At 33.7% G+C, this 72,089-nt stretch overlaps 3 protein-coding genes and 1 pseudogene across 3 annotated transcripts; all 4 read left to right on the top strand.

Annotated features, from left to right (window-relative positions):
* The first annotated feature begins 14,889 nt into the window (after positions 1-14,889).
* On the top strand, positions 14,890-18,502 carry LOC115958507 (annotated as a pseudogene).
* Positions 18,503-25,448: 6,946 nt separating this feature from the next.
* LOC115956987 (eEF1A lysine and N-terminal methyltransferase homolog) lies at positions 25,449-26,039 on the top strand. The gene has a single exon (XM_031075241.1). The coding sequence runs from the start codon at positions 25,449-25,451 to the stop codon at positions 26,037-26,039; it is 591 nt and encodes a 196-aa protein (XP_030931101.1).
* Positions 26,040-37,864: 11,825 nt separating this feature from the next.
* LOC115956986 (GDSL esterase/lipase At2g42990-like) lies at positions 37,865-42,646 on the top strand. Its single transcript, XM_031075240.1, has 3 exons — positions 37,865-38,089; positions 38,790-39,279; positions 42,630-42,646. The coding sequence occupies exons 1-3, from the start codon at positions 37,865-37,867 to the stop codon at positions 42,644-42,646; spliced, it is 732 nt and encodes a 243-aa protein (XP_030931100.1).
* A 19,145-nt stretch (positions 42,647-61,791) lies between these two features.
* On the top strand, positions 61,792-68,561 carry LOC115957251 (caffeic acid 3-O-methyltransferase-like). Its single transcript, XM_031075449.1, has 4 exons — positions 61,792-62,427; positions 66,671-66,981; positions 67,178-67,242; positions 68,098-68,561. The coding sequence occupies exons 1-4, from the start codon at positions 61,994-61,996 to the stop codon at positions 68,392-68,394; spliced, it is 1,107 nt and encodes a 368-aa protein (XP_030931309.1). The 5' UTR covers positions 61,792-61,993; the 3' UTR covers positions 68,395-68,561.
* Positions 68,562-72,089: the final 3,528 nt, after the last annotated feature.

The following is a 72,089-nucleotide window of genomic DNA, read 5'->3' as shown; positions in this document are numbered from 1 at the left end:
ACACTATAAGTTGAAACTCTCTTAAAAAAAGAAAAGAAAAGTGCACTTTAACAACTACAGTTAATGTATTCTTTAACAAAGGCCTATATTTATTGGGTCTTGACCAATTCTTTAATGGAATAGAATATGGAAGATAAAAAGTTCAATTATTAACAATAGCGCATGCTAATGAAAGTCAAAATAATATAAAGATGTCAAGAGTCTTATCAATGTTGTCAAAATCGTGATCCTACGTAGAATTGTAGGAGGTAGGTGGGATCGTAGATCGTAGAATCGGATCGCGGATCGTAAAATTCTACATTATTTGAGAAAAAAAATACACATTGGTATGTTAAATAATCACATAAATTATTCATTCATTGATATAATTACCATACATTACTACATCCAATTGTAAGCATCATTTAAAGAGGCCAAAAACCTCAAAACATGACACTCTATTAGGATATTTTTTATTTGGGTCCAACTGACACTCTTTCTACATTAAAGTAGAAAAACTTGGTTTATTGGGATTTTATTTTTCATTTGGGTTCAACTGAGCCTTCTGTCAGAATCGTATGATCCTATCAATCCTAAATGATTGCAAAGATCCTTGAAAGATTCGGATCGTTTTAGGCAGGTGGGATCGTAGGATCCAGATTGAGATTTTGACAACCATGAGTCTTATACATCAATTGGTCGACACCTTTTAGTATTTTCAAGATATTTACGATTTGAATCTCCCCCCCGCCCCCCCTGTTATATATAAATACTAATATATATAAATATGTGATATCTAAACAAAGTTTAGTTACAAAATTGATTGTAACCTTAGGCTACCACCTTACTTAATATTTTTTTTATTAGAGGTGAATTTTGACAAATCCTCAATTGGATTATATCTTCTTTTTATATCTTTCATGCTTGCAAAATTTTTAGAAAATTAAATATTAATAGCTATATCATCAACAAATTGTTTAAATTGCAAGTTTTTGTAATTTAAAATTATGTATAAAATATAAGCTTATAAATCATATAATAAATAATATCCGATTGACACAAAATTTGATATGTGTATTAAGAGTGTAAAGAACTTGCAATTCAACAGTTAGATTTTCAAAATATGTAGTAAGATTTATTTTATTGAGTAAGGTTATAGCCTTAGATTACAACTAATATTATAGCTAAATTTTGTCATTTTCTTCATATTTACAACCTATACAAAAAATCAATTGATGTATTAGTCTAATAATAAATAATCATCATTTTTTTAATAGAAAAAGAGTAATCATTGTGAAATGAACATTATAGGATAAAATTTTATTTTATTAAGAAAAAAAAATTTTCAACCATGCACCCTTGGTATGATGATCGCTTCACAAGTACTAAGTTCTTAAGGGGTGAGGGGGATAAGGGCTGAGATTCAAGCTTTCAGAAGGGAGTTTCACACATATATACACTTAGTATTTAGTTGAAAGTGGAGGAAGGAGAGAAAAATGATAGGCCCAAAGTGTTTTCCACCCAAGCCACCAAAAATAAATCTACCTAAATCACGGGGAGAAAACAAAGTAGAAAATTGTGCTTTCTTGTTCACACTTCAAAAAGTATTTTTTGCCCTTTAGTTCACTCTCATGGTAAAAGTAACGCGTGACTCTTTAACATCAATTTTCTTTTCTTTTTTTTCCTTTTTTTTTGTCATCTTAAGTCTTAACAACTACCAACTTACCAGAATTAATTTTAATAAAAAAATTTTCCAAAATCAATGCCTTTTTTTTTTCCTTATAAAGGTTCAGTATTAGACCCACCCAAAAATAAACACCAACTCCGGGTATTACTATGTGGGATTTTAATAATAATTTGAATAAGTAAAAAAATATGTTTTTTCTTAAGGAAGAAACCACAAAAAATATTAATTAAAAGAAGCTGGTTAAATCAACCTAAGTATAGAAAACCCAAGTGGTGGAACATTCACCATCTACAAAAAAAAAAGTTTGAAATATGCAAACCATATCGCATAAGACTATGAGCAATTTTATTACCTTCTCTCTTAACATGAGAGTAATGTAATTGATTAAAAAACCTAGAACAGAGATGAACATCTTCGATTGACAAACCATCTGAAGTCAGAATGACCTTCTCTTGTTGCAAAGCGGACATAAGGACCTAAGAGTCTCCTTCGAGCTCGACATTCTCAAATCCTAACTCTGTTGCAAACTGGAGACCTCTATGGGCAGCTAATGCTTCGATCTCACCCAGGCTGTATGCATGATGTAGCTGTTGAGACTGGGATGCCAACACCAATCCTTCTCTGTTTTGAATAACAACACCAACACCAGACCTATTCTCCTTGGAAAACAGCACCATCAACATTTACTTTGACAAAACCATGTGGAGGAGGTTGCCAACACACCCGAGGAAGGATTAGTGGGATCTTCAGGGGAGGTTGCATCACAATAAACTAGTGAGACGGTCTTTTGAAGCCTAAGCTAGAAGGTGAGCCGGACCTAATTTTGCTGGTTCCAAATTGGCCATATGGTCATTGCGAAAATTTCTTTGCACTTGTTTTTCTGCAATATTTAGGCTACAAGATTTTTAAAATCAATGAAATGCATACCTGACCGAAAACTCCATAGCTTCACATCTGACCAACTATATCGACCTCTCGGCATGACCACAAACCGTGAAGCACAGATTCTGGGCTATCTTGGTAGCGACCACAAATGGGAGAATCAATGATCATATGCGAAACCAAATTCATCTTTGTAGGAAAAGAATTCCGGCAAGCCCTCCATACCATATTCTTAACCTTATTCGAAATTTACAGTGACCAAATGCCCTTCCTCAAACCATTTTCCTGATTGGCTTCAACACCCCTAACCCCTAATATTACTCATTAACATGTTTATATTATAACTTATAGTGTTTGAGTAATATAATATAAAAAAATTATGATGTTTTATGTAAGGGCATAAGAGTAAATTTTTACAAATCACATTTTCTATTCTCCCATTTTCTTCTTAACCAAACAAAAATGTTTTCCATTCTTTCACTTTTTCATCATTCCAACTAATCAAAAATAAAAGAAATTAAAATATTTTCTATCCTCCCACTTTTCCACCACCTCTCATTTTCTATTTTTCCACTTTTTCATCTCTCCAATCAAATGGACCCTTAGATTATTTTAAAATAGAGTTTTCATCTTGTAAAAAGAAAAATAGATTGACTGTTTTTAAAGTTTGTTCTTTTAATATAATATTAAATAGCCTGTGCCTCGCAAACGCCGGATTTATTTAATTGGGGGAACAAAATGTTGCACATAACTAGCAAGTCATTTATGTATCTTAAATTATTAATGTCCATGTTTTCAAGGTAATAATTACTCTTATTTTATCCAAAAAAAAATTACTCTTATCTTTCATTGATTTTCTTCTTCTTTTTTTCCTCTCTGAGAATCTTATTGGAATTTTTTATTTATTTATTTTTTTTATGGGAATCTTATTGGAACTTAGTTGGACTGGACCTACAAAGTACAAAAACATAGGGCCAACGCATTTTTATTTATGATAGAAGTTAACATTGGTTTAAAAATTATTTTTAAAAAGTGTAATTGAAGTCTTTAAACCCCAAAAATTTTACTAAGGCAATTAACCCAAGTACTCTCCTCTAGGGTAGGAGCGCTTCCTCTCGTTCCCATACGAGGTTCTCCCTCCCTTAGTTCCTCTAAGGGTTTGATTTTTTCTTTATTTCTTTTTTCGGTGCCATCTACTTTTGAATCATGGAGGACGATGTGAGTAGTATTCTGGAAAACATGAAGCTGACTATAGATGAGGAAGAGGTTATCTCTATCTCGGATGAAGGACGGATAGCGGAGATTGAAAGTTGCTCTCAGAGTTTGTTGGGGAAGTTCCTCACGTGTAGGTCTTTTAATAAAAGGGCTACTCAAGGAACTATTAAACGGGCTTGGGGTTTGGAGAATCGGGTACGGTGGTAGAGGTTGGGGCAAATCTCTTCCAGTTCAAGTTTAACTTTGAGTTTGACATGAATAGGGTTCTAAAAGGAAGGCCATGGACCTTTGACAACCAAGTGTTATTACTTGTTCGGTGGAAACTAGGGATGACTACTGCAAACGTGAGGTTTGAGACGGCCTCCCTTTGGGTGCAAATATGGGGGGCGCCGTTTGACATGGCTTCTCCGTCAGTGGCTGAGGCAGTGGGTGGACGACTAGGTGTTGTGGAGGATGTGGAAAAGCGATGGCAGCAGGACATCCCAAACTTTTCGTGCGCATGAAGGTTGCTCTTCTGTTATCAAAACCTCTTCGGAGAGGGGCCTTTTTAGCAGATTCGAATGGGCAGAAGTATTGGGTTAATTTCAAATATGAGCGTCTTGCTCTGTTTTGCCATTACTGCGGCTTGCTTGGGCATGACCTTCGACATTGTGGCCAATATTTTGGTGCAACTAAGAGTGGCGAGGAGGAAGATTGTCAATATGGGGACTGGATGAAGGCTACGGGGAGTAGAGCATGATCACCAAATAGTCGAGGACGGTATCGGGACGAAATTGAACGTGCTACTGAGAGTGAGCTGGTCAGTTCACAGCAGGGGAGTGGTAAGGCACCGGATGAGGATGACGGCGGTGGCGGGATCGCTGGTGATAGGGTTCGCATGACACAATTGGAGGCTGGTATGGCCGGGAAACACGGGATTCTTCCAGAAAGTTCACTACCAAATTCCGTGTTTCAAGGAGAGAAGTTTACGGAGATCATGGAGCTGGAAAGGTTGGCTAGGCCTACGTATGGGGGTGATGATCAAAGGCCAAGTACGGATGGGCTTGGGGACTTCATTGGGCCTACGAACCAGCTTGATACTAAGGGGCCTATGGATCAGGTTGATGCTCAAGGAAATAGGCAACAGATTAAAGCTAGTGGGCCTCAAAGAGTGGAGAAACAAAGCAGGTGGACAAGGCTTACACATATGGATTTTGGCCCTGTGGATTTATTCAAAAAAGGGGCAAAGACTATATTGGGGAAGATAGGCAGCCAGGGAATGCAGTTGGATATGCATGACAAAAGTGATGAGCATGTAGAGAAGAAAGCAAAGGGTTGGGATGTTTCTGAAATTGTTGAAGCGACGGGGGTGTTGCAACACCCTTGCCGAGAGTAATGAGGATTTTAAGCTAGAACTACCAAGGGCTTGGGAACCTTTGAACAGTTCAAAGCCTTCACAAATTAGTGAGGGAACAAGCTCCCGATGTTTGTTTCTTAATGGAAACAAGGTTGGATCGAAGTGGTTTTGAGAAACATTGTGGTGACGTGCCTTTTAAAAATAAGTTGATAGTGAAAAAGCCAAATTCAGGTGGAGGGTTGGCCTTGTTGTGGAAGGAGGAAGTGAATTTGGACGTGGTTAATTTTACTGACAATCATATGTTAGCTAAAGTGGTGGAACCTGATGGCTTTGTGTGGCATCTGACTGGATTTTATGGGTGGCCTGAAGCGAATGAAAAGAGGAAGTCATGGGCACTTTTATCTCAGTTAAAGACTTTTGTTGAGGGTCCTTGGTGTTGCATTGGGGATTTCAATGCAATACTTCATGCTTCGGAGAAACAAAGTGTTAATGCACCTTACTTTAATCAGATGGAGGATTTTCGAGTTGCTTTGGACAATTGTGAGTTGAATTATTTGGGTTTCACTGGGAATAAGGTCACATGGACAAACAGACGGCCAGGTTCAACTCATACAAAGCAAAGGTTGGATAGAGCTACGGCTAATGAAAGTTGGTCTAAAAAGTTCCCTGCAAGTGTGGTTTCCCATTTATTTAGTCATGCTTCTGATCACATTCCTATTCTATTAACAACCATGAATGATAGGTGGCTAAGGGGTAGGGGGGCTAGTGGTTTCAGGTTTGAGGAGTGCTGGTTGATGTGGGAGGATTGTAAGGAGGCCGTTTTGGAGGCATGGACAAAAGGAGGGCATGGTAGATTGGGTTTGAGTGGTTTGAGGGACCAAATCCAAAGTTGTGGGGCTAAGTTGCATGCATGGGGTTCTTCTAAAACTAAACCTGAAACAGAGGAGATTAAAAGATTATAGAAGAAGCTGGAGCTTTTGAATGCTAGCGAAATGACTGAGGAAAGCAGGAATGAATTTCTTTTGCTGAGTAAATATTTGGATGATTTATTACTAAAGCAAGAGGTTTTTTGGCGTCAAAGATCCAGGGTGTCATGGTTAAAGTATGGAGATAGGAATACTAAATTTTTTTACTCTAAGGCTTCTCAATGAAGGCATAGGAATTTTATTGAGGGAATAAACAATGCTGATGGGGTTTGGGTGGAAGAGGTGGATGAGGTAGCAGAGGTAGCTTCTAACTATTTCATGAATATTTTTAAAGCAGGTACTTGTGACAAAATGGAGGAATGCCTTGATGCAGTTAACTGGAGGATGTCTGCGGATATGTTGGAGGTGCTATCCAGGCCGTACAGCAGTGAGGAAGTTAGAACAGCGTTGTTCCAGATGGGACCAACAAAGGCTCCTGGACCCGATGGTATGAATGCCCTTTGCTATCAAAAATTTTGGCATATTGTTGGTCCTGGGGTGACTGAGGCTGTGTTAGATTTTTTGCATACCGGTCATATGGTACCTGATATTAACTATACTCATATAGTTTTAATTCCTAAAGTTAAGAAACTGGAGAAAATGGCAGATTTCAGACCTATTAGCCTTTGCAATGTGATTTATAAAATTATTTCTAAGGTTTTGGCGAACAGGTTGAAACTGATTTTGCCACAGTTAATTTCCCCTACTCAGAGTGCTTTCGTACCTGGACGCCTTATCACTGATAATGTGCTAGTTGCCTATGAGACATTGCATGCCATGCATATTCAAAAGAAGGGAAAGAAGGGGGCTTTAGCTCTTAAACTGGATGTAAGTAAGGCTTATGATAGGGTGGAGTGGGGTTTCCTTAAAGGCATGATGCTTAAATTGGGGTTTCCGAAGATTTGGGTTGACAGGGTCATAAGTTGTGTCTCTACACCCTCCTTTTCTGTTCGAATAAATGGGAAAGCTTATGGGAATATCACTCCTTCTAGGGGTATTCGTCAAGGAGATCCGCTATCCCCTTATCTGTTTCTGATATGTGCTGAAGGTTTTACTTCACTTCTTGCTAGAAACGAGCTTGAAGGGCGACTACATGGGGTGGCTTTATGTCGAAATGCGCTGTCTATCTCTAATTTGCTCTTTGTTGATGATTCTTTGATTTTTTGTCAAGCTAATAAAGATGAAGTGCAGGTGGTGTCTGATACCCTACAGCTGTATGCTAAAGCCTCGGGCCAATGTATAAATCTTGAGAAGTCTTCTGCTTATTTCAGTAGTAATGTGTCTGTGGAGCATAAAACATGGATAATTGACAAATTAAAGGTTAAGGAAGTGGCGAGGTTTGATAATAATCTGGGGCTGCCTACTTTGATAGGACGAAGAAAGTATGAGACTTTTACTTTCCTGAAGGAGAGGGTTTGGAGGAAATTGCAGGGTTGGAAAGGGAAATTGCTTTCTAAGGTTGGCAAGGAAGTTCTTATAAAAGCAGTGGCTCAATCCATTCCCACATATACCATGGGGGTATTTTTGTTGCCGGGGAAATTATGTGATGAGTTGGACTCTATGTGTGCTAGATTTTGGTGGGGCCAAGTTGGGGAGGAAAGGAAAATACACTGGAAAAATTGGAGTTTTTTAACACTGTCAAATAAAGAGGGCGGAATGGGCTTCAGAGATTTAAAATCATTTAATTTAGCTATGTTAGCAAAACAGGGTTGGAGGTTGTTACAGGATAAAGGCTCTTTGTTGTACAGTTGTTTTAAAGCCAAATACTTTCCGCAGTGTGATTTTCTTGAAGCTACTGATTGCCAAAATAGTTCTTACGTATGGAAAAGTTTGTTAGCAGCTCAACCAATATTGAAGAAAGGGTGTTTTTGGAGAGTAGGAAATGGGGCTTCAATTCGTGTGCTTAAAGATTGCTGGCTACCAAACCATCCAACAAAAAAAATATTGTTTCAATCAGAGGAGGAAATTTGGGAATGGAGAGTCTCTAATTTAGTTGATTGGCAGACTCATCAGTGGGATAGAGGAAGAATTATGGCCATGTTTCACCAATTTGATGCGGAAGCAATACTTCAAGTTCCTTTAAGTAGGCGGGTTGTTCAGGATGTGGTTGTATGGTCTTTTGCAAAAAGAGGTAGATATACAGTCCGCTCTGGGTATTTTGTGGCAAAGCAATTAAGGAAGGATGAGTTAAATGTTGGGGAGGCTTCAAAGCATAGAGCACTTGGGTTCCTTTGGTCACGTCTATGGAAAGCAGTTGTTCCAAGCAAGATAAAGATTTTTTCTTGGAGGGCTTGCCTTAATATTCTGCCCACACAAGATAATCTTATTCGAAGAAGGGTGATGGAGAATGCACGTTGTTGCCTTTGTCAATAAGAGACTGAAACGGTTCTGCATGTTCTTTGGAGTTGTGGGGCGGTGCAAGATGTTTGGGCTGGGAGCTTAGGTAGACTTCAAAAATCTTGTACAGCACAGAACGATTTTTTGCAGTTGGTCACAGGTCTTTTGGTGAAGCTTTCTGAGGAGGAATGGAATCTGTTCTGGATTACTTGTTGGCTGATATGGCACCAGAGGAATACAGTTATTCATGGAGGTGTTTTCCAGCATCCCTCAAGATCAGCCCAACGTGTAGTTGACTATTTGAAGGAGTATACGGCTGCACAAGATTCTTTGCATGTGCCTATTCCGAATCATATTCCAGCACAGCAGACATGGTAGCCTCCACCAGAAACGTTATTCAAGTTGAACTTCGACGGTGCTTGTTTTGATGAGGGTGCTGCATCGGGTTATGGGGCAGTGATTAGGAATGAAAAGGGTGAAGTCATGGCTACTTTAGCAGTTCGGGGAGGAGCTGTGCGTGACAGTGAGGAGGTGGAAGTGATGGCGTGCCGTAAAGCGCTTGAGTTTGCCATTGATGCGAGATTCACAAAGATAATACTGGAAGGCGATAATGCTTTGGTGATGAAGATTATTTCTCAGGCCCAACCAGACCTATCACGACTTGGTTTAATCTACGAAGACATCTGGTGCTTGGCTGCAGGTTTCAGGTCCATCTCTTATAATTGTATTAGGCGTAGTGCTAATGGTGTGGCTCATTCTTTGGCTAGGTTTGCTAGATTACTTGACAATGAAATTGTTTGGCTGGAGGAGGATCCTCCTCCTGCTGTGGATGCTTTGTATTTGGATTCTAGTTTTCTAAATTAATGATATTGGTTCCGGTTTCAAAAAAAAAAAAAAAAAAAAATATTTTTAAAAATGTTTTATGGAAAAAGAAAAAATAAATTGATTTTTTTGACAACAAATGTGACTCGCCACCACTGCTAACCACTTTTATATATCTTCAAGAAATATATTGAAAATGTGTTTAATGTAATAATAAAATAAAACTAATAAACACACCAAACTCTTTATTATATAAGCAAATTAAGTACAATAAAAATATTTATCACTTGCTCCGCGACACTAACTGTCGCATGCAGGTTTGGTGTTGGCGTGTGAGTGTATTCCCTTATCTCATCCTCCTTCCCCTATATATGTGTGTTTGTTTCTCAAATTATTAAAAAAAAAAAAGTACAATAAAAATACTTAAATCGTCTTTGTTAAATACAAACACACCAAACTGGAAAATAAAACTAAAAAGTAAAATAAAACACACTTACATATAAGCACATTATTTAAAAGGAAATAATGAAACTATTACATATAACGATGCTTATAGTCATTCATGTGTCCTTTCCAATATGCACTTCTTGGGTTTTTTCACGGATATCTTCTAAATGATTCTACGTGCCTTCTCTTGTATTGTGGGGATTTCAAATTGCGTCTTTGTCTTGTAGACTTGGATGACTCTCCTCTTTCAAATTTGCTAAAATTTCTTTTTCTTTTGTAATGAGGATTGGGAATACCTTTGACTTGTTTACCCTTTGATTTTTTGTCAATTTGTGCTTAAAACTGTGAATGAACTTTGTAATAATTATTGTTGCTGTAACTATTTTCAAAGTCAAGAGAATCCAATTTTTTATTCAAGTTTAAAGACTCAAGATAACCACGAATTGGACTCCGAGTGGGCCTTGATTTTGGGCTTGATTCAAGACTTGAATCACTCCAAGTCTTAATAGCTTTGCAAAGTGGGCTTGGTAGAGGAGTTGGAGGCCTTGTAGTCTTCTTGGCTATTGCTCTAATACGTGGACATGTTTTGGGTTGAATAAAAGGTTCAATAGGATTAGGATTGAATTGCTTTATCTCTTGAACTTTGGGATAATCTTGATAGATATTTGAGGAGTCTTGTTTTACTTAGCAAGCTTGATAGATATTTGGAGAGTCTTTATTGTCGGCAAAGGGACTCTGAGATGTAGATTGAATGAAGACAAAATCCTTTGAAGATTTGTTGAGATCTGAAGCCCGAGAATATAAAACAGTGTCTCCTTAGGTAGTTACTTTTGAACCGGTGCTTGCTGAGTTTGATCTTCTTCACTTCTCTGGTCCCCTAACACAGATTCTTTAGCATCAACTTCTCCAAATATTTCAGTTTTCTCAACCAAATCTAAAATTTTAGATGGATCACTTTCAAATGGGGTTACTACAATATTGAAATAAAGTCGATTTGGATTCTCCGGATCAATCAAAAAATGGTTATTATCTTCTTTTTCAATTTCCAAATCGTTGATCTCGGTTTCCAGTTGATTCAATGTTTCTTCTTGTAACTTTTCTTGTTCAGTATAAGAATCCCAATATTTTTCTTGAAGAACAAAATCTTCATGTACGTGATGAATATCACCGGTGAACGGTAAACCACCAATTCTCACCCAAAACGGTGGTTCATCTGGATAGGCAATATTTTGATGATAATTATAATACGACACTGATGTCACTAAGCCTAATACCTGTCTATGAATTGTTTGAAAAATTAATTTCAACAATTCAATAGAGTGATTATAGGTTGTGGGTGGTGGTGGTGGAGTGTTTTTTCCCTCTGGAACCATTGGCTCTGATACCACTGTTAGGTCCTTATTATGTATGTTGATGTCGTTAGATTGAGAATCACCAACACAGACAGAACGTAACCATGAATGAGGAATCCTACTATTTATAGACTCCTCATGTCCCTTGGAAAAAGATATATCTATTTACCAAGGTATTCATCTTATCTAAAAGACACAAAACTTCTGTAAATAACTAACTTGAACACTTAATTAATTCTCTGTTGTTGGTTGGAGAAGCAACACCATTCAACAAGTGGGCGTTATTATATAGGTGAGGATGCACCATATTATGGTGTGATCATCTATCATTATTATTTGCTAACAAAATTGGGTTCCGTTTCCTTCATTTTTTTATTTATTTGAATTCTGGTATGAGTATGTGATGATGATGGTTGTGGTTATGGTGGTGGTGATAGATTCTTGGTTGGTGTGGTCACTGTGGTGGCTACTATGTTATTTTTATTGGCTATGGGGTTTGATATATGGGTGAAGAGAGAGAAGAGAGAGACACTGCTATGAAGTGAGAGTGACAATGAGAAAGAGAGTGAAATGAATAAAAAATGAATATTGTTTAGTGTGATGTGAAAAATAAAAAATAGGATGTTGGATAAATTGTAAAATGGTGTTTTAAAGTAGATTAAGTAACTTTTTGGTATTAAAATAGAGTTTTTTTTTTTTTTTTTTCTTTTTTTTCTTTTTTCGTTTCAAATCTAGCTGTTAATGCTCTAAGACAAAAAGGTGAAAAGCTAAAAACTAAGAGTCTGTTAGGTTTGTATTCATTTTCTATTTTCATTCTTTGTACTCATTTTTGCACTCAAATCTTGTACTCATTTTTTTGTTTCCAACTCATATTTTTGTTTGGCATTAATTTTCTACTCTTGTTTTCCCTAATTTTTTTTTTTTTTCTAACAATCCCCAACGGATACAAACACAGAGGAAGCCTTTGGCAGTTATCATGCCTGCTAGAAACCATTTACCTCCTACAAACTAGTAATAATTAGAGTAGATATGCCTGAAAACATACAACACACAACCATGGATCTACCATTAGATTTCAACAAACACACCCCCTAAACACCTTAGATTCACCATCAGATATGCCTTAAAACAAATAACCACTATAACCATTTCAACAAACCAATCCACAAAAAACCACCACACTCAAAAGGAGTCCACTAGTAGTGAGCATTGCCATGGATCACTCATCAATTGACCAACACCACCATTGAGAGACAGAGAGAGAGAGATATTTTGATAGGACAACTTACTATTAGTGGGACCCATGAAATTGGTTTTTTTACAAAAATGACCCGATATTCACTTTCAAGAAAATGAAAACTCCCAAAAATTTTATGCTGTTTTTTGAATACTGAAAATGAAAACTTAGTACAAAAAAAACAACCAAACTAGTGTTTTTTGTGGTGGGTCCCACAAAAAGCTGAAAATAAATACTGAAAACACCACATTTTTTCTCAAACCAAGCACCCTCTAATATATTTCCCAAATAGACTCTAAATCTTGTGTATGACTTTTTCAACTTTTAATTTTGGTTACTTTAGTGGTAGAGCCACATTGAGATTGAAAGGGGCCTTGGCCCCCTAAAATTTTTGGGAAAAAAAAAAAGGAAATATATATATTTTTGGAGAGAGAGAGAGAGAGAGAGAGAGAGAGAGAGAGAGAGAGAGAGCTTTTGATAGGACAACTCACTATTAGTGGGACCCACATAATTGGTTTTTTTTTACAAAAATGCCATGATATTCATTTTCAAGAAAATGAAAACGTCCAAAAATTGTATGTAGTTTTTTTAATACTGAAAATGAAAACTAGGTGCAAATAACACAACCAAACCAGTGTTTTTTGTTATGGGTCCCACAAAAATTGAAAATAAATACTGAAAACACCATTTTTTTTTTTAAACCAAACACCCTCTAATATTTTTACCAAATAGACTCTAAATCTTGTGTTTGACTTTTTCAACTTTTAATCTTGGTTACTTTTAGACCGAATTATTGGAAAAAAAAAAAGAAATATATATATTTTTGGAATTATCCTAATTAATTTGAAACTTTTTCAAGAACCTTTATTATTTTGGTTACCCATACTCGATAATATGCATATATAGATTTAAGAAAGTCTAAAAATAAATATAACTTTCATTTAAATAGAATACAATCCAATTAGTGATAAATATATATGTCAAAAAAATGCAATAATTAGACATTTAGCATCTATAAAATGAACACAGAAGTATTTAAACAATTACCTCAACAAATAAAAGGGATTTTTTTTTTTTTTTTTTTTTTTTTTTGCAAATATAGATTTAAGAAAGTCTAAAAATAAATATAACTTTTATTTAAATAGAATACAATCCAATTAGTGATAAATATGTGTCAAAAAATTGCAATAATTAGACATTTAGCATCTATAAAATGAACACAGAAGTATTTTAACTTACACCATAGTAGTATAAAATTGGAAGGTCAAAGGCTTTGTTGATCTGCCACACCACCAAGTCCACCACACAATTGCAGAACATTATGATCAGTGCTCACACAGGTGACTTTCTCTCTCTCTGTCTTCGTTTGCCTTTCTTCTTCTTTTTTCTCTCTAGTTCTTCTCTCCTTTAGGCTACATTGCTGTGTAGATAATAATGACAGACTAGACTAGACAAGACAGACAAAGTTCCCCAAGCTTTCGTGTAGGCCCCTGTGTAGTTTTGCCCCTGACCCCTCTATTACCCACTTTCCCAATTACCAGGTAATGCACTTTTCTTTTCATTTTTTTTCTTTTAATTTTCCTTATAATATATTATTTGTTATTATAATTATATATATATAGTATTATAAATGTACTTGATTAAAATATACTACTATATAACATTTAATTTATTGATGAAATAATATAACATGTATTTAGTTGTTTTTTATTGGAATCATTTTATGGGTCGAAATTTGATTGATTGTTTGTCTTTTATTTAGCAATCTTTAAATTATTAGTATTTTTTTAATCTCAATCATTTTATTTAATGGGTGATAATTTATTTTGATAAATCTAGGTTCATTAGTAAGTTTAGGACTATTGACACATTCTTGAAATGTATATTGATTATTAAATTGTATTATACATTACTATTCTAGATTTCATATACACACAAAAAATTAGTTGTCTAGTTTTATGTATGACCCCCCCCTAAAGATAAATTCCTAGCTCCACCATTGGGTTACTTTATAAAGGAAAAGATTAAAATGGATATGTGACAAGGTTTAGGTGATAAAAAAAATAAAGTAAAACACTTAGTGTTTCCATTTTATGCTTTATCAAGTATTGTATGTCATACATTTATCCTTTTTTTTTAAAAAAAAAAAGTAAAAAAATGGGTAACACATTTTGAGTGACAAAACATAAAGTAAAATAACAAAGTTTGGCTTTAAATAGGTTTGAAATTATCTTTCCAACTATTATGTGGTTATATGACTATTATTTTTACATGTGTATTATTTAAACAAGTCACATGACTCATTACAAAGGTTATGTGACTAAAACTACATATATGTATGGTCTTTTCAATTGTCATATAGTGAGTTAAAAGAAGATAACTATAAATTGGTATGAAGCCAATTTTTTTATAAAATAAAGTACTTAGAGTTGGACCGATAATTCTCGTATAACAATCTATCGTGATGTTTATATCGAGAGTTCTCACTATTGTTTCTTTTTTCCATTTTACTCTGCTGTAATTATTGCCACTTCTACATTAATTATCCCTTTGTTTAAAACTCTAAACATTTACTGCCTAAAATTGTTGGAAAGATTGATTAATTTTTTATATTAAATCATTTGCAGGCTACCAAGACACAAAGCAATTATGGCATACACATACACTACTCCATGGCTCTTGGTAGTAGCTGAGCTTCTAATACTAGTCTCTATAACCGAAAGCAAAGTACCAGCCATCATAGTTTTTGGGGACTCAACCGTGGATGCAGGAAACAACAAGGCCTTATAGACGTGATTTTGCTGGTGGTCGCCCCACAGGACGGTTCTCTAATGGTCGCATTCCTTCAGACTTCATTTCTGAGGCTTTTGGGCTCAAACCAACAGTACCCGCTTACTTAGATCCTGCGTATAATATATTAGATTTTGCCACTGGAGTTTGCTTTGCTTCTGCTGGGACAGGATATGACAATGCAACTTCTGATGTATTAGTAAGTATCAAACCAAACCATATCTATCAACCTATGCATAAAATAAATAAATAACCATGCGAAGAGCTTTTTAGCTCAATTGGCAACTCTTATAGTCTGTTTGGATTGAGAAGAAGTGAGGGGGAGTAGAGTAAAGTAGAGTCGAATTGGCCCAAAATTAGTCTATTTTCAGCTACTCCTATTCTATTCCTCTCCCTCCCCATCCAAACGGACCCTTGGAGTTTCTAAAGGAATCCCCTCTCCATTGTAACTATCAAGTTATCCACTTTGTGACATTATATGTTGGTCCCTCCTCTATTATTAATTAATGCTTTTTTTTTTTTAATTCTACAAATTTAGGTTCTAACTGGTTGAGAATTATCTTCTCCAATCATTAGGTTGCAATTTATATGACAAACCATGTGTATTATTTAAATGAGTTACATAATTCATTTAAAATTTTTGCGACTAAAACTACATATTAATGGTTTCTTCAATCGTTATATAATGTGTTGAAAGAAGATAGCTCAAACTGATTTGGAGCTAAACTTTTTCCAATTTTTTGTTTTTTTTTTTGTTTTTATTACCTTATAAAAGATTAATTGATTCATACTTTTCTTATGAGTAATTAATACATACTTTTTGTTATTCTAATTTGTCAATGCGTGTGCATGAGAAAGTTATACCAATTTTTAACTTGTGCTTCCTTAATTTGCAGAAAGTGATGCCAATGTGGAAAGAATTGGAGTACTACAAGGAGTACCAAAACAAGTTGAGAGCCTATGTTGGTAAAGACAAGGCAAATGAGATTTTGAGTAAGGCCTTATATTTGATGAGCCTAGGAACAAACGACTTCCTAGAGAACTATTACTTATCCCCTAAACGGCAATCTCAATTCACAGTCCAACAATATGAGGATTTTCTCATTGGACTTGCTACAAATTTCATCAGAGAACTGTATAGTCTTGGAGTTCGGAAAATATCACTCTCTGGACTTCCTCCAATGGGGTGTTTGCCACTGGAGAGAACCATAAATATTTTGGGTCAAAACAAATGCGTGGAGAAATTTAACAATGTGGCACTAGAATTTAATGGGAAGTTAAATGGTTTGGTGACAAGGCTGAATATGGAGCTTCCAGGACTCAGATTACTGTCTGCAGATGTATACAAGATTCTCGATCAAATTATCAAGAAACCTTCTTTATATGGTAAGTTCATACTCCTTGTACTTACTGTAATTTGGTTTTACTATTTTTTTTTAGCTGAATTAATTTGGTATTACCTACTTATGATTGTGATTAACAATGATATTCCTCCCTTTTTTTTAATAAGTAGGTAACAAATTTCCTTTTAAGTATATTAAATTAAATGACTTTGGATTCTCAAAAAAAATAAATACTTATATTTTCTCTAAATATAAAACGTAATATTTTTTTGATTAGTTATTTGACTTGTTTAAATAATTCACATAAACAATCTTATAAATAATCACGTATGTAATAAGTTGAAAAAAATATTCTTCTTTATTGTTTTATTAGAGCTAATCTTTGTTCTATATCTAATATCTTTCCTATTATTTGGTTGAGGATGAGTGAAGGGGACACACAAATATTGCTTGTTAGATTTATTTTTAATAAAAAATTTAAAAATACGGTCCAAATCAACGATTATATTTCATTGGGTTAGGACTTAAAAGAGACCAAGGAAAACCCATATCGTAGCTCATGACTTATATCATGTTTTGATATTTATATTAAAAAAAAAAAAAAATTGGAATGAGATTGGTAGATTATAAGGACTGGAATACAATGAAATGAAATATGATATTTTTTCTTAAAAAAATTATGATATATATATATATATATTAAGAATTGAAAGAAAATAAATATATAGGTTAGGGAAATATAAATATAGCCATCCAATGAACTCTTCTCCCTCTCACATGAAAGAGGAGCTGCAGTTGAGGACTCTACACGGACCTAGTTCGTGTGAAAGTAGAGACTCGCCATGTGGCGAGTTATGACACAAAATTATACCAAATCATGTATCTCTAGCATTACTCTCATGAATAATGCAGAATGGATTCGTGTGAGAGTAGAGTGGAGTGCATAACTTCTCTGTATTGACCACTGAGAGAGATTTGCAGCTTGACACTACAGGGGAGAATGGACCTTTACCATAGGTGATAGACATAAGTCCACATCTCTACCGTCATTGTTACTCTTTTCCTCCCCTGAAGTAGTTAGTCACTTATTACTAGTCATAAATAAAACCATATGTAACTAGAGATAAAAGAAGTTGTTTATTCTTTCTTTATGTGTTTCGATGATGAAGGAAGAGCGTGAATATTGACTATTGTCTGTAAAGAAAAAAAAAATTAAAAAAAAAAATTGATGTTTTAATGAAATATAGTATAAAATAGATAATTTGATGTGTAATATTTTGCACAAACTAATGCGAATGTTCTATGCCCCAAAATTAGAGCCGGCTCTACTTGCTATATTAATCCAATTTGAAGGAAAAAATTGGCCTTTGCCCTTTTTAAAAAAACAATCCAGCAGTTTGCCCCATTTCCCAAACTAATTAGGGAAATGCCCCTCTTTTGAAACTCGATTTTCTCAAAATTGATTTAAGCCCTATAATGGCGTTTTTAAGAAACCTATAGTGATGTTTTAAGGACCTATAGTGGCATTTTGTAACTCGAACTCCTTGAACTCGAGTTATAGGTAAAAGAAAGAAAAAAAATGCATGTAACTCGACTTCATGGAGCTCGAGTTACAAAACACCACTATAGGTCCTTAAAACATCACTATAGGCTCCTTAAAACGCCACTATAAAGCTCTGGAATTTTTTTTTAACTTGATTTTGGGAAAATCGAGTTTCAAAAGATGGACATTTCCTTAATTAGTTTAGGAAAGGCGGCAAAATGCTGGATTTTTTTTTTTTGGAAATGGGGCATTTGCCCATTTTCTCCCCAATTTGAAATAAACAATACATGTCAAGTTTTGTTTTTATTTTATTTTTCCTCTACTCGTAAGTTCTTCAATTATAACAAATATGAAATTCGTTGTGGATTGGCAGGATTTGACATTGTACGAAAGGGATGTTGTTCTACAGGCAAATTCGAATTGAGTTACCTCTACAATAAGCTCAGTCCGTTTACTTGTTCGGATGTGAATAAGTATGTCTTTTGGGATGCCTTCCACCCTACAGAGAAAACAAATCACATAATCGTCAATAGTTTTCTTGTTAAGCTTCTAGCATATTTTCATTGATTGCTTTCATCCAAAAATAACAATAAATAAATAAAAAAATCTCTGATTTTTGTTGTGGTTGATTACCATAATATCTCAATTAAAATATTTATTTATTTATTTATAATGATGGATTTCTTTATCTATTTGTTTGGTTTTAGATTTTGTCCTTATTCTGTAATATAACAACAATGGCTCTATTGTAATTCAACGATAGAGGTCCAAATCCAATGGCAACTGGAATCTTGACGTGATTTTATTTATTTATTTATTGATCTTGCTAGACCTGAATTTGTTTTTTTGTGTATTTATCCACTGAAATGTTTGAGCCTAAATTAATGAGGAAAGATTGGATCTGATGTCCAATTGCATTAGACCCGTTACAATGGTAACACGTGTGCATTTTTTGTCACATCTCATCATTTTAGCAGATTCAATGCATTGGACTTAAGCTAAGTCTATTAATGACAGTGAGAGTATATATTAGAGTGGGAATAAAAATCTACAATTCTAATTTAAACCAAGCTATCAAGAAAAAAAATATGGTTATTTAGCAAAAAGTTGAAGCCAAGGGATTCTGTATTAAAAAAAAAAAGTTCAAGCCAAGGAGGAAATATTTTTTTGGCAAGGGTGGAATAATATAATTATTTACACATGTTCTCAAAGTTTGGTTTAAATTACACATGTAATTTAAGCAATATATCACTAATCAATTTTACATTTTTTTAATAAAAAAAAAAAATTACATTTTCTTCTTACAGCCTCTACTCAATATTTTCAAGTGGAAATTATACTTTTCTACCCTAAACTATCACCCTAATTATACTTACCTTTTAAATTATTGAAACACGCATGATTGACCCCCCAGAGTTATAACTTTATTTCAATAACCTTCCTACTGTTTGTTTTATATGAATGATAAAAGAATTTATATGAATGATAAATTAAATGTACATCAAAGGTATCATTCACCAGGTTAGCACTTACACAATAATAAAGTGGATTAATCTGTTTATTAGACAAAAAAAAGAAAAAAAGAAAAAAAAAAGAATATAGTGTCGATACCTGATTTACATCCAACTCATTGCCATGATTTTTTTTTTTTTTTTTTTTTTTTTTTTTTTTTTTTTTTTTTTGTGCGCGCGGTCTCCTAATCTTAGTTGAGCAATAAATTTGCAAACCATAGATATTGGCTTGGGGAATTTTTATGCTCAAGGAAGATATTAGCAAGCACATATATAATGCATAAAAATTTTCAAGTACGATGGGAAGAAATGGCTAGCTGGGTAGCGTCATTCTCTTATTATCATGTTGTGTGTTGTGGACTTTTGTGGGGATTGGCTCCATGTAAGTCTACCTATATATGTGTGATGCTTTTGCTTGGAAAAGAAAGCTTAAGAACTATACTTGATGTGAATGGTCTATTTTAGAGCTTACTCTAATTTCTTGAAGAGGGGTACTTCCTTCCATTCCTAGTTCTCTGCCTTTTGGACTACTTTGGGCAGCTTCCTTCTAGACAAGTCCAGCCCTAGCTAAGAGAGTTGGTTCCTCCGAAGCTTACCTAGAACTTCTTACTGTAGAAGACTTTCAATCTCTCTCTCCTCTATACTTCATCTCTTTCTATGAATGCCTTTAATTTTTTGAGGATTGTCAATGTCCTTAATGAGGTTCAAGCTGGCCATTTATATATAGTGAAAATTGTTGTTTCATTCCTCTTAATTAAAATGCTACTCAATAATCTACAAATTTATGTTTGGTCATTTTTTCGTGTTTGCAATGAATTTTATGTGCAATGAGCTGTTACTCTGCCCAACAATGTATTAAATTTTGGTGGCTACTGGCTAGAAGGTTAGTGATTTTGCTCCTCGACCGCGCATATAGTGCATGTGCAGAAGCTATGTTGTTTGGCTATCATGCCTCTATCAAGAAACTAAACTTAAAATACACCCAAAATTAGGTCCTTTCTTGTTACTGTGCAGAGGTTCTAACACAAAGGCACACCACAACTCCACTCAAAAGTCATGGTAACTTTTAAGGGAGGGTGGAGCAAGTGGGATAGAAAAAATATTCTTTGATTCCAGGTTTTCGGAACATGGTTTGTTGTCTTTATTCATGGGATAATGCTAGGGTACATAGATTTATATTGTTGCTATCATTATTATACTTAATTTGTAATAAATGATGTTAGGATAGCAAGAGCTTTGTAGCTCATTGGTATTGCTAAATTATTAAGTGAATAAAAATATAAATCCGAATTCTCCCATCTCTACTTACTATTATTTTTTAAAATTATATACAGACCATTCAAAGTTGTGATTTAATAGTTACACTTGATATGGGATAAAATCTAAAAGTATTTCTTTCTCCTATTATAAATTACTAAAGTTTTCTCGATAGGGAGTCATGATATGACTTAACCCAGATGAAAGCGCTTGTGACCCCCTTACTTATAGTCTCTCAATCATTCATCATTTAGCAAATAAAGGAGTGCATATGATGACATACAAGGTAGTTTCCACTTAGTAGTCTCCCCATACCCTTTTTATTCAACTAAAAGAAAATGTGATTTAGTCATTGATTATTTGTTTGAGTTTGTTTGTGGTGTAATGGGGATTGAAATTATATTTTTATATGTTCAGTTTTGGTTAGCAAGGTGTGGAATTTGATTGTGATTAGGGTCATTATCAATGTCTCCATGGTGTAACAGACACAACCCAAAATAACCATAAGATAAACATGTTACAAATGCCTACGTATGTGGATAGCAGAGAGAAACATACACACAATGAATGACATTCTATAGAAAATATGTCCCATCTTAACTCCAAAAATGTATTTAATGGAAAAGCAACACTACATACATACACAAAAAATTTCACAATATTGTTCACAACAATTAAACTAAGTAATTTTTTTTAGTTTTTATCTAAGCCTATTATAGATGTCATTTTTTTACCTACTACTAATAATCTGCTGCAATTGTGAAAAATTTTATCATTTTTTTTTTTTAATGGTGTTTATAGGCCCTCACTTTTTTGGAAGCCACCAATTAAGCAATCTTGCATAAAGCTAATGATTGTGATTGATTAATTCAGTCTGATATCCCCCTTTATGCCCCTACACCTATTTCGACGTTTTCCCCTTTTTCTATTGCAGTTGCCTTTTATTTTTTATTTTTTATTTTTGCTAGGTAATTATGGGGGATAGAACCCCTGAGCTCATAGATACATATGATACCGGGTACCACCAGTCTACAAGACCCGGTGGTTATTGCAGTCACCTTTAACTTCTTCTTTTTACTACCCATGAATGCCTAATTCATTGGGTTGGTGGATTGACTTCTTTTTGTGAAAAACGGTGATTCATCATTCATTCTTCCACTAGTTTAACTAACACTTTGAGCTGCAAGTTGGACAGAAAATTATCATGTGAATGTTCAAATAGTGTAAAAACACCCTTGAACGTTTAGACCCCCAATTTACAAATTAACCAATTCAAGCTTTATGTCAAACAACTAGTGTGCGGAAAATGAACAAAAGCTATAATATAGAATTGGAAAAATAATCTAAGTCAAATTAAAATCACAACCCACAGCAGATAATAAAAGGCAAAGATAAAAGGGAAGGAAGATGCAAACACAAAGACAACACGCGATGCATTATCGAAGAGGAAACCGAAGCCCTCGGCGTAAAACCTCTCTACCGCCCTCCAAGGTAAACAATCCACTAGAAAATGTAGTTGGGATACATGGACAACGATAGACCCTCCAAGCCTAATCTACCTAGTGCACTTAAGCCCTCCAAGCTTCTTGCTCCAACGAGGTTGCGTCGAACCTTTTTCTTTTCTAGCTTCTCGGATTCTGCTACTAGACCATAGCATCAACCAGTGTGGATTGGTTCCTTCCTAACTGCTTCCCAGGACACCAAACAGCCATCTCACAGTAATGAATATGGTGAGAACAAGGTTTTGGTAAAATGCCTCTCAAGGGTTTGACAATGGAGAGGAAGAGAGTTGAGGAATTTGAAGAGACTCTAATGTATAGATTGTAGGTGAATCAATCTTGTTTTACTCTAGGGTTTCTCTCTCAAAATTCTCTCTGGAAGCTCTCTTTCATTTGTGGGTATAAGGGATATTTATACTGAGGTGAGAGGAGAATGTGAAACGTCAGGTTTTTCAAAACAGGGGTGGCTCGCGGCTTGGCCTCGCGACTTGACTTAGTCGCGAGATCCAGTCGTGAGATAACCGTATGGCCAGTTGTCCTGTTTTGTCCTGTAGTGCTTCAGCTAGCATGACTGTTCACCTTCTAGCATGCTTGGCACGTGTGCTACATCTGGCGGCTTGCAGCCGCGAGTCACCCGCGAGATAAAACCGGGAGTCTCTGTTTTCTTGCACACTCTTGAGCAATCAACATTCTATCTCACTCACTACCCTTATTAGGTTCTAAAGTTTAGGATTTTATGTATTTAGAACTCTAATGTGTATTGTTGGCAAACCATGATCAAAACAATGTGTTTAGAAGTGTTTAAAGCTAGCTCAAAGTTGTGTGTCAATGTAAAGTTGGAATCGAGTTAAAGCAGGAAGCACTGTGGCTTTCGGCCTGGCTCGATCGATCGAAGCTCAGGCAGAATGCTTTTCTGCAGATTCGTCCAACTCAGCCCTATTTGTTTTAAAACGTTTTTAGGGTTTCTTATTTGTCCTAAGTATAAAAGGCAAACCCTAGCCACGTTTTAGTGTTGCTCATATTTGCGGTTTGTGTAAATCTCTTGTGAGATCTAGAGGAGCTTTCCTTTACACAAACTTAGGGTTTTTAAGGAGGAGATATTTTCTACACCTTGATGATCAATTCAGTTGCTGCCATTAAAGCTTAAAGAATACACAAGCGGGTGTGCTTGTAGCTGGTGGGAATCCAAGAAAGAAGGAGTCCATGGATTCGGAGCTTGCACGTGGTCGTGTCAGTAAGTTCTACTGGTTGGTAGCAATAAGAAGTCGAGCATGGGGGCTTGTAAGTCTTATTGTATGAACTTCGATTCTTTCAAGATAGTGGATTCAAGTTTACCTTAAGGATAGCTAGGTCAAATCCTCCCCAGGTTTTTACCGATTTGGTTTCCTGGGTGATCATATCTTGTGTTATTTATTTTTCGCTGCTTTGCATGATTTGATCTTTTATATTCTGATAACCTAGACTTGTTTAATTGGACTAAGTAACAACTTGACTAATTACCTAGGTTTAATTAATTGTTTTAGGGGTCTAAAATCTATCAACCCTTACAACAAAACCCACCTAAATACAGGGTTACTAAATGCTGAAATATAAGCAAATTTGGCACGGAATAAAGCCAATAAGATGGTTGATTAAATTCAACCTTACATCATGTAAGCATCAAGTGTGAGACATTTTCTTTAACCATACCATATATTAGTCCAGACTTGTAAATTCAAGCTTGGCCTTATTATCATAGACATCGGGCTATAATTTGAAGTATTGGGGCCGAAGTTAGATTCTTCTTGGTATTTTTGATTCTCAATAAGGAAAAAAAAAATCTCTTGGTATTTTTAGTTGAGACATCTAGAGCTCAAATTCTCCCTCCTAAAAATATCAATTGAATTATAAAATAAAATAAAAAAAACAAAGAAAGTTAAGGATTTTTTTTTTTTGTCTTTTTTTTTTTCCCTAATAGTTACAACTTATAACTGCTATTAGGAATAAAGCTTTAATATTATTAGCTATTTATTATTTTGATTGTTTCACATATTAGATTGAATAGTGTTTTAAAATTTCAAATTTATAAAGTATGAATAGAAAATAGTTAGTTTTTTCTCCTAAAAACTCCAAATTTTAAAATTGTTTTCAATTTTAATAACCCTTTAAAACTTCTCTACTCCTTTAGGTAAAAATGCACAAATAGCTGTTAGAATATGTGGTGTGAATGGAAAGAGGTTAACAAAAAGTTAAAGGTTTCAGTTTTGTAGTATATATAGATAATAATAATAATAATATCTTTATCTCTCAAAATGAAAAAATAAAATAAAAACTAAAGTATATTTTTGGCCCTTAAAGTTTGGATTTGTTTTCATTTTAACCTTTTAGGTTTTAAATTTTTTATTTTGGACTTTCATGTTTGATTTTGTTTTCATCCAATTCTTCATGCGTTTGATTCAGTTTTCTATTTGGCCCTACATAAAAATAAAATATTTGAAACGTAAAAAGCCAAATAGAAAACATAATCAAACGTAAAGGGCCGCAATGGAAATTTTGCAACAAAAAGGACCCCTATGATAATGAATTAAACATAAAGGGTAAAAACAAAAACAAACCAAAATTAATAAGTGTACTTTAATCTTTAAAAAAAAAAAAAGCATTTTTATGTTAGGAAAAGAAATAAATATTTCTAATCTTATCTATTTTTAAAAACATAATGATAATAGTAATCAAACAAGAAAATATGTTGTAGGTTTCAGTTAGTTTAATTTGTGAAATCTCTGATGGTTGAATAAAAGATATGGGGTTCAATCCTCACCTATACCAAAAATCGATTTGTATCTTGATTTGATAATAGCTCTCAAAAAAGTTAAAATTAAAAAAAAAAAAAAAAAAAAAAAAAAAGGAAGATGCTACATCAACCATTTACATCACATCAATATAAAGTTCTGAAAGGAAAAAAAATATGTCATCTCAATTGGTTGAAAGGTCCAAAGATTAAAGTAAAGGCTGAGTACTATCAATGGATATTTCTTGACAAAAAATCTATATTTAAGGTATCATTTAATCAATTTCAAGAAAGAAGAAGAGTAGCGTAAAACCTTTCACAACTGACTGGTTCTTAAACAAACGAAGCACCATTCCTGGTTTGGCAGGGATAAGGAGAAAAAGGAAGAGTAAAGTCAATGGATGTTGAAGTAGTTGTCTCTATAGTGATACAGGTTCAGGCCTGATATTCAGGTTTTGGTGCATCCTTACTTGGTGCCAATGGTGGCAAGTCTTTCGTTGGTCAGTTGTTGTATTGAAGAGCGGATTCTAGGTGAGTTTAAGCCGAAAGCTTTGTGTATTGGTGTTGGAGGAGGGGCTTTGCTTGGTTTTTTAAGAGCCCAATTGGGTTTTGAGGTTGTTGGCATCAAGGCTGACAAGGAGGTTTTGCGGGTTGCAAGGAGTTATTTTGGTTTGTTAGGTAATGAGTCTATTCGGGTACTTTTTGGCGATGCAATAGATGTTATAGAGAAATTTATATATCATTCAAACGGTGTTCATGAGGGAGAGAATGGTAGTTACTTGAATGATGGCAGTGGTGAAAATATCAAATTTGATGCCATTAAGGTTGATTTGGATTCTAGTGATGCTACAAATGGTACAAGTGCTCCACCATTGGAATTTATTAGAAAGCAAGTTCTTTTGGCTGCAAAGTTGGTCCTATGTGATTTTGGCATTCACGCTATAAATGTCATTTCTCCAAATAGATCATTCTACGAGAAATTGATATATGAATTTTGTGAAGTTTTTCATGAGCTATATGAAATAGATGTAGGAAATGGAGAGAATTTTGTTTTAGTTGCCACAATGTGATCACCTACGGCTACGGTGTCTTCCGTTAGTGATAGTGAGAATTCTTTTCTCACCAGACAAAGAATGGCTATTTCAGGAGCATACATGGATTCCATAAGGAAGATTTGAGACCAAAAGATTTATGGGAGTTGGAGGAATATCATTTTCCAAGATCATATTCAAAGCCAAAGCATGCTCTAAAGAATGGTTTGGGGATATCAGCTATTTTTTATGAGTTGGCCTGAAAGGTACTCAAATCCCTAGAAGGGACCTTGCCCCATAAGCTGGGTCCAAATGTTTTTTTGAATGTTAAGAATTCTAGTTTGATTGAATGAATATATTGTAGTTGAACCAGAATGGCACCTCTTGTTTGGGGTAGATTGATATATACTTCTCTTCAACATAAGCTGGAGTTACTAGTGTTTGCTGTGCCTTTAGGAGGAAGAAACTTATGGTCACTTTGCACACTGAGGTTGATAATTTGAAGGATATGAAGGAACAATGATTTTCCAGAGTGTTTTTCGAGTAACAAGGTTTCCTTACATCTCATTTTAAATTTCTAATGAATGTAGGCCATATTACATCTTTCTTTAGTGTAGTGTGCAATAAGATATAGTTAGTCATGTCTTTGTGCTTCCAGTTAGAGATAAATTGGAAGCTCAATAGGTATTATGTTTATATTTGAAAGGAGAGAGAGGAGGGTCAGTCTGGCATAACTTTCTATTTATAGTGTCTGGAGCAATGATGCATTTAAACTTTGAGTTAAAATTACCTTAATATTGTTCTGTGATTCGAAACCTTTGTACACATTGCTCTTAATCTTTAACTAGAGTTTAATTTCTTTGATTTGTAGTCACTAGTCATCACTCTGTAATTTGAGGCATCCACACCTGATGTAGATTATTATTAGTATATCCATGTGCAGTCTCTCACTCAACAGCCTGATTTTACAATTGGGGTGAAGAGTTTGCACTTGACCAAAGGTGTGCCCTTTATCTATTGCATTTACCTTTGCTCAAAGAGTAAGAGTTAGTAGTGCCTTATGGATCATCTTGCCTAAATTATTTTTAGTGGGTTGTAGCTCAATTGGGTTCAAGACCCACCGAGTGCCTGTGTAGCTTACAAATTAAAAGACAATCTTCATTTCTATCATGATATCATCATTCTTATAACTGCATTTATATATATATATATATATATATATATAAAGAGCATTAGCATTGGGGTGTAAAACCCCCCAATTTGTCAATTTAGAACCACACACCCAAAACCAACTTTATTTAAGTGTGTATTGCTAAAATATTTGGACACTTTGCTATAGTAAATTGTTAATTTTACAACTTACTATAACTTGGTGTTAAACTTAAAAATTATTATTTTATTCACTTTCTCTCTTTTCTGAATCCATCTTCTCTCTCACCTGTGTCCATCTCAACTCTTTGACTCTCTTTCTTCTCTCTTCTCTCTTTGACACCCCATTCTCTCTCTTTTAGTTTATCCAATTTTTCCTCTCTTTGATTCACTCTCTCTATCGCTTCCTTCTTTGAGTCACTCCCTTTCTTTATTCATTCCCTTTGTATCTCATTCCTCTCACTTACATTGTGGGTTGTGGGTTTTGTGGATCATGCAGTGGTGGGTTTTGGTCTATGGTATGGCAGATTATGGTGGTGGGTTGGTTTGGTGTGGTGGTGAGTTGTGATAGTGGGGTCAAATTTGTTAGGTCCTTATTATGTATGGTGATGTCATTAGACTGGGCATCACCAACACAGACAAAGAGAATAAAATTATGTAACGTAACAATGAATGAGGAGTCCTAGTATTTATAGACTCCTCATGTCTCTTGGAAAAAGATATGTCTATTTTCCAAGAGATGCATCTTACCTAAAAGACACACCACTTCTATAAATAACTAACTTTAACGCTTAATTGATTCTCTGCTGTTGGTTGGTGAAGCAACACCATTCACCAAGTGGGTGTTATTATATAAGTGAGGGTGCACCATATTATGGTGTGATCACCTATCACTATTATATGCTAACATCTCCCACTTGATCGCACCATAATAAATGGTGTTAGCTACAATCAACATATACTGTAATGTCACCGTGGCATTGCCCTATGTTGATTCTCATCTCTGTCTTTCATAGATCGATGTCAATGTCTGACTTTGGCAAAAATTGTGTACACATCTTGCCATGTACCACTAACTGCACCCTTCATTATATACCACTCCTGTAGTATTCTCCGGATATCTTATCATTCACTATTATTTCAAATAAATGGCATTGAACATGTGGAATACTTGTTACCACATGCAATCGGGATTCTTAGTCCACACCCGCACCACCAGTCGATGTCCTTCAGCCACATATGTTAAACATGTGTTGACCTGCACTAAATCGTTTGATACTTCCTCTAAGCCAGTATCGTGAAGTTTTCTCATACGACTTCAGCGATCTTTTTTTATTGTACAAGCTGTATTATTTATGATGCACATTAGTGGACTTTACATTCATACACTAATTTCTTATACAATACTATTCTACTTGATATTGACCAATTATGTCCCTAAAGTAGAAGCTGCATAGCCATGTTCTCCAGGCGTCCCCAGTCCATCCATCTATGCAAATACGTGTAGTATATCATCTTGGTTTTTGGATTCACAAGTCTCATATTTCCTACATGTACTTTAAATTTATCTAAAGTCAATCCTTTGGTCATAGGATCAACCACCATCACGCTTGAGGGGATAAATCGAACTCGTATTTCACCCCTTTCCACTATATCTTGAATATAGTGATTATTTGTTTCGATGTGTTTGCTTTTAGAGCTATTTGCTCCACTTTTTATCAATGAGATAGTAGATTTATTGTCACAAAACACATCAATTAGTCTACTTGGTATACTTAATTTTAAACTATTGACAAATCGCTTAATCCAGACTGCTTCACTTACTGCTGTGCTGCATGATATGTATTCTGCCTCCATGGTATGTTTTGCAACACAACCTTGTTTCTTACATAACCAAGAGACAGCTATTCCACCAAATAGGAATACATGGCTACTAGAAGATTTTCTATCATCTACATCTCCTACAAAATTAGCATCTGTATATCCTATTATTTCTAGATCAATAATTCCAAAACATAATTTCATACCTTTGGTGCCTTGGAGATATCTAAAAATTCTTTTGACTGCCTGCCAATGTGCCATTCCAAGATTAGATTGATATCTACTTACCAATCCTATTGCATGACAAATGTCTGGCCCTGTACCTGTCATTGCATACCTTAAATTGCCCACAGCTTGGGCATATGGGACTTTTTCCATAAATTCTTGCTCTTTTTTATTCTTAGAGCACATATTCTTACTTAATATAGTTCATTTACTTACAGATGTATTCAAAACTTTTGATTCTGCCATTTTAAATTTCTTAAGTACTTTCTTCAAATAGTTCTTTTGATCCAGATATAAGAATTTTGTATTTCGATCTCTAGTTCTTTAATTCCTAATACATATGTAGCAGGACCCACATCTGTCATTTCAAATCTTTATGATAGGAAAGATTTTGTCTTTGAAATCATGTTTGGGTTATTTCCAGCTAATAATATATCATCAACATATAATGATAATATTGTTAACTCATCGTAGCATTTCCATATGTAAACACAATGATCTAGTGGACTTATCTCAAAACCAATCTCTAATATTGCTTGGTGGAACTTTAAATACCATTGTCTAGAAGATTGTTCGAGTCCATACAGGTATCTTTTTAATTTATAAACTTTATCTTCATGTCCTTTTATTTCAAAACCCTTTGGTTGTAACATGAATATATCTTCTTTTAATTCACCATTAAGAAAAGTTTTCTTGACATCCAATTGATGCAACTCTAAATCCATTCTTGTTACAACAGACATAATTATTCTATTTGAAGTAAATTTAGCTACTAGTGAATAAGTATCAACAAAATCTACACTAGATTGTTGATTAAAACCTTTAGCCACCAATCTTGCTTTATATTTATCTAAACTACCGTCAGCCTTAAATTTCTTTCTTAGAACCCATTTACAGCCAATGGCCTTTCTTCCATCTGGTAAAGATGTTAATTCTCAGACATCATTTTTCTTGATGGATTCTAATTCATCTATCATAGCATCTTGCCATTGTTTTGAATCATTGTGTGCCATTGCTTGTCCGTAATTAGTTGGGTCCTCACTTAAATTTTCCTCTATATTATATAAATGATAGTCTTTGAGCATAGTTGGCAGCCGTCTAATCCTTTTACTCCCACTGTTCTTAGGATCAAAGGTTTGTTGATCCAGTACCAATTTATCTAATATTCTTTTGCTCCCACTTTCAGCAACATCCTTATAATGATCTTGTGTTTTATTATCAAGATCTTCTTGTAACCTTATTTCTTCAAGTGGTGTAATTTGATTAGTGCTTTCAAGGAAAATAGCATCTCTACTTTCTATTAATCTCTTTTCTTGATTATAAAATCTAAAACCACTACCGTTTTGAACATATCCAATAAATTTGCACTCCCATGTCTTCCTTTTTAATTTATCTCTTAATGGTTTTGGTATTAGTACATGGGCTTTGCATCCCCAAACTCTTAAGTTTGATAAATCTAGTTTGTGACCAGTCCAATATTCATAAGATGTAAGATCTTTGGATTTTATATTAACTTTGTTTAATAAATAATTGGTAGTTGTCAAACCTTCCCCCTAAAAAATCTGCGGGAGTTGTGAATATGCCATCATTGATCTTGACATTTCCATTAGAGTTCTATTGCGTCTTTTAGCAATACCATTTTGTAGAGGTTTATAAGGCATAGTATAAATATGCCTAATTCCTTCCCCTTTACAGAACTCATCAAAGACTTCATATTCACCACCTCTATCATTATTTATACTTTTAATTGGTCGTCCTAATTGTTTTTCTACTTCAGTTTTATAATTTTTAAATATTTTTTTGTGCTTCATATTTGTGTTTGAGTAGATATACATATCCATATCGAGAATAATCATCAATAAAGGTGATGAAGTATTCTATTTCTTTGTGTGTTTTGGTTCTCAAAGGTCCACAAATATCTGGGTGGATTAGTTCTAATAACTCTGAAGATTGCCAATGTTTGGTGAAAGGTTTTGCTATCATCTTTCCTTTGATACATGATTCACATACATCAAAAATTTCAATGTTTAAATTAGGTAATATTCCAATTTTACTCATTCTTTCTATTTTATTTTTACTTATATGTCGTAATCAAAGATGCCATAAATAAGAAGAATCTGACACAATAGAATAATAGCAAACTGAATCTTTATTAAAAATATTATTGTCAAGTACATACATATTATCAATTCTCACTCCCTTGAGTTTTATATTACCCTTACAAATTGTCACACGACTAGACTTCAACCTAATTTCATAACCTTTTTTATCTGGTATAGAAACAGAAATGAGATTCCTACAAACATCTGGTACATACAATACATTACTTAAAATTACAACAATACCATTAATAGATAATCTACAATTTCCTTCACCTAATACATCACTATAAGTATTATTTCCCATATAGACTTTTTGTTCTTCTAACTTCTTTTCCTTTAGATCAATGAACAATTCTTTACTTCTTGCTATATAGTTGCAGCTGTGTCGATCCACCAATTGTCTGATAATGGCTTAATTATCATTGCTTCAAAAATGGTCATTATTATTTGCTTTGTTCCATTGTTTTTGTTATTATTATTATTATTATAATTAGGATAATTTTTCCTAATATGACCAAATCTTCCACAATGATAACAAGCATTTTTTGGTCTTCCTTTGTTTCTTTGCTTATTTGGCCATCGTTTTTGTAATTTTCTTTTCTTATATGGAAATGATGTATTTTTCCATTGTCACTTAGGAGGTTTAGATTTAGGAATTGTTTGAGTCATCAAAAAATTATGATTTTTATTTTCAGACTTTCTTCTTTTCATTCTTTCTTCGTCAAGTACTAACAAAACAGGTAATGATATCATAGTGACTTCTTTACCACTACGTGTGAGTGTAGTAACTATATGATCCCAAGATGGTGGAAGGCTATTAAAATGATTGTTACTAGCATTTTGTCCAACACAAGATTATCTGCATCGGCCAATTCTTTGGCTAAAAGTTCCATGGTCCATATTTAGCTTCTAATGCTTCCAACAATTCCTTTGTAGTTTCTTTATCTTCAAATAAAGGTATTATATTGTCTTTCATATAGTGTAGCATAGAAGCTTTAGCAAGTGAGTCATCCACTTCCCAATTATCTTTAACTTTAATTCCCTCATTGTCATTTTTATCTATTGGTATGGGTTTTGTTGTTGACAATGTATATAAAGTCCTCTCATGTGTCAACAAATATTTTATATGACGTTTCCATGATTGGAAATTAATGCCATTGAGAATTTCAATACGATTAGAATCAGATGAGGTTTACCACCGCGCACCCTAGGTGCAGTGGTCACTCCACAAGTATAAACGCTTGTGGGATGTGGGGTGTGGGGTGTGGGGCGCAAGGGCCAGGGTTCCAGTCTCCAAGAGACAGTTTCACACACATATACACTTAAATTAGGATAGTTTAGAATTTCTATCTTGTATTAACAAAAAATAAATAAATAAATAAAATGAGGTTTTTATTGTCATTGTAAAGTAAATATACCACCCAAGAAATATATTGAAAATGTGTTTAACATAATAACAAAATAAAACTAATAAACACACCAAACTTTTTATTATATAAGCAAATTAAATGCAATAAAAATACTTATATTTTCTTTGTTAAATACAAACACACCAAACTGGAAAATAAAACTAAAAAGTAAAATAAAACAGACTTACATATAAGCACATTATTTAAAAGGAAATAATGAAACTGTTGGGAAATTTAGACCCCGGTTGATAGAATTTACAAGTTTTAAACCCAAGTTATTAATTAGATTTATTATGAATAAAACTTGTTAAAACAAACAAACATCAATATCATGTCATAATCATGTAGCGGAAAAATAAATAAGACAAGATATGATGACTCAGGAAAACCAATGAAACAAACTAGTTTTTACAGTAAAAAACCTAGGGGGAAACCTTCCCGAAAAGCAATCCACTATAGTAAAGTGAAGTTTCAGATCTAGTACAAAACCTTTGTCCCTAGACTCTACAATCCTCGTAGATGAACTTACAGCAGAAACCTTCTACCGCTTCAGAACCTCTGAACTCTTCAATATATGAACGCCACCCTTTGATGCACGAATCCCAGTACGTGACTAATCAATTGTGCGGATTCTAGTATGCGACTTAATCACCAACTAGAAGAAGATTGTTAGCTGCAAAGTTCTTCACTTCATCAACAATGATGATCAAGAAGCACTTGGTTACAAAACCCTAAGGCACAAAGACGCAGTAGCTTCTTTCAGAGAGAATAAGGCATCGGTCACCTTTTGCATATGTTCTCCTTGTAGCCTCTTATGTGACAACCTCTAAAATAAGCCTTATATAGGTCTAGGGTTGTGAGAAAAGAAACCCTACACATACATGTCATCATGGACCGAAAATCAGATCTGAAAATCTAAATTCTCGTAACTTCTATCGATCGAGAGGTGTCAAGGAGGTGTTGAGCTTTAAACCTCGACAGATACAGCTATCGAGGAGCTATTGAGGAGACAAGAGATTTTTCAATCGATCCACCTACCTATCGAGAGGTGTCGAGATTGCAATAACAATCAACTGAAGAGCTCGACAGATAGCCTAGCTGTCGAGAGGTGTCGAACGGCTATCGAGCTTTAAAAGTCAGCACTTCTTCCCTTGTTTCTTGGACAGATTTGCATGGCTTCAATACTAGACTTGAACTCTTGTTCCTTGAAGTATTAAATACATCCTAGATCTACTCAATTACAAGTAAAGTGCGTTTTGTCAAAGGATTAGCCAATTACATAAAATATTGATATATATTCCTAACAAGTGAATCACATATGTCATAACAGAAACTATTACATATAACGACGCTTATAGTCATTCATGTGTCCTTTCCAATATGCTCTTCTTGGGTTTTGCCATGGATATCCTCTAAATGATTCTACGTGCCTTCTCTTGTATTGTGGGGATCTCAAATTGTGTCTTTGTCTTGTAGGCCTAGATGACTCTCCTCTTTCAAATTTGCTAAAATTTCTTTTCCTTTTGTAATGAGGATTTGGAATACCTTTGACTTGTTTACCCTTTGAATTTTTGTCAATTTGTGCTTAAAACTATGAATGAACTTCTTTGTAATAATTATTGTTGCTGTAACTATTTTCAAAGTCAAGAGAATCCAATTTTTTATTCAAGTTTAGAGACTCAGGAGAACCACGAATTGGACTCAGAGTGGGCCTTCGTTGTGGGCTTGATTCAAGACTTGAATCACTCCAAGTCTTAATAGATTTGCGAAGTGGGCTTGGTAGAGGAGTTGGAGGCCTTATAATCTTCCTGGCTATTGCTCTAATACGTGGACATGTTTTGGGTTGAATAAAAGGTTCAATAGGATTAGGATTGAATTGCTTTATCTCTTGAACTTTGGGATAATCTTGGGGATTGAATTGCTTTATCTCTTGAACTTTGGGATCGAATTACTTTAATACGCGTCTTCCTGGCTTTTTTTTTTTTGGTTGCAAATCTAGCTGTTAATGCTTTAAGACAAAAGGTGAAAAGCTAAAAACTAAGAGTTTGTTTGGTTTGTGTTAGGTTTGTATTCATTTTTTATTTTCATTTTTTGTACTCATTTTTGCACTCAAATCTTGTACTCATTTTTTTGTTTCCAACACATATTTTTGTTTGGCATTAATTTTCTACTATTGTTTTCCCTAATTTTTTTTTAACAACCCCCAACGGATACAAACATAGAGGAAGCCTTTGGTAGTTATCATACCCACTAGAAACCATTTACCTCCTACAAACTAGTAATAATCATAGTAGATATGCCTGAAAACATACAACACACAACCATGGATCTACCATTAGATTTCAGCAAACTCACCCCCTAGACACCTTAGATTCACCATCAGATATGCCTTAAAACAAATAACCATCATAACCATTTCAACAAACCAATCCACAAAAAAACCACCACGCCCAAAAGGAGTCCACTACCAGTGAGCATTGCCATGGATCACTCTCATCGATTGACCTCCACCACCATTGAGAGAGAGAGATTTTGATTGGACAACTTACTATTAGTGGGGCCCATGAAATTGGTTTTTTTTATTTACGAAAATGACATGATATTCACTTTCAAATTGAAAATGCCCAAAAATTGTATGCTGGTTTTTGAATACTGAAAATGAAAATTGAGTACAAAAAACACAACCAAACTAGTGTTTTTTGTGGTGGGTCCCACAAAAAGTTGAAAATAAATAATGAAAACACCACATTTTTTTCTCAAACCAAGCACCCTCTAATATTTTTACCAAATAGACTCTAAATCTTGTGTATGACTTTTTCAACTTTTAATTTTGGATACTTTAGTGGCAAAGCCACATTGAGATTGAAGGAGGCCTTGGCCCCCTAAAATTTTCGGAAAAAAAAAAAAAAAAAAAAAAAAAAAAAAAAAAAAAGGAAATATATATTTTTGGAGAGAGAGAGAGAGAGCTTTTGATAGGACAACTCACTGTTAGTGGGACCCACAGAATTGGTTTTTTTATGAAAATGCCATGATATTCATTTTCAAGAAAATGAAAACGCCCAAAAATTGTATGTAAGTTTTTTAATACTGAAAATCAAAACTAGGTACAAAAAAACAACCAAACCAGAGTTTTTTGTGGTGGGTCCCACAAAAATTGAAAATAAATACTGAAAACACCTTCTTCTTTTTTTCAAACCAAACACCCTCTAATATTTTTACCAAATAGACTCTAAATCTTGTGTCTGACTTTTTCAACTTTTAATTTTGGTTGCTTTTAGACCGAATTTTTGGAAAAAGAAAAAAAGAAAAAGAAATATATATATATATATATATTTTGGAATTATCCTAATTAATTTGAAACTTTTTGAAGAACCCTTATTTTTTTGGTTACCCATACTTGATAATATGCATATATAGATTTAAGAAAGTCTAAAAATAAATATAACTTTTATTTAAATAGAATACAATCCAATTAGTGATAAATATATGTGTCAAAAAATTGCAATAATTAGACATTTAGCATCTATAAAATGAACACAGAAGTATTTTAACTTACACCATAGTAGTATAAAATTGGAAGGTCAAAGGCTTTGTTGATCTGCCACACCACCAAGTCCACCACACAATTGCAGAACATTTTGATCAGTGCTCACACAGGTGACTCTCTCTCTCTCTCTCTCTCTCTGTTTGCCTTTCTTCTTCTTTTTTCTCTCCAGTTCTTCTCTCCCTTAGGCTACATTATTGTAGTTTTGTGATTTACAATGTAAAAACTAACAAAACTTCCATGTGAATGTGTAAATAATAATGACAGACTAGACTAGACAAGATAGACAAAGTTCCCCAAGCTTCCGTGTAGGCCCCTGTGTAGTTGTGCCCCTGACCCCCTCTGTTACCCGCTTTCCAAATTACCAGGTTATGCACTTTTCTTTTCATTTGTTTTCTTTTAATTTTCCTTATAATATATTATTTGTAATTACAATTATAATTATATATATATATCATTATAAATGTATTTGATTAAAATATACTACTATATAACATTTAATTTATTGATGAAATAATATAACATGTATTTAGTTGTTTTTTATTAGAATTTTTTTATGGGTCGAAATTTGAATGATTGTTTGTCTTTTATTTAGCAATCTTTAAATTATTAGTATTATTTTAATATTTTTTTTAATCTCAATCATTTTATTTAATGGGTGATAATTTATTTTGATAAATCTAGGTTCATTAGTAAGTTTAGGACTATTGACACATTCTTGAAATGTATATTGATTACTGAAATATATTGATTGTATTATACATTACTATTCTAGATTTCATACACACAAAAAATTAGTTGTCTAGTTTTATGTATGACCCCCCCAAAGATAAATTCCTAGCTCCACCATTGGGTTACTTTATAAAGGAAAAGATTAAAATGGATATGTGACAAGGTTTAGGTGATAAAAAAAATAAAGTAAAACACTTAGTGTTTCCATTTTATGCTTTATCAAGTATTGTATGTCATACATTTATCCTTTTTTTTTAAAAAAAAAAAGTAAAAAAATGGGTAACACATTTTGAGTGACAAAACATAAAGTAAAATAACAAAGTTTGGCTTTAAATAGGTTTGAAATTATCTTTCCAACTATTATGTGGTTATATGACTATTATTTTTACATGTGTATTATTTAAACAAGTCACATGACTCATTACAAAGGTTATGTGACTAAAACTACATATATGTATGGTCTTTTCAATTGTCATATAGTGAGTTAAAAGAAGATAACTATAAATTGGTATGAAGCCAATTTTTTTATAAAATAAAGTACTTAGAGTTGGACCGATAATTCTCGTATAACAATCTATCGTGATGTTTATATCGAGAGTTCTCACTATTGTTTCTTTTTTCCATTTTACTCTGCTGTAATTATTGCCACTTCTACATTAATTATCCCTTTGTTTAAAACTCTAAACATTTACTGCCTAAAATTGTTGGAAAGATTGATTAATTTTTTATATTAAATCATTTGCAGGCTACCAAGACACAAAGCAATTATGGCATACACATACACTACTCCATGGCTCTTGGTAGTAGCTGAGCTTCTAATACTAGTCTCTATAACCGAAAGCAAAGTACCAGCCATCATAGTTTTTGGGGACTCAACCGTGGATGCAGGAAACAACAAGGCCTTATAGACGTGATTTTGCTGGTGGTCGCCCCACAGGACGGTTCTCTAATGGTCGCATTCCTTCAGACTTCATTTCTGAGGCTTTTGGGCTCAAACCAACAGTACCCGCTTACTTAGATCCTGCGTATAATATATTAGATTTTGCCACTGGAGTTTGCTTTGCTTCTGCTGGGACAGGATATGACAATGCAACTTCTGATGTATTAGTAAGTATCAAACCAAACCATATCTATCAACCTATGCATAAAATAAATAAATAACCATGCGAAGAGCTTTTTAGCTCAATTGGCAACTCTTATAGTCTGTTTGGATTGAGAAGAAGTGAGGGGGAGTAGAGTAAAGTAGAGTCGAATTGGCCCAAAATTAGTCTATTTTCAGCTACTCCTATTCTATTCCTCTCCCTCCCCATCCAAACGGACCCTTGGAGTTTCTAAAGGAATCCCCTCTCCATTGTAACTATCAAGTTATCCACTTTGTGACATTATATGTTGGTCCCTCCTCTATTATTAATTCATACTTTTTTTTTTTTAATTCTACAAATTTAGGTTCTAACTGGTTGAGAATTATCTTCTCCAATTCATTAGGTTGCAATATATATGACAAACCATGTGTATTATTTAAATGAGTCACATAATTCATTTAAAATTTTTGCGACTAAAACTACATGTTAATGGTTTCTTCAATCATTATATAATCTGTTGAAAGAAGATAAAAACTCAAACTAATTTGGAGCTATAACTTTTCCATTTTTTTTGTTTTTTTTTGTTTTTTTTACCTTATAAAAGATTAATTGATTCATACTTTTCTTATGAGTAATTAATACATACTTTTTGTTATTCTAATTTCTAAATGCGTGTGCATGAGAAAGTTATACCAATGTTTAACTTGTGCTTCCTTAATTTGCAGAAAGTGATACCAATGTGGAAAGAATTGGAGTACTACAAGGAGTACCAAAACAAGTTGAGAGCCTATGTTGGTAAAGACAAGGCAAATGAGATTTTGAGTGAGGCCTTATATTTGATGAGCCTAGGAACAAACGACTTCCTAGAGAACTATTACTTATCCCCTAAATGGCAATCTCAATTCACAGTCCAACAGTATGAGGATTTTCTCATTAGACTTGCTGCAAATTTCATCAGAGAACTGCATAATCTTGGAGTTCGGAAAATATCACTCTCTGGACTTCCTCCAATGGGGTGTTTGCCACTGGAGAGAACCATAAATATTTTGGGTCAAAACGAATGCGTGGAGAAATTTAACAATGTGGCGCTGGAATTTAATGGGAAGTTAAATGGTTTGGTGACAAGGCTGAATATGGAGCTTCCAGGACTCAGATTACTGTCTGCAGATGTATACAAGATTCTCGATCAAATCATCAAGAAACCTTCTTTATATGGTAAGTTCATACTCCTTGTACTTACTGTAATTTGGTTTTACTTTTTTTTTTTTTTTTAGCTGAATTAATTTGGTATTACCTGCTTATGATTGTGATTAACAATGATATTCCTCCCTTTTTTTTTAATAAGTAGGTAATAAATTTCCTTTTAAGTATATTAAATTAAATGACTTTGGATTCTCAAAAAAAAAAAATTATATTTTCTCTAAATATAAAATGTAATATTTTTTTAATTAGTTATTTGACTTGTTTAAATAATTCACATAAACAATCTTACAAATAATCACGTATGTAATAAGTTGAATAAAATATTCTTCTTTATTGGTTTATTAGAGCTAATCTTTGTTCTGTATCTAATATCTTTCCTATTATTTGGTTGAGGATGAGTGAAGGGGACACACAAATATTGCTTGTCAGATTTTTTTTAATAAAAAATTTAAAAATACGGTCCAAATCAACAATTATATTTCATTGGGTTAGGACTTAAAAGAGACCAAGGAAAACCCATATCCTAGCTCATGACTTATATCATGTTTTGATATTTATATTAAAAAAAAAATGGAATGAGATTGGTAGATTATAAGGACTGGAATACAATGAAATGAATTATGATATTTTTTCTTAAAAAAATTATGATATATATATATATATTAAGAATTGAAAGAAAATAAATATATAGGTTAGGGAAATATAAATATATCCATCCAATGAACTCTTCTCCCTCTCACATGAAAGAGAAGCTGCAGTTGAGGACTCTACACGAACCTAGTTCGTGTGAAAGTAGAGACTCGCCACGTGGCGAGTTATGACACAAAATTATACCAAATCTTGTATCTCTAGCATTACTCTTGTGAATAATGCAAAATGGATTCGTTTGAGAGTAGAGTGGAGTCCATAACTTCTCTGTATTAACCATTGAGAGAGATTTACAACTTGACACTACAGGGGAGAATGGACCTTTACCATAGGTGATGGACATAAGTCCACATCTCTACTGTCATTGTTACTCTTTTCCTCCCCTGAATTAGTTAGTCACTTATTACTAGTCATAAATAAAACCATATGTAACTAGACATAAAAGAAGTTGTTTATTCTTTCTTTATGTGTTTCGCTGATGAAGGAAGAGCGTGAATATTGACTATTGTCTGTAAAGAAAAAAAAATAATAAAAAAAATTGATATTTTAATGAAATATAGTATAAAATAGATAATTTGATGTGTAATATTTTGCACGAACTAATGTGAATGTTTTGTGCCCCAAAATTAGAGCCGGCTCTACTTGCTATACTAATCCAATTTGAAGGAAAAAATTGGCCTTTGCCCTTTTTAAAAAAACAATGCAGCATTTTACCCCCTTTCCCAAACTAATTAGAGAAATGCCCCTCTTTTGAAACTTGATTTTCTCAAAATCAATTTAAGCCCTATAGTGGCGTTTTTAAGAAACCTATAGTGATGTTTTAAGGACCTGTAGTGGCATTTTGTAACTCGAACTCCTTGAACTTGAGTTATAGGTAAAAAAAAGAAAAAAAAATTACATGTAACTCGACTTCATGGAGCTCAAATTACAAAACACCACTATAGGTCCTTAAAACATCACTATAGGCTCCTTAAAACGCCACTAGTGAACTCTAGAATTTTTTTTTATAACTCGATTTTGGGAAAATCGAGTTTCAAAAGATGGACATTTTCTTAATTAGTTTAGGAAAGGCGGCAAAATGCTGGATTTTTTTTTTTTTTTTGAAATGGGGAATTTGCCCATTTCCTCCCCAATTTGAAATAAACAATACATGTCAGGTTTTGTATTTATTTTATTTTTCCTCTACTCGTAAGTTCTTCAATTAAAACAAATATGAAATTCGTTGTGGATTGGTAGGATTTGACGTTGTACGAAAGGGATGCTGTTCTACAGGCAAATTTGAATTGAGTTACCTTTGCAATAAGCTCAGTCCGTTTACTTGTTTGGATGCGAATAAGTATGTCTTTTGGGATGCCTTCCACCCTACAGAGAAAACAAATCACATAATCGTCAATAGTTTTCTTGATAAGCTTCTAGCATATTTTCGTTGATTGCTTTCATCCAAAAATAACAATAAATAAATAAAAAATCTCTGATTTTTGTTGTGGTTGATTACCATAATATCTCAATTAAAATATTTATTTATTTATTATAATGATGGATTTCTTTATCTATTTGTTTGGTTTTAGATTTTGTCCTTATTCTGTAATATAACAACAATGGCTCTACTGTAATTCAACGATAGAGGTCCAAATCCAATGGCAATTGGAATCTCGACGTGATTTTATTTATTTTTTTATTTATTGATCTAGCTAGACCTGAATTTGTTTTTTTTGTGTATTTATCCACTGAAATGTTTGAGCCTGAATTAATGAGGAAAGATTGAATCTGATGTCCAATTGCATTTGACCCGTTACGATGGTAACACGTGTGCATTTTTTGTCACATCTCATCATTTTAGTAGATTCAATGCATTGGACCTAAGCTAAGTCTATTAGTGAGAGTGAGAGTACATATTAGAGTGGGAAAAAAAATCTATTGTTCTAATTCAAACCAAGCTATCACGAAAAAGAAAAATATGGTTATTAAGCAAAAAGTTGAAGCCAAGGGATTCTATATTAAAAAAAAAAAAAAAAAAAAAGTTTAAGCCAAGGAGGAAATATTTTTTTGGCAAGAGTGGAATAATATAATTATTTACTTATGTTCTCAAAGTTTGGTTTAAATTACACATGTAATTTAAGCAATATATCACTAATCAATTTTACATTTTCTTTATAAAAAAAAATTACATTTTCTTCTTACAGCCTCTACTCAATATTTTCAAGTGCAAATTATACTTTTCTATCCTAAAGTATCACCCTGATTATACTAACCTTTTAATTATTGAAACGCGCATGATTGACACCCCAAAGTTATAACTTTATTTCAATACCCTTCCTACTGTTTGTTTTATATGAATGATAAATTAAATGTACATCAAAGGCATCATTCGCCATGTTAGCACTTACACAATAATAAAGTGGATTAGTCTGTTTATTATTAAACCAAAAAAAAAAAAAAAAAAAAGAATATAGTGTCGATACCTGATTTACATCCAACTCATTGCCATGATTTTTTTCTTTTTTTCTTTTTTTTTTTGCGCGCGCTCTCCTAATCTAAGTCGAGCAATAAATTTGCAAACCATAGATATTGGCTCGGGGATTCTTTTATGCTCAAGGAAGATATTAGCAGGCACATATATAATACATAAAAATTTTCAAGTACGATGGGAAGAACTGGCTAGCTAGGTAGCGTCATTCTCTTATTATCATGTTTTGTGTTGTGGACTTTTGCAGGGATTGGCTCCATGTAAGTCTACCTATATATGTGTGATGCTTTTGCTTGGAAAAGAAAGCTTAAGAACTATACTTGATGTGAATGGTCTATTTTAGAGCTTACTCTAATTTCTTGAAGAGGCGTACTTCCTTCCATTCCTAGTTCTCTGCCTTTTGGACTACTTTGGGCAGCTTCCTTCTAGACAAGTCCAGCCCTAGCTAAGAGAGTTGGTTCCTCCGAAGCTTACCAAGAACTTCTTACTGTAGAAGACTTTCTATCTCTCTCTCATCTATACTTCATCTCTTTCTATGAATGCCTTTAATTTTTTGAGGATTGTCAATGTCCTTAATGAGGTTCAAACTGGCCATTTATATATAGTGAAAATCGTTGTTTCATTCCTCTTAATAAAAATGTTACTCAATTCTCTACAAATTTATGTTTAGTCATTTTTCTGTGTTTGCAATGAATTGTATGTGCAGTGAGCTATTACTCTGCCTGACAATGTATTAAATTTTGGTGGCTACTGGCTAGAAGGTTAGTGATTCTTCCCCTCGATCATGCATATAGTGCATGTGCGGAAGCTATGTTGTTTGGCTATCATGCCCCTATTAGGAAACTAAACTTAAAATACACACAAAATTAGTATTGAATTTGAAAAGCATACAAAACTTATCACACATGATAATGTATGTGTGTGATTGGGTTTACACCTTTTTAGATTCAAGCTATATATCTTGAATCAATTTTCACGTTTTGTTGGATATAATTCTTTTCTTCACTATAATTTTCAAGAATGGTCTAGTAATTTTTTGATGTTGCAAGTGATACCATAATGAGAAAGCTCCATAGGTCTCTATAGAGACTATATGAAACATGGCATCAAAATTTGTTTAGATATAAGGCGAAAACCACATTTTCGTCCCTACATTTTCACACAATTCCACTTTGGTCCCTAACTTTTTTTCCACCGCTTTTAATCCGTATCCTAGAAAACGCATCTCGTTTTTGTCCCTGCCATTACATCAGAGACAGAAATTGCACAGGTGGCAAATGGAAACTGACGTGGCCATTAAAATAATAATAAAAAATGTTATTTGGCATTAAAAAATGCCACGTCAGCATCTAAACTAAAAAAAAAAATTAATTTATTAATTTTAATTAAATAAAAAAATTAAAAACAGAATTAAAAACTAAAAATCACATGAATTGAGATTTAAGTGTGTCTTGAACAAGAACAATAAGAACACAAACCCAGATTTAAGAACACAAAATTAAAATCCAAAAATCACAAATAACTCTAAGAACACAAAATCAATATTCCAAGCTCAAAACAATCTTTCCCGAACTATTAACAGGGATCTAAGCATATAAAAACCATTGTTATTAATTTCGTTTCGTTCCGGTCGGAATTTTTCGTGCCGGCGTGCAATCCGGAACATTAGTACCATCCATTCCACCTCGGGTCAAATTTCAGTCTGTTTCGGGATGTTTCGGCCATTCCAGTCAATTCCGACCAGTTTTGGGTGAAATGGAAATTTCGGCTGGTACCAGTTTTCCCTTTAAAAAAAAAAAATTCTATTCTACAACTACATCACTCTATATCTCAAATCAGATGTTCACAGATCCATTCACGGCTTCTATTTTGACAGGATCTAAATGTTTAAGTTCAATAGAAAATAATCACAACCCAAAAAGAAATTAAGAAGAGAGAAGGAAAATAACAAGTTAACAACAATGGCAGTGTCTTCAGCAACCTTCATTTGCATACCTGATCTATGCTTTTCCCTTTTATTTTTTTGCTTTATTTTCTTTCTTCATTGCAGTGTTTCACTTGCTTGTCTTCACGTTTCATCAAACCTTCAAATTGCTTGTCTTCACGTCAAACCTTCAAAGTGCTTTAGAGTCTGAGACTTCATGTTACTTTTGAACAATGACTATGGTTTGGTAAAGTTCTGAATGGTTCCTACTTCCAAGATATGATTATCTTTTAGTGGATTCGAAAATTATTATTTTATTTGGTTTTTGAATGGTTTGGGGTTATTAATACTGCTGCCTACTAGAGTACATTGAATAGAGAGTCTACTTTGTGTAGGCATAGAGCTTTCCAGTCTCTTTATCAGTTATCACACCGTGAGTTATAATAAATTAATAATAACTATGAAATGCTGTGGAAATTAGCATAATTCATGCAAAAAAATTAGAAAAGTATTCAGCAAAAAAAATTATAAAAGTGGAATATATATATATATATATATTAAATCCAAAACATCCTGAAATGATACACCGAAATTGGTCGGTACCGAAATATTCCGTTCCACTGAACAAACCGAAATGGGTTCTGAAACAGAATTAATAACATTGTTAAAAACAACACATGAACCCCCAAACAACACATCCACCCATGATCGGCCTCACCTCCACCCATGACTAGCCTCACTTCCACCGTGGTCAGCTCTACACATCGATTCTCAAGTTTGAACTTCCTGGATTTTTTTCGTTATTTTCCACCTCCACCAACTTTACCTCCATCGTCTCTACCTCCACCTTCAATAGCTCACTCATTGGCTTTACTTTTTTGCTATGTGGGGTTACTGATTTTATAGTTTTAGTGCTACATGGGCTTATGGCTTACTAGTCTCGATTTTAAGGCTGGGTTTGTGGATTTTTGTTGGGTGACTGGGACATGGTGGTGGTTGGGATTGTGGGTTGCGATGGGTGGTTGGCTGGCTGTTTTTTTCTTTTTTCCCTCTTCAACATGTGGATTTGTGTGGTCGTTGGAGTGGAGGCGGGTGGTTTTGTTTCAATCTGTTGGTGGTGTGGGGGGTCAGTGGAATGGTGGCTGGGATTGTGGGTTGCGATGGGTGGTTGGCCGGTTGTTTTTTCTTTTTTCCCTCTCTCCACACGTGGATTTGTGTGGTTGGTGGAGTGGAGGTGGGTGGTTTTGTTCCGATCTGTTGGTGGTGTGGAGGGTCAGTGGAATGGTGGTGGGTTGGATTTTGCCAATTTGTTGGTGGTTGCTTGGATTTGCTAGGATGTGAGATTTGGAGACTCAAATTTCATTTTACTGGGTTTGAATTTAATTTTTTGGGTTTTAGATTTGCTGGGTTTGTGTTCTTGTTCAAATATATAATGTGTTCATGTTTAATTTATCAATTTTATATGGGTTTGTCAAGAATTTTGGCATGAATTCTAATTCTGGGTTTCGGCTCTAAGATTTTAATTTTCTGGGTTTTAAATTTTGTTTTCATGTTTAATTTCTTGTTCATGTTTAATTTGATGTGGGCTTATAGTTTAATTTTGTGTTCTTATTTTCTGGATTTTTGATTTTTAGATTTTAATTTTGTGTTCTTAGATCTGGGTTTGTGTTCTTGTTGTTCTTGTTCAAGACACACTTAGATCTCAATTCATGTGATTTGTAGTTTTCAATTCTGTTTTTAATTTTTTTATTTAGTTAAAATTAATAAATTAATTTTTTTTTAATTTAGATGCTGACGTGGCATTTTTTTAATTTCAAATAACATTTTTTATTATTATTTTAATAGCCACGTCAGCTTTCGTTTGCCACCTGTGCAATTTCCATTTCTGATGTAACGGCAGGGACAAAAACGAGACGCGTTTTCCAGGATAGGGACTAAAAGCGGTGGAAAAAAAAGTTAGGGACCAAAGTGAGAATCGCGTGAAAATGTAGGGATGAAAATGTGGTTTTCACCTAGATATAATTATAATAAGTTCGGTTAATGGGTGCTCTTAAGTCATTTGTTAATTGATAATCTTAAGAAAGTTTTGATACCATTTTTATGAAAAATTAAAAAAAAAAAATTGTAAAAAATTTTTAACTTTTTTCTTTTTCCATAAAAAATTTCTAAAAATATATAATAAACCAATGTCCTTAAGCATCCATCAACTTTTTCCAATTATATTTGGCAACGGATCATTTCAATATTAGAACACGTGATTACTAAAATGTATGAGTTATAAGATAATTTTTGACAAATTAATTCAAAATGTGTACTACAAATTGCATAGGACATTGACAAGTATCAAGAAAAGCATAGAGAACTATAATGAATTTATTGCAAACCAATGAATTATTATTATTTTAAAACTCTTGTTAACAAGACCCATATATTATACTATATAATAAATTTGTGTCTTGGAAGCCATAATTTTGTTTTTCCTTACAATTGGTTGTTTTCTCTTTGCTGCACTCTACTTGCAGCAAGTGATTATAAAATAGTTTGGTTGGAGAGTAGGAAGAATTTTTATGTGTGTCTAGTGTCTTTGTAGACCCTTTGTGGCTCTCCTTTAATTTTGTGTTTGTAAAAACTCTATCTGTTTGTTTTAGTAATGAATCTCCTTTTATGCCCAAAACAAAATAAAAATAAAAAACTAGGAAATTTATTATTAATATTATGCGAATCAATACTAGATAGTGGATAACTAAAACCACCACACATTCAATGAGCTCAATGCAATGTTGCAAAATTTTGGTGGGGACAAGTTGGGAATGATAGGAAGATTCATTGGAAAAGCTGGGGTAAATTATCTTAGCCTAAGAATGAGGGCATGATGGGTTTTTGGGATTTGAGATATTTCAACATAGCTATGTTAGCAAAGCAAGGTTGGAGAATGTTGCATGACTAGGATTCACTTATTTTCCAGTGTTTCAAAGCTATATATTTTCCACAGTGCCACTTTCTAGATCCTGTTGAGTCACCTAATAACTCTTATATATGAAAAAGGTATTATGGCAACAATGCCTATCCTGAAGAGTGGATGTTGTTAGAGAGTAGGAAACAGGTTATCCATTAGAGTACATGCAGATAAATGGATTCCAAATCACCCAACAAATAAATTTCTCTATCTGATGCATGAGGGTGATGAGGAGTGGCGGGTTTCTGACCTCATAGATCCAGATTTAAATTGGTGGAGGCATGATCTCATCATGGCAACCTTTCATAGGAAAGATGCTGAGGCCATTTGCAGAATATATACCACTAAGTTATAGGTCTGTGTCTAACTCAGTTGTATGGCTTAATAATAATAATGGTATGTATTCTATTCAATCTGGGTACCATTTGGCAAGGAAGGTGTTGAGAGAAGAGAATTGGGTTGAAAGCTCTAAGGATCCAATTGGCCAACAGGTATGGAGAAATCTTTGGAAACTTCAAGTTCCTAATAAAATCAAGGTTTTTGGATGGAGAGCATACCAAAAAATCCTATAAAAAGAGCACATCTATTGTTAGTTCTTTATCCACAGATGACATAGAAGGTAGTTTCCAATAGTAGTCTCCTTGTACCCTTTTTATTCAGCTAAAAGAAATTGTGATTTAGTCATTGATTATTTTTTTTTGAGTTTGTTTGTGGGGTAATGGGGATTGAAATTATGATTTTATGTGTTCAATTTTGGTTAGCAAGGTGTGGAATTTGTTTATGATTAGGGTCATTGTCAATGCCTCCTTGGTGTAACGGTACAACCATAAGATAAACATGTTACAAATGCCTATGTATGTGGATAGCGGAGAGAAACATACACACAATGAATGATATTCTATAGAAAATATGTCCCATCTTAACTCAAAAAATATATTTGATGGAACAACAACATTACATACAAATACAAAAAAATTTCACAATAGTTGAGTTAGGAAAATTTTACTAGTTCTTATCTAATCCAACTATTGACATTTGACACCACTTTTTTTAGCTCATCAATGCAGCTGATAAAGCTATTACCCACCATTTAATGCGGAGGCAACAGGCTACCCCAAATTGGAAACTTTCCCTATTATTACTGATCCTCTTTCTTCAGACCATTCTTCCCACCTAGAACACCTCAGAGTCCTCTATCTCATCCCTTACTCTCCTCGAGCTCGTGATATCCCCACATCAACACTGCAACTCTTCAACTTCATCCTCAGTCCTCAGGCACCCACAATAACAATAATAATAATAATAAATACTAAATTTATTACCAAATTTAAAAACTGGCATAAGAGTTAATATTTAATAGTGTAATAAATAATTTTTTAACTATTTTTTATTTAAAAGTTGGCATAAATTAGTTTTTATTGTAATTAAATGACATGCAAGTGCATATGTGTGTTTTTTTCCCAAGTTGTTTTGGACTTTTTATTTCCTTATGATTTTTGGGTTTTTTTTTTTTTGGATAAAAGATAGATTCTACTCTAACCTAATCTAAGTGTATATGTGTGTGAAACTCCCTCTTGGAGATTTGAACCTCGGCCCTTATCCCCTCTGACAGTTTTTAGACCCCTTAAAACCCCAAATAAATTAACCTAGGTAATTAGCCAAGTTGTTACTTAGTCAAATTAACAAGTCTAGGTTAACACAAATATATCATATCATGCATAGTAGCGGAAAATAAATAAGACAATGATATGATCACCCAGGAAACCAAACCGGTAAAAATCTGGGGAGGATTTGACCTAGCTATTCTCAAGGTAAACTTGAATCCACTATCTTGAAAGAATCGAAGTTCATACAAAAGGACTTACAAGAACCCCCGCTCGACTTCCTAATGCTACCAACCAGTAGAACTTACTGACACGACCACGTGCAAGCTCCGAATCCACGGACTCCTTCTTTCTTGGATTCCCACCAGCTACAAGCACCCCCGCTTGTGTATTCTTTAAGCTTTAATGGCAGCAACTGAATTGATCATCAAGGTGTAGAAAATATCTCCTCCTTGAAAACCCTAAGTTTGTGTAAAGGAAAGCTCCTCTAGATCTCACAAGAGATTTACGCAAACCGCAATATGAGCAACACTAAAACGTGGCTAGGGTTTTCCTTTTATACTTAAGACAAATAAGAAACCCTAAAAACATTTTAAAACAAATAGGGTTGAGTTGAAAAATTCTACAGAAAAGCGATCTGCCCGAGCTTCGATCGGTCGAGCCTAAGCTTCGATCGATCGAGCCAGGCCGAAAGCCACAGTGCTTCCTACTTTAAACTCGATTCTAACTTTACATTGACATACAACTTTGAGCTAGCTTTAAACACTTATAAACACATTGTTTTGATCATGGTTTGCCAACAATACAAATTAGAGTTCTAAATACATAAAATCCTAAACTTTAGAACCTAACAAACTCCCCCTTTGGCAATCCGTGACAAAACACAACTTAGAAGCTCAAAGTTTACAAAATGAAAAGCCCTTTACAAAATAATGCTCATAAACCAAATTCAATCCTAACTACTATCCATCAGTTGCAAGTGTAGACAGAAGCTCAATTGAATCAACCTGTATATTTCCTGAAACACTAAACAAAATGCATAACCGCATGTGTGGAAATAATACAAGTAAACAAAATAACTTCTTGATTTCAAACAACACACAAATAAAGACATATATCAATGAATAACTCATAAATATAAATCAATAAGCAGTTTGAAACAAGAAACAAATAAAGTACCAACAAAAACATAAAACTCCCCCTAACATGAATATCCCATCAAAAAAAAGGTAAGAGCTAAAAATGTTAAGTACACAGTGAAGCACCTAGATACAATCTAAAACTCCACAAGCTCCAACCAAAAACAAAAAGTCTCCCCCTGAAAACAAAAAACCTACAAGTACTCTCCCTTTTTGTGACGGAATGCCAAAGGGCAAACAAGATATCCATCATCAAAAGGGAGGTGGTCTAAACTGAGCCAATTCCGCACGCAAGGCACGGATCTCATCAAGTACGTCCACCAAAATCTGTCCTTGAGCCGCCTGAACGGTCAAGACATGATCCAACGTGCGACGAATGTCTGAATCATCCGAAGCAGTCGGTGGAGGAACAACAGCATCAGCATCAGCAGCAGCACCTGAAGTCTCAGTAGCAGCTATATCTGTAGAAGAGGGAGGAGGGGGAACACTACTAGATGACGCACCTCTAGGACGAGAAGGAGGAACTCTCAACTAAGCAGCCCTCTGACGAAGAAAGGTGGCACCTATGGGAGCTATCACATGAACAGGCTCACCTGACGGAAAACCATCTAAACCTAAGTAGAGCAGAATCCTATGAATGAAAATAGGATGAATCAGCGCATGCCCTATGGCAGAACTCCTATAAACCTCATTCAAAAAATGAAGGAACAAGTGAGGAAAACTGATGGACGCTCCAGAAGCAAAGGCGTACAAAAACACACATCGTTCTAAAGGGATGGTGTGGAAGTGAGAGATAAGCCACAAGGAATGACACGCAATCCTAAAGAAGAGATAGGCAGTCTCGGTAAGCTCAGCGGACGTGATCCGAGGATCAGAACCCCACTGGATAGATGACCCAATGATGTAAGACATGACAACATCTAAAGAGGGTGACTCATCATAGGGATAGACAGCATCCCGAACAACCGGCACCCCAAGAGCCTCAGCCACCACCCGAGGGGTAATGGTGAACTCTACACCTCGTATCCAACTCCTAACTAGGGTGTTGGAATCATAGATGTGACAAGAGAGGTTCGAGTAGAACTCTCTAATTAGGGCGGTCGGAGGTGGATGATCTATCTTTACGAGAGGCAACCAACCCCTAGACTCAAAATTGGCCCTAATGGCCGGATCAAGCGCATCTAACACAACAACTCGCTCAGACCAGATCTTACGCCTACAGTTCAAGGTGTCATAGGCTTCTCTACACTTATCATTCTTAAATAGCTCTACCCTAGGTGGAGACTCAGAGGAAGTGGAAGTGATCCTATGAGCTCTAGTTTTCCTAGGCATGGTGCTAAGATAAGGAGCAAAACATAGAGCGAAAGAACAAAAACCACAAAACCAAAACCAAAGGCAGACTGCAAGTTAGCATAAAAACAAAAAATAGAATCAAAATTTATATGATGCATGAACAAGTTTAAATGTCATGATGCATGTGCTAATGCAGTGAATTAAGTTAAAAAGGTTCAAATTACAAAATTGGCTTGCACATTAAGGTTTTTAACACAAAAACCCCAAAAATATAGAAACCACTTGATCAATTTAAAAAAATATTGACGAATTGATCAATACACATGATATAATAACAAGAATAATGACCAAATACATCAATTGGATAAGCCAATTTGACAAAATCCCCAATTCGGATCAAATTCAAAACCCTAGAATTTCCAATTTTTCAAAAACCACAAAATTGATCAAATTAAACTATAGGGAACATCAATATAACATCATGGCACAAAAACCCATTGATCAATTACACAAGAATAGGCTTGAATCATCAAAAACCCCAATAATTTTGAAGATGTCGAAAATACCCATGATAATGCATGAAAAATGCATGAAAACAAGAAATAAACTTGAAAAAGAAGGGCAAAAGGGTCTTACCGGCTTCTAAGGACAAAAACCTTGCAAAAATCTTGAAGGAAAATGAACAAAACTTGAATGGTGGAGCCTTGAGCCAACGCGGAGAGAGAGAAAGCAAGAAAAAGTTTGAATAGTGACTTTGAAAAAGTCCAATTCAGCTTTTTAAAAAACCTGATATACGAGTTCCGATCGGTCGAAAAACAGCCTCGACCGGTAGAAACAGACAGAGACTCCCTCTCTCAAATTTTAAAAAATTTAAAAATTTCGATCGGTCGAAAAACAGAATGGATCGATCGAATCAGGCAGAGGCTCACCATATTTTTCAGGAAAAACACAATTTTTGAAAAACAAGTTGATTTAACTCAAAGCATTGAAATTTAAGAACAAGAATGCATGAGTATGAGATGATATGATTTTCCAAACAAGAATTTTAAGCCCAATATTCCCAAAAACAAAATTTTGCATTTTCCACAAATTTTCAAGCAACAAATTTTGTTTGCACATAATTCAAAGTGATTGCAAAAACTTGGTTGGTCAGACCATAAACACACACAATAACGTGTACAATGTTTAGCAAAGAGTAACTCATGTAGTGTGTGCGACTAGCAAAGATATGAGATACATGTGAAGTGATATGTGAATAGCAATCAATCACAAAGTCTACAAAATTCATCACAAAGAATTTAAAAGAGACTATCACCTACAGAGTTACATCATATAACTCCCACATCTCCTAGATCATAAGCTTGCAATCATGTAAGTTTCTTGTATTTAGGCCTCATAATATACATTCCAATTTTAAGTTTATGTGAGTTTGGCATCAAGCCTAATAGTACACACCAACTAGATTTTAAGCATTAAGCACTTTTACCGAGGCTTCACTTTATGTTTTTTTTGTGTATGTGCTACACTTTCTCGAGCACAAAATCTTATGATATGCACTAAGGTGTTCATGATTGGCTAGTGAACAGTAGTGAGATGGTTATTTATGCCTTTCTCTAAAAGTTCAAGTCCAACATTTAAAAACATGTGACTTCAAGATTAAGACATAGTAATCAAAAACCATACACATCTTTCCCACACAACATGAACTACAAATCTTCAACTAGTAGAGTGCAATAAATAAGCTCATCAAAGCTAAACAAGGTACAAAAGACATGTTATGTGAAAAATAAATTGACCAACCTTGTTCTCAAAAACCAAAAGGAATAATGCAAAAACAAAATGCACTTTCTTTTCCCTTTTTTTTATTTTTTTTATTTTATTTTAATAAAAAAAAAACACCTACAATGAAATGCATGAATGTTATGCTATAAAAATCCTAGAGACACAAAAAAAAACAAAAACCAAAGAACAATGGTCACAAAGGATAGAGCAATGAAGCACAAGGACCAAGAGGCCAAAGACAAATCAGGGACACAGAATAACACCAATCACTTGACGAAGAGTCTCAAACTTACTTCTATCAAGAGGTTTGGTAAAAATGTCGGCATTCTGACATTCAGTAGGAATATACTCAAGACACATAATTTTTCTTTCAACAAGATCCCTAATGAAGTGATACCTAATCTCTATGTGCTTAGTCTTAGAATGCTGAACCTAGTTCTTAGATATGTCAATAGCACTAGAGTTATCACAGTAAACCACCACGGTATCTTGGGATATCCCATAATCTGTTAAAACTTTTTGCATCCAAAGAAGTTGTGAGCAACAACTTCCAGCAGCAATATATTCTGCCTCGGCAGTAGACAAGGACACAGAATTTTGCTTTTTTCTCATCCAGGCAACAAGGTTAGCACCAACATAAAAACATCCACCAGTGGTGCTTTTTCTATCATCAGCATTACCAGTCCAATCAGAATCAGAAAAACCAGCAAGAGACAGATTAGACTATTTGCTATAAAATAATCCATAGTCACAAGTTCCAGCAACATATTTAATTATTCTTTTGACAGCATTTAAGTGTGAAACCTTAGGATTAGATTGAAATCTAGAACAAACACCAACACTAAATGCAATATCAGGCCGACTAGCAGTCAAATATAACAGACATCCAATCATACTTCTGTATAGTGTAACATCAACAGACTCACCTGATGGATCATTTGTTAGTTTTGCATTGGTGGCCATTGGTGTTCTAGCATGGACAGCATGGTCCAGTCCAAATCTCTTGACTAGATTCTTTGCGTATTTGACTTGGTTGATGTAGATCCCTGAATCCATTTGCTTCACCTGTAAACCCAAGAAATATGTTAGTTCACCAACCATGCTTATTTCAAACATTGCCTTCATTTCATCTGCAAAAGAATGAGCAAGAGAGTCATTAGTAGCACCAAAAACAATATTATCTACATAAATTTGAGCTATAACAAAATTGTTCTTATCCTTTCTTATGAAGAGAGTAGTGTCTGCAAATCCCCTTTTGAAGCCGTGCTTAGTAAGATATGCAGTCAATCTATCATACCAAGCCCGTGGAGCTTGTTTTAAACCGTACAGTGCTCTCTTCAATTTATACACATCATCCGGTCTGTGAGGGTCAACAAATCCTTTAGGTTGTTCAACATAAACTTCTTCTTGCAACATTTTATTCAAGAAAGCACTTTTGACATCCATTTGATATAACTTGAAGTTTAGATGACTAGCTATAGCCAGCAATATCCTAATGGATTCCAATCTTGCTACTGGAGCAAAAGTCTCATCAAAGTCAATCTCTTCCACTTGTGTGTAGACTTGAGCAACAAGTCTTGATTTATTTCTGATGACAGTGCCATGTTCATCTGATTTGTTCTTGAAGATCCACTTAGTTCCAATTACATTCACACCTTTTGGTCTAGGAACTAATTCCCACACATCATTCTGAACGAATTGATGAAGTTCTTCATGCATAGAGTTCACCCAATCAGCATCTTGAAGTGCTTTATCTACCTTCTTCGATTCAAATTGTGACAGATAGCATTAGTGAGTAATTACACTTAAGGCTTTTGACCTTAATCTCATATTGTCATTCAAACTTCCCAATATATTTGAGGAGGGATGATTCAGCCTTACTCTAGAGGAAGGACCTTTAACCAGAGATCTGGATGTACCTCTCTGTTCTGATGAAGGACTAAACTCATGTTGAACCTGTTGAGTCTCATGAACTGAAGTGGATGGTTCAGGACTTGATGGCATAGATATTGCATCATTCAACACCATTAGCTCCTCATCACTATATTTCACAACATAATCATCAGGGAGAGAGTCATTAACTTCCATTGGCTTATCTTGAACCTGAGTAGTACTTTCTGGATGTGCTTCTGGACATACTTCATCATTGATCACAACATTTGAAGATTCCATGACAGTTTTGGTTCTCAGATTGTACACCTTATATGCCCTACTAGCAGAGGAGTACCCTAGAAAATATCCTTTGTCACTCTTAGCATCAAATTTCTCTAGGTACTCTCTATCACGTAGAATGTAACAATCACTACCAAAAATCCTGAAATATTTGACAACTGGCTTCTTTCCTCTCCAGAGTTCATAGGGAGTCTTCTTGGAGTCAGGTTTGAAATACACCCGGTTTAGTGTATGGCAAGCAATGTTAACTGCTTCTCCCCAGAAAGATTTTGGCAATTTTTTATTGTGCAACATCACACGTGCCATCTCTTGAACGACCCTATTTTTTCGTTCAACTATTCCATTTTGTTGCGGTGTCTTGGGTGATGAAAATTCTTGATGTGTGCCCTGTTCATTGCAGAAAGTAGCTAGCTTGGTATTCTCAAATTCTCTTCCATGGTCACTTCTGATTCTGGCTACCACTGTATCTTTTTCAACCTGCAATTTCTTACACAGATGTATCATCTTCTCAGGAGCCTCAGCTTTATCTTTCAAGAGCACAACCCAAGTATATCTGGTAAAGTCATCCACAACCACTATAATGTATTTCTTTCCTCCCAAACTCTGAACTCGAGCAGGACCCATAAGATCAATGTGCAGTAACTCCAGAGGTCTTGAAGTTTGAACACTAGCCACAGACAGATGTTTAGATTTTATCTGTTTACCTATCTGACATGGTCCACATATGCACTTATCTATCTTCTCAAACTTAGGTAAACCAATAACAGCATCACATTTTGAAATCTTTTCTAACTGCTTATGACTTGCATGCCCCAGCTGTTGATGCCACAAATCAACTTGATCAATCTTTACACTAAAACACTTGTTGCTTATGCTTGGTGTCAATCCATAACAGTTGTCCGCTGTTTGTATACCAACACACATACAGTCACCTCCATCATCAAGTATCTCACATTCATGCTTAGTGAAGAGAACATTTAGTCCATTGTTACAAATCTGACTGATGCTGAGTAAATTTGCCTTTAGTCCATCAACATACCAAACATCTTCAAAGACCGGTAACCCTGGGATGTCCACAGTTCCAATGCCTCTGATGACAGATTTGCTTCCATCTCCAAAAGTGACTGTCCCAATCTTTCCTTCAAAAAGAGTCTTGAATAATCCTTTGTTTCCTGTCATATGCTTGGAACAACCACTATCCAAATATCAAAGACAAGAATCACGTGCCTTTAAGGCGGTTAAGACAGTATAACACAAATAATTATTACCACATATGATAAGACCAAGATGTTCAAGGAAAGATTTAACAAACTCAACAAGAGACAAATATACAAAGTAAGCAAGTTGATGAATAAGCAGAAAGAATTTCCAAAAATCCATACCAGAGGGGTTAAGGATCAGCTCAGTGATCAAAAGATCAACAACAAAAGAGCTACCCACTCTGATACCACTTGACAGTTTTTAGACCCCTTAAAATCACAAATAAATTAACCTAGGTAATTAGCCAAGTTGTTACTTAGTCAAATTAACAAGTCTAGGTTAACACAAATATATCATATCATGCATAGCAGTGGAAAATAAATAAGACAATGATATGATCACCCAGGAAACTAAATCGGTAAAAACCTGGGGAGGATTTGACCTAGCTATCCTCAAGGTAAACTTGAATCCACTATCTTGAAAGAATCGAAGTTCATACAAAAGGACTTACAAGCACCCCCGCTCGACTTCCTAATGCTACCAACCAGTAGAACTTACTGACACAACCACGTGCAAGCTCCGAATCCACGGACTCCTTCTTTCTTGGATTCCCACCAGCTACAAGCACCCCCGCTTGTGTATTCTTTAAGCTTTAATGGCAACAACTGAATTGATCATCAAGGTGTAGAAAATATCTCCTCCTTGAAAACCCTAAGTTTGTGTAAAGAAAAGCTCATGTAGATCTCATAAGAGATTTACACAAACCGCAATATGAGCAACACTAAAACATGGCTAGGGTTTGCCTTTTATACTTATGACAAATAAGAAACCCTAAAAACGTTTTAAAACAAATAGGGCTGAGTTGGAAAATTCTACAGAAAAGCGATCTGCCCGAGCTTCGATCGGTTGAGCCTAAGTTTCGATTGATCGAGCCAGGCCGAAAGCCACAGTGCTTCCTGCTTTAAACTCGATTCCAACTTTACGTTGACATACAACTTTGAGCTAGCTTTAAACACTTCTAAACACATTGTTTTGATCATGGTTTGCCAACAATACAAATTAGAGTTCTAAATACATAAAATCCTAAACTTTAGAACCTAACACCCTCACACCCCAAAAGCACTTATACTTGTGGAGTGATCATCGCGCTAAGGGTGCGCGGTGCTGGATTCTTTTCTTTGATATTGACATTCATGATCTCTTTCCAATTTGAGAGCTTGACCAAATTTTAACATTTAAGGGTTCGTTTGGAATCCACTTATTTAGCTTAAACTGAAAATTTTTTACTGAAAGTATTGTAGATAAATGTAAAAGTTAGCTGAAATCCTAATAATCGTTCTTTATCATCAGACCAAGACACCAATTACTTTTTGGTGTAGGCGGGAAATTGAACCCCAGATTTCTTATACAACCATCAAAGATTTTATCAGTTGAGTTAATTAGAACCCACTTTTTAAGTTATGAACCTAAGCGGCGAGACAAACTAACACAATTTAACCCACTTGATTTCCATTTTAACTTAGCTTTCTTTTGGGGTTGAGTTGTATAGATTATAGAGGACTCAGTTCTTGTTAGTTTTCATCCACCTATAAAGGCTTTCATTCTCTACTCAACGCTATTTTACTAGGTTGCCTCGGCCATTTTAAGTCCTTCAGTTCTAGACATCTATCCCAAGTTTCTATGTTTAACAATTTCAAAAAAAAATTAAGACATCCAATCAACAGAACAAAGAAATGCAAAGATAGAATGGTGTGTAAGGAAATCAAATTGGCAATTGCATATTTCCTAATTCAAGTTTAGTGCACTAATTTTCCTCAAAAAAAAAAAAAAAAAAGTTTATTGCACTAAAATCTGATATGTTAACTCAATTAGATCATTAATGCCAATAAATTTCCTTTTAAAAGTTTAATTCAAATTTGAATTAGATTAAAATTTTGAAAGTATAAAAGATGTTTGGGTCTTAAATGAGGAGATTTGGTCAAGGTTTTAAATTGAAAAAGGAAATAAGAGGGATAATGCGAATTTCTTTTATATTTATAATCGGAAATAAAAAATTTCAAAAGACGATTTTTTGGTTTAAGAACACTACATTAGGATATATAACTGGAAAGAAACCAAAGGTGAAAAACTCAAGAGAGGATTTTTTTTTTTTAATTTTAGGAACGGACGGATCAGGTTAAACTTGAGACCAACTTAAAATTCCTGAGCACTAGACTCAAACCCAAACCAAACATTTACTAACTCACCTAAAACCCTTCAGGTCAAGTTGTTTCATCCACCTATAAAGGCTTTCATTCTCTACTCAACGCTATTTACTAGGTTGCCTCGGCCATTTTAAGTCCTTCAGTTCTAGACATCTATCCCAAGTTTCTATGTTTAACAATTTCAAAAAAAAATTAAGACATCCAATCAACAGAACAAAGAAATGCAAAGATAGAATGGTGTGTAAGGAAATCAAATTGGCAATTGCATATTTCCTAATTCAAGTTTAATGCACTAATTTTCCTCAAAAAAAAAAAAAAAAAAAGTTTATTGCACTAAAATCTGATATGTTAACTCAATTAGATCATTAATGCCAATAAATTTCCTTTTAAAAGTTTAATTCAAATTTGAATTAGATTAAAATTTTGAAAGTATAAAAGATGTTTGGGTCTTAAATGAGGAGATTTGGTCAAGGTTTTAAATTGAAAAAGGAAATAAGAGGGATAATGCGAATTTCTTTTATATTTATAATCGGAAATAAAAAATTTCAAAAGACGATTTTTTGGTTTAAGAACACTACATTAGGATATATAACTGGAAAGAAACCAAAGGTGAAAAACTCAAGAGAGGATTTTTTTTTTTTAATTTTAGGAACGGACGGATCAGGTTAAACTTGAGACCAACTTAAAATTCCTGAGCACTAGACTCAAACCCAAACCAAACATTTACTAACTCACCTAAAACCCTTCAGGTCAAGTTGTTCCTTGCTCACCCCATTTATATATATACATATATATATATATATATATATATATATATACTTGTGTGTAGCCCGGTGCATATGTACGGGTACAATTAAAAATAATCACAATTATACGGTTCAAATTATACATGGTATTAGCTTATATTTTTTTTAAACCATACATTTCTAAAATATGTAATAGTTTCTCGTTATATAAATTAATTTTACATTCTTTGGTTTTTGCACTCAATAATTCACTTGTCAAAAAAATTAAAATCTTAGATGGACATGTGGCGAAAAATTGGACTCCAATTGAAATCCAATTTAGAATCTAATTAGATTTAGACTCTTTGATTTTTACACTCATAATTCACTTGGCACAAAATTAAAAATTAAATGGTACACGTGGCACAAAATTGAGAATTTAATTAAAATCTAATTAGATTCTCAATTTTGCGCCACATGTCCTACTTAATTTTTAATTTTGTACCAAGTAAATTATTGAGTGTAAAAAATAAAAATTGAATAATCTGAATCCAATTAGATTCTAAATTGGATTTCAATTGGAGTTCAATTTTTTGCAACGTGTCCATCTAAATTTTTAATTTGTGGCAAGTGAATTATTGGGTGCAAAAACCGAAGAGTCTAAAATTAATTAAACTCTAAATCATATATATATATATATATATATAATAAAAATTGAATAATCTGAATCCAATTAGATTCTAAATTAGATTTCAATTGGAGTTCAATTTTTTGCAATGTGTCCATCTAAAATTTTAATTTGTGGCAAGTGAATTATTGGGTGCAAAAACCGAAAAGTCTAAAACTAATTAAACTCTAAATCATATATATATATATATATATATTTATATAATGAGAAACCATTACATATTTTAGAAATATATAGTTTAAAAAAAGTGTAAGTCAATACTATGTATAATTTAAATATCTTCTAAAAGAATGTATAATTTGAACCATATAATTGTGATTGTTTTTAATTATACCTGTGCATATGCACGGGGCTACACACTAGTTTATTAATGATAAGGGTGAACATAAATTGAAATACTTTTTTCTTAGAGAGTTTCAACTTATGACGTTCGCTCCTAATGATAGCTTTTTATCATCAAACCAAGACATCAATCAATTTTTGGTGTAAGTAGGGATTGAACCTCAGATCTCTTATACAACTATCAGAGACTTTACAAGTTAAACTAATTAGAACCCATAAATAATTGAACTTGACTAAAGTCAACCTAAATTGAAATTGAAATTGAAATAGTTTATCCCAAACGCAATCTAAATTGAAATAATTGAACTTGACTAAAATGAAATCGTACCATATTTAAAAGTATTAAAAGTGATTTTTGGCCAAAAGTTTGGTAGCTTGGCTTTAAATCGTGGAAAACGAGGGGTAGAAAGAATGCACACAGCACACTTTCATTGACGTGCTGGAGTTAAGATGTATTTCCTGCAAATAATATTTTATGCAACTTTAGTGTAACATCATGCTCCTCATGTTAAGCGATCACATTTTGGATGTGAAAGTTGTTACAAAAGTTAGAATTACTTTTTTTTTTTTTTTTTTTTGGGTAATAAAAAATGAGAGTTAGCTAAGTTACGCCAGTTTCGGGGTAAGGCGCTCAGGTTAAGACTCGTAGGCCAACCCTTATGGATGCCCACCAACAAAAGATTTCCAGCAGCAAAACTCGAACCTAAGTAAGTTAGACAAAGCGCTCGAGCCTTACCAACTGAACCATCCCCTGTTGACAAAGTTAGAATTACTTAATTCAAGCAAATCATATGCAGAGTTGTTGCAAAAGTTAGAAGTACTTAATTCATGACAATGATTATTGAGCACACCAACTATTGCATGCTTATTGTACATACATTAATTGTTATGCCGAACTGAAATTATATTTTTATTTCAATTAAGAGAAATGCTATATCCACAACATTTTCACAACAAATCTTATATGGCAAGTTGTTACATGTTGTTATTAGTAGAGTAGAAAAGTAATTTTAGTGATAAGTTCAAATTAGAACCAATAACAACTAACCATTTATGATTTGTTGTAAAAATATTGTGAAAATATTGTGAACATATCATTGTGATTTTTTTTTTTTTTTTATGGGATGTGAAATCATATTTTACAAACACATTCCGATTGTTTATGGAGTGTGTAATAAGAAGTGTGCAAAATTTAGTTTTCTTTCTATATTGTAACAATTATATTCGCAATATTTTCACAACAAATTTTAGGTGTCAAGCTATAATTAGTCCTCATATGAACTCTTCATTTACTGTGAGAAAGTCCAAAGTAATATTTCTATTATTATTATTATTTTTCCACATATGATGTACGTGATTCACATGAGCAATAAAACAACAGGTCTTGGTATAACAATAATTGTCCAGACCAGTACTCGAATTTGTCAACATAGGTAGACAGCTTATCGTGGAAAATAAAATAAAAGTTGATAGCTAGCTGTTGTCCACTAGTACCACAATAATATCAGTCTATAAATCCACTAAACAAAACTTCCAGTTTGTGAACACAAAAGAGGTTCAATTCAACTTAAAACTTTCTGCAATGGCCTCTCCCATACAATCCCACCAAGGCATTCTTTATGGTAATTTAAAACAAGAAGAAGAAGAAGAGAGCTTCCCCTATGCTATGCAGCTAGTGAACTCTTGTGCACTGCCCATGGCACTGCAATCAACCATTGAGCTAGGCGTTTTTGACATCCTAGCCAAAGCGGGTCCAAGAGCCAAGCTCTCTCCCTCACAGATTGTAGCTCAGATGCCCACCAAGAACCCTGAGGCAACCGTGATGCTGGACCGCATTCTCAGAATGCTCGCCAGTCACTCTGTGCTTGGTTGCTCTGTGGTTGCTGATGAGTTTGGTTCTTACCAGAGACTCTACAGTCTTTCTCCTGTGTCTAAACACTTTGTGCGTAATGAAGATGGAGAGTCATTGGGCCCATTAATGGCCCTGATTCAAGACAAGGTCTTCTTGGATAGCTGGTACGTTGTTTTTTTTTACATCTTTATTTACCTTGCTCATTATTGCTCAGTTGATTATGATTATCAAAGTTTATGAAAAAATTGGACCTTCATGATTGAACTTTTGACGTTTTTATTATTGGGGTCCATTAGGAATAGTGGAATACAACTACACAAGTACCACTATGTTCCACCAACGTTATATGTAGGGGGGGCCATGCCCTCAAAAATCCCAACTTTTCACCTAAAAACAAAAGAGGTAATCTTGTAAATAAGAAAGTGTGTGAAGGCATTTATAAGACAGACAACTCTCAAGATGTTTTCTCAAAATAAAAATATTACTGATGGTGGGTATCTCTTTTTCCTAAATTGCCCATATTTTTTTCTGCTTCTTTGTGCTGCTGTGCTGTAGCATCTTGTCTTTTTCTTTTTCTTTTTCTTTTTTACGTCTTATATATCTAATGTCAAAAAAAAACTTTTTGAATTCAGTAGAGTTTTTGATAGATGGAAAATATGGAGCAGAGGGAGCGAGAGAGACTTGTGTGTGTGTGTGTGTGTGTGTTTGTGTGTTTTGGGGGGGGTGGGGGGAATATGAAGATGAAACCTGTGTGTGACTGTATGCGGAGGAAAGTAAAAGAAAAGGAAAATAAGAATATGAGGAAGAAGTGAACGAAAAAAAAAAAAAAAGTTTTTGGGTTTGGGGAAAGCTACGTTGGAAGAAAATATAGGAAGTAAGAACACATATTATTTCACAATTTCTTTTTTACAATTGTGATGTTGTAGAATACGTGATGGTAGAGAAAAAATTATAAGTATATGTATAAGTGAAAAACAATCACTCATAGTCTGTCACGTCAAAGACGTGGCAAAGAAGTTGTGAAATAGTTTGTAATCCTAGAATAACTCATTTAAAAGATAAGTGTTAATAAAATTTTATTTTACAGAGATTAATTCTACCAAAATTATTAGGTTTCAACTTTTAAGATAATAATTTTGTATTCTTCATGAAAAAGAGAAATGTTATTTCCATAATATTTTCACAACAAATTCTAAGTAACAGGTTGTTATTAGTTGTTAATAATAAGCAAAAAAATAATTTAAGTGATAGATTCAAATTAAAACTAATAACAGCTTACCACATAAGATTTATTGTGAAAATATTGCAAAAATGTTGTGAACATAACATTTCTTGAAAAGAGAAATTAATGCTAAAACCAAATACTTTTATACAAAATGTTTTATTAAGAGAGTTGTTCATTATTAACATAAAGTTATTATTATTATTATTATTATTATTATTATTATTAAGAAGTTAACACTAAGTATGAAATAAACTTCCTTATATATATTTTGTCATTTTTGGTAATTTATAACTCAAATCACCACTTTTGTAATTGCTAGCTAAATATTTAGCTTTTTGAAAAAACACTTTTTAATAATAAGTGCTTGTGGAGTGTGGGGGGCAAGGGTCGAGGTTCAAGTCTCCAGGAGGGAGTTTCACACACATATACACTTAGATTAGGCTAGAGTAGAATTCTATCTTGTATCAAAAAAAAAAATAGCTGAGTTTCATACTGCACTTTTTGAAACTGCCACTTTTTCAAAAAGTATAGTATTAAAAAGCTGAACCAAACTCACACATAATTTTGCTATATATTATACACTTTTTACAAATATGTACTACATTTACTATATTTTATATGTTTACAATGTAAGTTTACATTGCAAGTACAATGCAAACCAATAAAAGTATTTTTCTTTTTCTTTTTTCCTTTTCCATTCCCAATCTCATCATTCCATTCATTCTCTTCTACAATGCATTCTATGTTACAAAATTATTCTTCTTCTTTATCTTCTTTTGTTCTATTTAAGTATAATTTCTATTTATTTCATTATTCTCTTTTTTAGTTCAATTTCTACTGAGAGTCTGAGAGCTATGAAACTGATTTTTAATTTATTTACTATAGTTGTCTAATCTAGCTGAACTTAAATTCAATTTATTTTATGGTTCTTATAGTGATTTTATTATATTTATTTTCTATGAATATCATTTCTTGCAATTGTAAATATAGTCTAGTTTTGTTATATATTGATATTTAATTTCTATTAATGTTATGGACTTATGGTTTTTCATAAAAATAAGAAAAACGCAAGATGAAAAATGACTTTTAGATGCTCAATCAGGTGTTTAGCTTGTTAATATATGAGTTATGACTTATACTTTGGATTTAAGGGTTTTTTTTTTTTTTTAAACTAGTGCATGTAGACATGTATTTATGAATATAGTATGTCATGGTTTGCGTTTTTCTAGAATCACAAATCAATAGGATAGTTTTACCTTAGCCCCCCAAACAAAAATTCCTGACTTTGCCCCTACCACCAATTACAACTTACATTGTGTTCCATGTTTTGGAGTTATTATTTTTGTTATGGTAGGTTCAATGCCATGCTTTACACCTTTTCTTTTTTAATTTTTTCTTCGGTTAAATAATTAATGATCTAAAATAACATTAAAGGGGGTGTTTGGTTCGTTTGATGTTACATTATATCGTAATGTTACATTATTGTAATGTTACATTAATGTAATCTTAATACAACATTACATTGTTTAAGAATGTGGTGAGATTAAGATGATGTAATATATTTTGTAATCTTAGATTATGATAATGTTAGAAAAAATAAAATGAACCAAATATTTTAATGTCACATCACTGTAATGAGCATTGCATCAAGTATAAATCACAGTGAACCAAATGCCAATAAATCTCTTCATTTATGCGTTTCGGTAAGCAATGTAGATGTCATGACTCATGAAAACTTTGGCACTGGAAGCTCTTTTAATTTAGATGGGTCACTACTCTGTAGAAGAGCTAACAACTAAGCATGCCCGCTGTCTCTCTCAAACATATTCACTCGTATATAATACTCCCATAGTCCCACATCATGCATTAAGGCTTTGTTAACAAGTGTCTTGAAGACACAAATACTTAGGATTTGTTTGGTAGAAGAGTTTGAGTAATGTTATTTGTATTTTTTTGAAATATGTATAGGTAAAAAAGTGTGTAAAAATATGTGTAATATTACTTAAAAATTAAAAACATGTTGTTAAGATACACTGCCAAACGGAGCCTTACACTGTGCTTACTTTACTAAAAGCATCTTTTGTCATAAAAAACAGCGCGCGCGCACCCAAAAGCATCTTTTGTCATAAAACATCTTTAAAATAAAATTTCAGTGTTTTTGTTCTTTTATACTACCTTTTTTTTTTAAAAAGAGTCTAAAGAAAATTAAGGGCAAACAGAAAAAATAGGAGACTTAAGGGTTTTCTCAAGTAAGATTACTCTTTCATTTCTATTCTAATTTAGTATTTTGCTCTGATATGTGTATGTGCGCATGCATATATATATATATATATATATATTCTTGAAAATGTTGATGGGGAAGTACATCTAAAGCACCCATATGTTTTTTTTTTTTTAATTATTATTATTTATATTTATAATCATTTGTTTTGAATTAGGCCAAATGGTTGATGAGGATTAAAAAATCAACAACCTATCAACTTATTTATAGGGTGAATTTACTTGTATTTACCTTTCTTGTTTCTAGTACAACTACAAGATGAACATTTTCAATCATGAATATAGTTAAAAGTAGGTTTTGCAACAAAAATAAATATAATTTTTTAAAACAATTGACTTTGTAAATTGAATAAAAAACTTTCTACTAGTATATATAGTGCATAATCAATTATATATTATTTTTAGGATTTAGAACACTAAATTCCATTTTTATAAATGATTGATTTAAAATGTATAAAGAAACAAATTATGTGTGCCTTTAATTTTGTTAACATTGAATGGATACTAATTTTTCATAGCATATCTAGTATGTTTTCATTGAATTCTATTTTTTTTTTTTTTTTTTTATGCTTTGATAATACCCACGGCCCCACCCCCTTAAAGCTAGAACTTTGCCCTGTCCTTGCTACACTCTTTTCCTTTCAAGTATCTAATTAATTATCAAAAAAAAAAAAAAAAGGACAACTTTGGCACTCCCTGGAAGTGAAATTTGTTATGAAACGCTATTAATGCATGAGTGGAAATCCTATGTAAAGAAATTTTTATTTAAAGAAAAAAACTGAAGAATTAATATAATATAATTAGACCTAAATTTATTAAGCTAATACTCCAACAAACTAATTCACATGCTACTAAAGTTTTTAATAAATGATATGTGGTATCTAACCTGAACTTGTTCATAGGCCCCAATTGAAAGACGCTATTCTTGAGGGAGGAATTCCATTCAACAGGGTCTATGGCATGAATGCCTTTGAGTATCCCTCCGTGGACCCCAGGTTCAATCAAGTTTTTAACACAGCGATGCTCAACCACACTACTATTGTTATTAAACAAACCCTTGAGTCTTACAAAGGTTTTGAGCAACTCAGACAACTGATTGATGTTGGTGGTGGGCTAGGAGTTACTCTTAACTTAATCACTTCCAGATACCCCCACATCAAAGGCATTAATTTTGACTTGCCTCATGTTATACAACATGCTCCACCTTATCCTGGTATTATTTTAATTCATAGTCTCCTTTTTCGTAATGGCATTTTCTTATTTCACTAGCTTAAAATGTGATCAACATGTGGTTTTTGTGGAATAATAATGTGTATATGATAATTTTAAAAGCCTAGATAGCCTATGGTGTATAAATAGTTAAATACACAATATATGTAGATAAAGAGAGGTGTTAACTTATGTTGCAGGTGTGGAACATTTAGGAGGAAATATGTTTGAAAGCATTCCTAAAGGGGACAACATTTTTATGAAGGTTAGATCCATATTTAATTTGTAGGCGTCCTATTTTGAATGATCTATTGCCATGATTTAAATCCAAACTTGCAATGCTTATATTCCCGTTGGATTGTCTCAAACTCTCAATTAGACCCTATCAAAAAGTGAAAAATTCTTAATAGTTCCTAAGGTCTCATGAGATTCACAAGGTCCTAGCTTTGAAACCTCTCTAGCAAGCCTCTCAAAGGATTTCTCCCTGTAATTATGTAGAGTGCGTGGGAAGAGGGACTATACACAATTGGTGAAACAATCAAGTGCTCAAAAAACTTTGTACACCCTTGACAATAGTAAATAAATTAGATTTCTTCCAATTGATACGGAAATGGAGTCAACTTACAAGAACTCAATAGCTGCATCAATTGGGATAGGGATTAAGTTATGAGTTATGACATATAATCTCACTTTATTACCATTATGGACAATTTTATATATAAAAAATAAGTATATGGACAATTTCTTTGATTTTTTAATAGTAATGCCCTTCAATATTAAGTATCCATTTGGATAGTGCAGAAAAGCATTTGGACAATTTTATTTATTTATTTTTTATTTTTGAGAAGAGTGTTTTACGTTTTTAGATGTGAGATTATGCTTTTCCAGTGGGTCCCGTGCACTGTTCACGAGACCAACAAGTACTTTATTAAAAAAAAAAAACTTTAAAACTAGGTTCCACAGTACTATTCATACATTTAAATTATTTTGCTACAATATTTTCAGTTTTCAATTATCAGCAAAATAAGCGGTATCTAAACAGACTCTAAATGTTTTGTGCAAAAAATGAATATGAATTAAAAAAAAAAAAATTTGATGCCATAATTGGTTAATTTTGTAGTGGATACTTCATGATTGGAATGATGAACATTGCTTGAAACTGTTGAAAAACTGCTACAACGCTATTCCACATGATGGAAAGGTAATAGTCATGGATGCAGTTCTTCCAATTACACCAGATATTAGCAGTTCTACAAAAGGCACCTCTCAAATGGATGTGCTTATGATGACTCAAAACCCAGGAGGGAAGGAAAGGACTCGACAAGAATTTACTGCCTTGGCAACCAAAGCTGGATTTAGCGGCATCAAATATGAATGTTATGTCTGTAATTTTTGGGTTATGGAGTTCTTTAAGTAAGATTTGCTTGTAATATTTAGGAATGCATCCTTCATTTTGTCTGAACCTTAAAATAAAGATGCTCAAAACAAAAAAATTTGATCCAAAATTTCTGAGTTCAAGTTGTTAGTTTTTCATGTTCAGTCGTAAAATGAAATCCTAGCATCTAGAAATGCCTAAATTTTGCACCTGCTGAAGGCATGAAAAATCAAAGTTGTACTTCTGGAAGCATATTTCTGTGATACAATCTACAAAAATCGGGGGACCAAAACTGACTTTAACAGACCCCAAAACCAATTTGTGAAGAGATCAAACAGCTAGTGAGTGAGCAGCTCTGTTAGCACTCCTACTGACCCGTCTAAAGGAGCAACCAGTGCCAAAGTTGTCATGACATCTACAATATTCCTTACTCAAAGACGTAAATGATGAGACTTAGTTTTTATTTAGATCATAAATTATTTAACCAAAATTATATTGTTTGACATAAGTGATGAACTGTTCTTTAGGCTAATTTATAAATTTACTAATAAAAAGCAAATAGATGTACGTGTTTAAACAATCCCATGCAAGAACATCAGGTACATGCATTTGTTGCCAAACTAAAACAAGCTCGCTAAACACATAGGCATTGTATCTTTCAAACATGAAACCAAAAGCTGAACATGAAATCTCATTTAACTCTAGGCTTGGGTCATTTCTTCATATATCACTGGTAACTGATGCTGAAGTTTGCCATGAACCAAAGAGGATTTCATGGATGACGAGAGGAAGTGGAGCAGGGAGGGAGAGAGTGGTGGGTTTGGGTTTGGCCACAAGTTTTGGATTTTGTTATTGTGCTTTTGATTTCTTTTTTTTTCTTTTTCCCAGCCACGATTCGAAGCCTAGACTTCGTTAAGTGTAATTGGTTTTTCCGTATTTTCTAGCTAAATCATGTCATTGTATGTTTGGTAACTGTTTTTTCCTCTTATTTTCTGTTTCTAAAAACAATTTTCTATTTTTGAGACTATAAAACTTGTTTGGCAACCCAAAATAGACAGAAAACAAAAATTGTTCTCAAAACTTAATTTGTGAAGGAAATTGAAAATAAGCAAAATACTTGCTTTTCTCAACTCCCTTTGAAAATTTGAGATTTGAAAACTTTTCCTTTTTTTTTAGAGTTACCAAACAAGTTTTTTCATCTAGAAAATACAAAATAGTTTTTGAAAACAGAAAATTGGAATATATATATATATATATATATATATATATAGTTGCCAAACATACGATTTGTCTTTATGCCAAAAAAACTTTACCTTTTCAACTTAAAATTATGAGGTGATTTTTTTTAGTGAAAAAATTTTGAGAGAATAGGTAGATTCTATATATTGTATCACATTATTTCTAATTATTTTGATATTTAGAGAGAATAGGTCTTTTCATCTACCACTATAGCATGCAACTAGGATACAAGGATTTTAAACACCAAGGCAGTATCCCCGGGTTGGGAGCATTTATGGTTAGATGATTATCCTATATTTCTCCCATTGTATAGAATTGTTTAGTCCATAGGACTAGGTTGGCAAACTATAATATAAGAGTTTTAATGCGTAACAACCAATTTAGATAGATTTTCGACATGTCGAGAATCGTGGCAGAATTTAGTTTTCAAGCCTAGCCCGCCACCCAAATTTCTAGGGTTTCGTGCTATTAAAGCCTAGGTATATAAGAAACCTAATAGGACGTGATTACAAACTTTGGAGAGTTGTGCCTTTGCATCTAGAATTTGTTTGTACTGAGTTCTTCAAAGCATCAATCAAAGATCCAAGTTCATAATTCTGAAAATCTAGTGATCAAGATGGAATTTCTACAGTTTGATTGCAACAATGTTTCTAGATATCAAATTTTCAAGTGGATACTTGAAATCATGAGCGGTATATTCCTATTTAATAGAATTTACTAATAGAAGAATTCATAGATTCAGAGTTGTCATATTAGTAAGTACTAGAGAAAGTAACAAATTAAAATAATATTGTAGTAGTAACAAAAATAAATAAAAAATGAGCCATTAATTTTTCAGATAAAGTAGTACATATTACGGGTATTTTAGACTATCAGATAAAGTAGTATATAAATTTTAAACAGTGAAATAAAACTTAGAATTTTAAATATTGTTATTTTCATTATTTAACCCTTTATTTGAAGATTTTCAAGGTATTATATAATTATAAACAAAGTGGATACAATTAAAAGCAACGGAATAATGTGATTTGAAAACAATGATGTTGCAATATGTCAAAAATTATATATATACATATTGATGGTGAAACAAGTGTGAAACAAAAAAAACAAAAAAAAAAATGGTAGCATTAGTTTTCATTGTTGGGAAAAAATACTATATAATAATATAAGTGGGAATAAAATTTGGCAAACACAACAAAAGCACAACCACACAAGAACACAATAATTTACATAGAAAACCATTTCTCCTTGAAGGAAAGGAAAAAATCACAGGACAAACTCCGAATAATTTCACTATATTAAATAAAAATTACAATATTTAGATATACAACTTGAGCAAAGAAAAACTCTGTTTCTCTTTTCGCTAACTACTCCTTTCCTCACTGTTTATCTCTCACAATTTTCTCTTGCTCTCTATATTTTTCTCCTCTTTTGCTTGCTCTCACTCACGCAGTTTTTCAAGACTGCAATGTCCTCACACTCTGGGACTCTCTCTGCACCAAATGGCCGAATGACCTTTATTTTTATTTCTTCATGTTTATCTTCTTTTCTTTCTTCCACACGCTTGTCATCAATTCACAATAAATGCAAGCCAACTTGCCTTGATTTTGTACGTAATATTAGAGAAAAAGATGACTTCAATTCTTTCTTTTTGGCAAGCTTCTTAAGGAAGCTCCTTTAAACTTGCTGACTTCTCAATAGCTTGTCCAACAAGCTCATTTAATGAGCTAAGCCAAAGTGTAAGCTGGACCCAATGCATCCAACATTCATATCCTTAAATCATTCAAGGCCCGTTTGGTAATGATGTTCTAGTAATATTGTTTGTATTTTTTAGAAATACGTGTAGGTGAAAAAGTTTGTGAAAATACGTATAATGTTGTTTAAACACTAAAAACTGTTGTTCTAGTTACACTACCAAACAGCCCCTAAATCTCTATAAATCCAATAAACAAAAGTTCCAGTTTGTGAACAAAAGAGGTTCAAATCAATTCAAATTTTATTTAATGGCCTCTCCCAAAGAATCCCACTGAAGCATTCTTGATGGTGATCAAAAAAATAGAAGAAGAAGAGAGTTTCTCCCATGCCATGCACGCAACTAGTGACATCCATTGTGCTGCCCATGGCCTTAAGGCCACTGAGCTTGGGGTTTTTGATATCTTAGCCAAAGCGCGTCCTAGAGCCAAGCTCTCTCCTTCACAAATTGTAGCTCAGATGCCCACCAAGAACCCTGATGCAGCCATACCGCATTCTCAAGCTGCTGGTTAGCGACTTTGTGCTTGGTTGGGCTGTGGTTGCGGACGATGGGAACTTTGGGTCTTTCTAGAGGCTCTACAGTCCTACTCCTGTGTCTAAACACTTTGTGCCTAATGAAGATGGCGTTTCATTGGTTCCCTTCATGGCCTTGCTTCAAGACAAGGTCTTCCTTGGCTAGCTGGTGTGTCATGTCTTTTTTCCTGTTTTTATTCATGATCTGCTTCATATACATTACCTTGCTCTGA

Source organism: Quercus lobata, chromosome 8, assembly GCF_001633185.2.
Source record: "Quercus lobata isolate SW786 chromosome 8, ValleyOak3.0 Primary Assembly, whole genome shotgun sequence".
NCBI lineage: Eukaryota > Viridiplantae > Streptophyta > Magnoliopsida > Fagales > Fagaceae > Quercus > Quercus lobata.
This window is presented reverse-complemented; position numbering and strand designations above follow the sequence as displayed.

Bases quoted from the DNA above. Each gene is read 5' to 3' on its own strand.
- LOC115956987 (XM_031075241.1), top strand. From the start codon at position 25,449: ATGGTGGCAAGTCTTTCGTTGGTCAGTTGTTGTATTGAAGAGCGGATT.
- LOC115956986 (XM_031075240.1), top strand. From the start codon at position 37,865: ATGCAGGAAACAACAAGGCCTTATAGACGTGATTTTGCTGGTGGTCGC. The intron at 38,090-38,789 runs GTAAGTATCAAA...CTTAATTTGCAG, and splicing joins ATGCAACTTCTGATGTATTA to AAAGTGATACCAATGTGGAA.
- LOC115957251 (XM_031075449.1), top strand. From the start codon at position 61,994: ATGGCCTCTCCCATACAATCCCACCAAGGCATTCTTTATGGTAATTTA. The intron at 62,428-66,670 runs GTACGTTGTTTT...ACTTGTTCATAG, and splicing joins AAGGTCTTCTTGGATAGCTG to GCCCCAATTGAAAGACGCTA. The intron at 66,982-67,177 runs GTATTATTTTAA...CTTATGTTGCAG, and splicing joins ACATGCTCCACCTTATCCTG to GTGTGGAACATTTAGGAGGA.